This window comes from Arachis stenosperma, chromosome 5 (genome assembly GCF_014773155.1).
Source record: "Arachis stenosperma cultivar V10309 chromosome 5, arast.V10309.gnm1.PFL2, whole genome shotgun sequence".
Classification (NCBI taxonomy): domain Eukaryota; kingdom Viridiplantae; phylum Streptophyta; class Magnoliopsida; order Fabales; family Fabaceae; genus Arachis; species Arachis stenosperma.
In genome coordinates this window covers 72,585,298-72,646,245 of record NC_080381.1, presented here as the reverse complement: position 1 = coordinate 72,646,245, position 60,948 = coordinate 72,585,298, and the positions used below count along the sequence as shown (strand labels likewise).

Here is a 60,948-nt window from a genome sequence, read left to right as displayed (position 1 = left end):
ACCCTAAATTGTGATAAGTTGTTATTAAATTAGGTAATGTAATCGTGAAATTGTTTAGTTGTTGTTTACATGGCTGAAAGTTGTTGAAGTACCTAATAGTTGATTCAAAGCGCACAGTCATTGAAGGTAATTAGATTAGCTACTGTAAGCCTGACCATCTATTGTATGTGGTAAATATAATTAATATCATTGTAAAATTCTTTATTGAATTGTTTAGATCAGTAGATATGTTTAATTTATATAGGTTCTTTCAAACATACATAAGGACTACATCCTTTTTGGTTATTGAAGGTTTTAGTTGGTTTTGTCCACTTTTTGGAAAACTGGCCGGTTTTAAGCGGTTCACATCCTTCTTCGGTTCAAACCTAAACTTGATCTGGTTATACTATCGGTTCGAATGGTTCGTCGGTTTAATAGGCTGAACCGGCAGATCTGGTCTGATTCTTATATGGTTTTATGTCATAATTAGTGGTTTTACATTAAAAAAAATGTTTAATTAATTTGTCCATTCTTTTAATTTTTGCAAATCTTCTATCAGTTCCATATAATTATTTTTTTTTAGTTCTCTTTGTCAAAATTTGTTTTTTTTTTTCAATTTCTTCAATTATGGCTTTGTTGATAGTGATTTGGTCAATTGTATCGCGAGCTATTTACAATAAATAATGTGATGCATGGATTGAAGTCAGAGAAAAAGAAAGGCTTGGTAGCGAATTAAGAGAAAAAATTGTGCAATGACTGAATTAAAGTTAAAAACAACAATATATGCGAAATTGTTTTGTTCATTTTCATACTTTATTATATTTGTAATGTTTACCTTACATGTTCATTCTTAAATAATTAATTGAATTTTTATTACATGAATATTTTCTTTTCTATATTTGGTTGTTGAATATATCTTTGCATAAGTTTGTCTTATTTTAAATCAAAATGGATGATATAGACCAATCAGAAATATATGATCCTTCGATAAATTCATTCAGTCAAGTTGGTTCTGTTATTGATCATCCTCTGTTCTTGCAAAGTGAGATACAAGGTACGCTCTCTTTCTTAAATCATATATTATTGAAGAATAGTAAAATAGACTGCTTATTTATTTAGTGTTAAAACATCTGACTGTGATTATGTCGTGAGATGTTATTCAGTAACTGTAAAATAGAAATAGTGTTTTGTGATATATTCTCCTCACAAGATTCAAATGAGTCAAGTATTTAGTCTATATAATATCTTTATGCTAATGGTTTATTCATGATGTGTTGAATCTATTTCGTGTCATATAATTCAGATGAGGTTCTTTTATTGTTGTGTATATTTTTCTCAATTTTATGTCTACTAGGTTGCCTTGATGTTGGTGACCCTAACTATGAATGTTCAATTTGTGGCGCGTGTTTCTGGTTATTAGAACGTGTTGAAAGTGAGTCTACAGTTAATCGTCCTATTTTTACTGTTTGTTGCTCAAAGGGAAAAATCCAGTTACCTTATCTTCAAAAGCCCCCAGATCTGTTATATGATTTGATCAATGGACATGATAGCAAGAGTTTGTATTTCTAAAAAAATATTTGATCTTATAACAGTATGTTTGCCTTCACGTCTCTTGGCGGTAAGGTATTGGATTCAGTGAATGATGGGAGGGGTCCACCGCAGTTTATAATAAGTGGTCAAAATTATCATCGGATTGGAAGTTTGCTCCCAGTTGCTGGTGAGAAGCCTAAATTTGCACAGTTATACGTATACGACACTCAGCATGAGATAATGCATAGGCAGCGAATTTTTGGGTATGTGTGTTTGAAACTTTGTTGTTTAGTGTTTTTGTTGTATTTTCCTAGTGTTTTATTGTTATCTGTATTGTGAATTAGGTTTATAGCTGTGACTTCATATATATACTGTGTTTTGTTCCTGTTATAATATGCTATTAGTTATTTTTTGCTAATAAAAAATTTTTAATATCAAAATATGTTACAATGGTATTTCTGTGTGGTTTTTAAATATATTTTTTTTGGTTAATATATTTTTGTTTTAGGCAAACATCTGAGATAGATAAAGAGTTGATAACTGAGTTGTTGCAAATGATCGATACTCATAATGTCATAGCACAGTCTTTTCGAAGAGTTAGAGAATTCTATGAGTGTCATCCATCTGAGTTATTCGCAACGGAACGTTGATTGAAGAATGTACAGTGCTCCCTCTTGCGATGAAGTTGCTGCTTTGATTGTTGGAGATTTTGATTCGTCTGACCATGGTCGTGACATTATTATTCGATCTACTGGTGGTCGGTTGCAACGTATATATGAAACTCATGCTCTGTATTGGCCCTTACAGTATCCTCTGTTGTTTCCATATGGCGAGGATGGTTATCATCTGAACATTGGTTATCGTGGTCAACAGCTCGGATATGTTCCTGGAAGGAGAACAAGAGTTTTCCTCAGGGAATTCATATGTTTTCGTCTCCAGATTAGGGAGCACGAAGATGGAATTATTCACAAGTCTAGGCGGTTGTTTCAACAATTTTTTGTTGATTGTTTCACGATGATTGAGTCGCAGAGGTTGTATGAGATTAGAATGAAGCAAAGTACAATTAGAGGAGAAGTCCTTCAAGGAATAGAGGAGGCTATGCGTCGTGGCGATGATGAGGCTTCTTCAATTGGGACACGAATCATTTTGCCTTCCTCCTTCACTGGTGGTAGACGTTATATGTTTAACCGTTGTCAGGATGCCATGGCGATTTGCAAACATTTTGGGTATCCAGATTTGTTCCTCACTATTACGTGTAATCCAAATTGGCCTGAGTTTCAGCGGTTCACGGAGCGGGAGCGAATTCCGATCGCTGATCGTCCTGATATCTCTTGTCGTGTCTTTCATGCCAAGTTGAAGTGCCTCCTTAGTGATCTCAAGGAAGGTGTGTTTTTTGGTCCACTTAATGCAGGTAAGTTCTTTTCTCGGTTAGCATTTCAACTTTTCTCGGTTAGCATTTCAATTTCTGTCAGTCGTGTTTGGACATGTAGTTGTCTGGCTTCTTCAGGATGTTTTTTGTATTTTTTAGGTATGTATACGATTGAATTCCAAAAAAGGGGTCTACCGCATGCACACATGCTACTGTGGCTTAATGCGGAAAGCAACTTACAAAGTGTTGAAATTGTTGATGAATTCATCTGTGCCGAGCTACCCAATCCCCAGAAATTTCCATCTCTTTATAATGTTGTCACCAAGTACATGATCCATGGTCCCTGTGGTCCACTTAGACCGAGTTCTCCTTGCATGAAAGATGGTAAGTGCTCAAAATTTTATCCGAAAAAATTCGTTGACCAAACGAGCTTTGATGAAGATGGCTATCCAATATATAGACGTCGTAATATGGGTGTCACAGTGAAGATCAATGATGTCGATATCGACAATAGATTTGTTGTGCCCTATAATCCACTGTTGTTAATGAAATACCAAGCTCACATAAATCTCGAGTTCTGTAACAAGTCAAACGTTTCAAGTATCTATTTAAATATGTTAACAAGGGTCCGGATCGGGTGACCGCAACTGTTGGAGAGATTGTTGGTGAATCTTCTCAGGTGGTTGATGAGATCAAACAGTATTATGATTGTCGTTATTTGTCACCGTCTGAATCCATGTGAGAATTTTGCTTACGATATTCATCAAAGATGGCCGTCGGTACAGGTTGACTTTTCACTTGCCCAACCAGCAATGTTGTATTCGATGATGCTGATATCACTACTCATGTTTATTGCGCAACAAAGATTTGTTGACGATGTTTACGGTTGGATGATGGCCAACAGGCGGTTCTCGGAGGGGCGGTCTCTAACATATGTTGAATATCCAAGCAAATTTGTCTATTGTTTGAGGAGCAGGGAGTGGAAGCCAAGACAAAGGGGATTTTCAATTAATTGTTGAGTTTTGCCCATCCCTCATCTGGTGAACTTTCTACATGCGGATGCTTTTGAATGTCCAGAGAGGTTGTACTAGCTTTCAAAGTATAAGAACCGTGAATGGTGTTACATATGATACATTTCAAGAGGCATGTTCCGCCATTGGATTCTTGATAGATGATAAAGAGTATGTTTCTGCTATTAAGGAAGTCGCCGAGTTAGCGTTGGCTGCGCAGCTAAGGAGGCTTTTGTGATGTTGCTGTTATCTAGTTCCATGGGAAGACTCTGTTAGTTTGGGAGCAACTTGGACTTATTGTCTGATGATTCTTTACCGTAGAAGACACGAGCTGCAATATCCTGGGTAAGATTTTTGTTTGTCGTGACTTTTATTACAAGACAGGTAGGCACACGCATCCACAGTAGAGAAGTTATATATGGTGCTAATATTTATTAATTATTGTTGAACGTAGATCTTACTATGAGTCAAGACGAGTTACAGACGTTTTGTTTGTTGGAGATGAGAGACTATTGCAGAGTAATGGAAAATCATTGAGAAATTATGCTGGCATGCCGTTCCTAATAACTCTTTAGTCTCTCAATTTAGCAATTTGATGCTGCTGGTGAGTTGCAGTATGATACTGTTTCTTTGTCTCGTGAGCATGATGCAGATCTCTTAAAGTTAAATGAAGAACAGAGGGTGGTCTACGATAAATTATTGACTGTGTTTCGAATAAGAAGGGTTCTTTTTTGTGTACGGGTTTGGTGGCACTGGAAAAACTTTTTTATACGAGTTTTGTCAGCTAGATTGCGATCTGAGAAAAAGATTGTTATCAATGTTGCTTCTAGTGGTATTGCTTCTCTATTGTTACCTGGTGGTAAGACGGCTCATTCTATGTTCAATATTCCTGTTGATCTGACTGAAGACACTGTTTGCCGGATTAAGAAGGACAGTCCAAAAGCTGAGGTATTTCGGTTGGCCGATTTGATTATTTGGGATGAGGCACCGATGACTAACAAATTAGCATTTGAAGCGCTTGATAGGACGTTGCGTGATATAATAGTTTCAGTCTCTGATAGGAATAAAGATTTACCTTTTGGTGGGAAGGTGGTCGTTCTGGGTGGTGATTTCAGGCAGGTGTTGCCAGTTATTCCAAAAGGTTCGCGTGCTGAGATTGTCATGGCTTCCATAAATTCTTCTATCATTTGGAAATATTGCGAAGTTTTGCGATTGACAAAAAATATGAGGTTAGCAACCGGATCGGAACAATCAACTGCTCAGGAGTTAAGGTCGTTTTCAGATTGGATACTTCAAATCGGTGAAGGTCGATGTGGAGCAGTGGTCAATGATAAACTTTTTGTTGATATTCCTTCTGATCTAATCATTCCTGTCTTGGAAAATCCAGTGGAAGATATTGTAAATACAATCTATCCGAATTTGGTTCAGAATTTTTGTGATCCAAGTTTTTTCCAAGATAGGGCAATACTTGCTCCGACTGTCGAAAATGTTGAAGAGATAAACAATTATATAGTTGACTTGTTGCCCGGTGAGGAGAAAAATTACCTCAGTGCTGATTCGATATGTGGTAGTGATGCTTATTCTGATGTTGATGTTGATTGGATAACTATTGAATTCTTGAATCAGATTTTGTGTTCTGGTCTACCTAATCATTTGTTGAAGTTGAAAATAGGCGTGCCTATTATTTTGTTGAGGAATATTGATCCGGCTGGGGGTTTGTGTAATGGGACTCGACTTGTCGTGCGAGATCTAGGGACAAATGTGATTGGTGCTGATATTGTTTCTGGTAGCAATGTTGGGGATAAAGTTTTTATCACTAGAATGAATATGATTCCTAGTGATACGGTTATACCGTTTAAATTTCAACGTCATCAATTTCCGGTTTATCTGTCGTTTGCAATGACAATCAACAAAAGCCAGGGTCAGACATTATCAACAGTCGGTTTGTTCTTGCGTCGTCCTGTGTTTTCTCACGGTCAGCTTTATGTAGCTCTTTCCCGAGTTAGGAATAGAAATGGTCTTAAGATTTTACTTTGTGATGAAGGATTATTTGATGCTGCCAGGACTGAAAACGTTGTATTTAAGGAAGTTTTTGATAAGATATAATGTATTTTTTTGTTATATGATTCAGTTTTAACTGTGTAATTTATAGTTTTGATTTCGTGTATATGTTCTTTGTAGAGGGACATCTTCTTTGGGGTATTTTTAAAATTGTCTCAAGCATTTCGTGTGCACTAGATGCATCATTCTTTATGAACCATTCGTTTCTATTAAATGAAAATTAAAGGATGTTGTGAAAGAAAAGTATTCATACGTTTTATAAATATATAATATATTAGTTGGAGAAAAAGAAGTATACGTTACCAATAAATATATAAATAAATAAATTGCATAATATATACTGTATTTAAAAGAAAAAAAGAAAGAGTACTCCGAATCAATAAATTTCACGCGACTAATCATCAGTATCGGAATAACTGGTTTAAATTGCATAATATATATTGTATTTATAAATATGGGATACTGTATAAGTAGATAATTGTTCTTTTGTGGATAAATTTGATGATTTATATTTTCATATTTTATTTTAATTTTTTTTTACTTGGAAAAGCTATTTTTTAAATACAGTTATTTTGTTTGATATGAAAAAGATATGAAAAATGTATTTCATTACGTGGTTTTGAAAATATTCAATTTTATTAAAAAACTTAGTTATTTACTTTTTCTAAGTGGATATTGTTTTTTACAAAAAAAAATAAAGAAACTATATCTTTAATATATTAATAAGAATAAAATATGACCTGTTTATTAATAAAAAATAATTATTTATCTTTTCTTAGAAAAAAAACGTTAGATCATATGAATGCAGATTTTGATTTTGCTCGGTCAAAAAAATGTTAATTATAATCTAATTATATATTTTGTTAGGAAAAAAATTTCTTTGTGCTTTCTCTTTTTTATTTTTTTTATTATTGTTTTTGTTTTAATAATTAGGTCAAATTCTAATTTCATGTTTAATATTTTAAATATTTTATTTTAGTGCAGAATAATTTTACACCATTTTAGTATTATTTCAATCTTAAAATTGGTACAAATTTTATGTATTAGGAAATATTTTGTATTAGACTATTCAGATTTAAAGTATTTAATTATGTAATAAAATGTTATGCATTTATTATAGTTTATTGATGTTCTTTTTTTATATTAACCTTTGATTTCTATATAATGTAATCAAATGGTCTATATAAATGTGGGATATTGTATAAGTAGATAATTGTTCTGCTCATTTAAAAGATACTCTCTTTTTTAGTGGATAACTTTGATGATTGATATCTTCATATTTTATTTTAATTTTTTTTTTTTAGTTTAAAAAGCGATTTTTTAAAATATAGTTATTTTTTTTATATGAAAAGGTTATTTCATTACATGCTTTTGAAAATATTCAATTTTATTAAAAAAATTACTTATTTACTTTTTTTATTTTGATATTGTTTTTTCGGAAGAAAAAGATAATCAAAGTATATTCTTAATATATTAATAAGAATAAGATATGAGCATTTTATTAATAAAAATAATTATTTATCTTTTCTTATAAGGAAAAGTCAAATCATATCAATGTAAATTTGATTTTAAATTTGTCAATAAAATTTGATTTTAATGTAGATTATATCTTTTGTTAGAATAAAAATTCCTTGGTGCCTTCTCTCTTCTATTTTTTTTATTATTTTGGTTCTAATATTTAGGTCAAATTGTAATTTGATGTTTGATATTTTAAATAATTTATTTTAGTGCAGAATAATTTTTCTTGCGTTTAATATTATTTCACTCTTAAATTTGATACAAATTATTTGTATTAGGAAATATTTTGTATTAGGCTATTGAAATTTAAAGTAGTAAGTGTTGCACTAAAATGTTATACATTTATTAGAGTTTATCAATGTTCTTCTTTTATATTAAAATTTGATTTCTGTATAATATAATAAAATGGTCTATATAAATATGAGATATTCTATTAGCACATAATTGTTGTGCTGATTTAAAAAATATCCTCGTCTTAATTTATTACGTGGATTTGATGGTATTAAAATTTATTGAAAAACTTGATTATATGTTTTTTTAAATCTAATATTGTCTTTTCCAAATAAATTGAAAGAAACTATGTTGTTAATATATCAATTATTTTACTTAATCATTTTTGTTGAAAAAAAAATATTTTATAATAGTTAATACCAGATTTGAAATGCGAAAAAAAAGCAAGAAAAAATATCTTTAAAATAAATATAAAAAAACCTTCATAAAGTAAATTGATCATAACATTTATGTGACAATGGGATTTAACCAAACAAAATTGCTATAAGATGAGAATGGTTTATATTCTCTAACACTAAACAATTTTGATGGACTATATGACTACTTAGACATAAGAACATGAGATAAAATTTAATCAATTTATTTTTTATCAAGATCTAAAAATCAATAAATTTTTTATATTTCTAACATATATATTTAAGTAATAAATATATTATTAGTAATGAATTTTTTATAATGTCATATGTCAATTTTTTCTTAGTACCTCTTAACATACTTGCTTGGAGGATTATGTTTTTATTAATACAATCCTCTCCATTTAGCCATAACCCTAACTAAAGTTAGATAATGTGAGTTTGGTTAATTTTTTTTTCCCAAATTCATCACTTTCTCCCTAAAAGACCTTGGAGCTCAGCGCATCTTCTTCATCCCTAAGCTGAGTGCATCCGTCGGAGCATTTCCGTGTGGGCTCCGTTGCTGAGGTTTCTTCTTCTCTCGTGGGTTTTGGAGACATGCAGGGAAGGTATGGATATCTCTGCGATTCCATTCGATTCTACCACGAATGTGTTCTTCTGTCGGTTGCGTGTGTTCTCTCTCCCCAAGGTTCCTCTTTCTGTCTCTGTCTTGGTCATACGGCATTTCTCCATCTCCATTTCTGTGATTTAGATAGCAGATGTCGGCACCGCAATTCAAGAGGTATATGTGGTCTAAATTCCATTCTCCTCCTTTTGAAGCGTTATGGTTTCCTTCTCCAGTTTCAATTCCTTTTTTCCTGATAATTGTTACTGTTTTTCTTATGCATCGTTTAGTTTTTAGTTGTTTGGTTTCTGATCTAATCATGGTGATTGTTACTTTTTTTTTTCAAATCAATGGTTCTCACATATGTTTGTGCGTTTGGTGTTTCGGGAAAATAATTTTCTTCTTTGGGTTTTGCTGAGTAATATTTATATGATGTTCTTACTTCTATTGGACTGAAGTTTACTGTAGTGTTAGGTATACTTGACTCATGAAATTCTGTTCTTGCTTTATTGTGAATTGTCAAATCAGCAATATGTGGTAGGTACTTGGTAATTTGTAACATGTCTCTTCCCACATTGTTTTTGCTCTTTTCCTATCAGTATTTGGTTACTTGTGATATCGTCCTAAATAATGTGTGTAGGGATATCAATCTATATATGCCTATTAGTCTATCTCTGTCCCATATGTGAAGCTTTCATTGTAAGCTTTAGTGTTTGTTAACTTTGGGAGTTTATAACTCCAACTCCTCTGTTTATCTTCTCTTATTGGTTTTGAAAATTTCTCTTTATATTTTCTTCTTTTGGTGTTGTTGTTCTATATATGTTGGGAATGAATAATCGTGTTGATTTGGTGGAGAAAATCACTCCGTGGAGGGAATCATGGAAAGTGCATGTTAAAGTTGTGAAGTTGTGGTACCAGAAGAATACTACTTTGGATCCTTCTCAAAATCTGTTGCATATGGTCTTAATGGATGAGAAGGTCAGTTTTATTTTATTTTAGTATTTCCTTAAGTTGTTGCCACTTTTCATTTTTTTTTAAGTATGCTGAAGGGAATTTTTATTCTTTGTTGCAAACTGATATGTTTTTGTTGTTTTAATTTTTTTATGAATTGTTACTATGCTCTTTTCATTTTTTTTAAGTATGCTAAAGGGAATTTTTATTCTTTGTTGCAAACTGATATGTTTTTCTTGTTTTAATTTTTTTATGAATTGTTACTATGCTGCTTGGATACTGAAATTTGTTAATAAATTCAAAATAGTAACCATTTTTTTTAATTGCAGTTACACAAGATCCAAGCTACCATTAGAGATGAGCTTATATCAAAGTTTGCTGTGTCTCTAAATGAAGGTGATCTGTATTTGATGACCAATTTTACAGTTTTGCCAAACACTGGTTTGAACAGAGTGACCAAACATCGGTTCAGACTTTTGTTTCAATACAAGACCTCTGTTGTTTCTGTGGTCTCTCCAAGGATAACTCATTCCGGGTTGTGTTTTACATCAATAGATGAAATTGATCAAATGACAAAGGATCACAATTTCCTTATTGGTTTGTACAAGTTTCTTGCTCTACCTTTTAGTATCATAGTATTCTGTTTTACCAAGTGTGCTTTCTGATTCAAAATTGTATATATTTCAATCTAATTATTAGACTTTGTTGGGATCATTACTGGTGTTCGAAAAGAAAGAGATGTAGCATCATATGGGAAGCTCATCAAAGCAGTTGTGCTAGAAGTTTTTAGTCATGGGTAATATGTCTTTGAGTTTCTCCTATATCAATAGTTATGTTCTATGCATTCAATTTTTTTTTTTTGTGTTCCAGGCTTTATGTTTATAACAATAAATATATAGTTACATCCTTTTGATCTTTTGAAAGTTATTTCTCTAGGAAAAAGGTCCAATGCAATGTGTTTGGAAATGCTTGTGATCTCTTGGAATATGAAAACTTACAAAAATATCCAAGATCTCCGCTGATTGTCCTTGAGTCTTTTAAAAGCAAAGCAATTGAAGGTTAGTTTCAGGCATATTCAGGGAATTTTTACTCTAATATTTACTTTTCTGAAATCTGATGTTTTCAGTTTAATATGGTTTGAGGCTAATAGAGTAGTATTCTTGCATGCAGGTGGAGTAATTCTACAGAATGTGATCAATGTCTCTAGATTATTCATTAATCCAGACATTCCTGAGTCTGTTGAGTTCCTAAGCAGGTTAGTTTTGATAAGAGTTTTGTAGATCTACAAGCTGCTTTGGTTATTTAGTTGGTATTCATGTATATATTTTGTGTTATGAAGATTAGTTATTGTGTCTTTTATGTAGATTTAGTGTAGCCAGTTATGGATTCTCAAGACTTGTGACCAATGACCTTGGATACTTAATTTCTAAAGTTGATGGTGATTATTTCAATCCCAAAGAGATCAGTAGTATTCAAGATCTTGATGTAGATAACAGGGTACTGTTTTAGATTGGCAAACTCTCCATTTAATACTTAAACTTCAATTTCTTAAACATGTGTGTTCGGATTTATATAATTGTTTTTATAATTTTACAGGATACTCATTACTTTGTAATTGGGACAATTAAGGAAGTTATGGATGAACCAGATTGGTGGTACTACTCATGTGTATGTGGTCATCCTGTTGTTGACCATGAGGATCTCTACCTTTGTGATGCTTGTTGGTCATGTGTTGAACATGTTATGCTCAAGTAAGGTTCATATGTAACTCTACTATTCAATGCATTAATTCTCAATCTTTTGGATTTTTGGTTGGTTCTCTCTTATGTGTCACTCTATGTGTTGTTAAGCAGCTTTAATTTATTGGTTTTAGTTATCATTCTTGGTTGTTAATTGTGTTAGGTATAGGATTCGGGTAAAGATTCACCATGCTGGGTGTGATGTTTTGTTTGTTCTGCTTGATAATGCGGCAACAAAACTATTTGGAAAAACCTGTTCTGAAGCATTTCTCAGGATAGACGAAGAATTCCCTGTTGATCCTAGTGTGCTTGCGGTATCAACTCTTTCATATTGAACCTCATTTAATATTTATTATATATTTTTTTTTCAAGTTTATTGATTCTTTTATATTGAACTCTCAAGGTCTGTCGGTCATATTCTCCACAAATGTTTGGTGATGTTGTTGGAGAGGATAAAGTTTTCAAGGTTGAAATTCTTCCTACAGTTGATTCAGATTACTCCGGGTCCTTTAAAATTGTAAATGTCTTTAGTGATAATTCTGAACCAGCTACAACTGATGATTATATGAATGTATGATTTCTCACTCTATGTTACAACATGTTCATGCATTTTTCTTTTTTCTGAATCAACGGATTCGATACTTATTCTAACCAAATTATCCCAGGCAAGGCTTCATGATCCGATTTTTCCACCAATCTACGATGCCTATTTGCAGTATGGAATTGGGGAAGATTACAAGACTCAAGTAGTTTGTGATAATTCTATTCAATCAGAAAGTATTGAAGATATTATTACTGATCTTATTTCACCTAATCGCTGCTATTCTGATGTTGAGAATGTATGTTTTTTTTCCCTCATTTCTGATAAAATCTGTTGGTTATTTCTTTTTGTTATTCTTCTTACATGATTTGCTAAAAAGTCAGTAATTGATAGTTTTGTAAATTATTTGAAATGCTGTATTAATTTTTTCTTTGCTGGCAGGGTGGTTTTGTTTTTATTCTTGGAACTATATCATCTGTTTTCAAGAATCATAAGTGGTGGTTCTCAACTTGTTTATGTGGTTCTCTTGTGTCAGCTAATAAACAAATTTTATCATGTGATCTATGTCAGCTTAAATGCATTGATGCTGTCCCAAGGTGTTTTGTTCTTTAGTTTTATTCTGTTTTCCTAATTGATTATCATTTCATGTTAACTCAAAATTTCCTTGTTTTTTCTTGGTTTTCAAGATTCTGCTTGAAGATTGTAGTTTCTCATGCCAATGGCAACAATATATTTGTTCTCAAAGATCGTGAGGTTGTGCAACTGATAAAGACAAGATGCTCCACCTTTTTGGATAATCACCCAGAGTTGAATCAGGTTGTTATCTAGCTATGGTTTTAATTAGTATATAGATATAGATACAGTTAGTTTGTATTTATTGGCATTCCTAAGGAAAGCCTCAATTATTATTATGCTATTTTTTAAGTTTGTTTTTTTTTTTAGGGATTTTATTGCAAAGTTGTTCCATTGAAACTCATTTCAAGTCTTTTGCACAAAAAAGTTGTATTCATGGTTGATGCTAGGCCTGTGGGTTATGAGATGAATCGATCTGTGTATATTGTTCAACAAATCTGGGATGATGCCTCTGTTATTAATGTTTTTGAGGCCGCTGCTGAGATGAATGAGCATAAGGTTTGGTTGCATAGTTTTTGTAATTTGTTCAATTATTAGTATTTAAAAATATCAATAACTTAGAGGTTTTCAATTTTTTTCAGATTCATGTTCTGGTTGATTCTATCCCTGAGGTTGAAGATGCTTTTAGCCAATGTGGAAGTGATCATGAGGCTGTTGAAGATCTAGATGCATTTTAGTTTAATATGTTAAGATAGTAGTTTAAGTTGTTGTTGTGCATGATCTTGATGCTTTTTAGTGTATTATGCTCAGATACTACTTTAAATTGTTGTTTGATTTATAATATAATGGTAGTCTTTTCTCAATTCTAATGTGGATATATCTGTGATATTTATATATTTAATGAAATTTATTTTTTAATTACAGCAGAAAAAATGTGTTTTTTTTTACGAGTTTCAAATAATCTGGTGCAATAATTAATCAATTATTAAAAGAAATGATAAATAAAAAAAAATATACTGGTCAATAAAGTTGTTTTCATGACTATTATTAAGTATATTTAACCTAACATTCAATTTAATTGTTATTAAAAGATATATATCTTATCAATATTTTTAATTTTCTTTTTTGGCAAAAAAATGTCAATTCAAGGGTGCCATACTCCCATTAACACATAACTCATGTTGTCCCTTTTCTTAATTTTGTTCATTTACGGGTTCTTTTTTCTCCTTTTCTTTCTCACTATGAAACCGGAATTCCTTTCCGTCAGCTGATCAATCGCTCCTCGCACTCGCCGTTTCCATAATCAGAAAGCCAACTACCCAGAGCTTGGAACGCTAATGATTTCTTTCAACCCTAGGATCTTTGCTTTCTTCTCCAAGTTTCGTTTCGTCTTCCCTAGCAAACTGTTTCTACGAGCCGTGTTCTCCTGGGAGTTTGTTCCTCGCCGTTCATCTTATTTATGGATTTCTCAATTTTCTGCTCAGATTCAACATCTCAGATCCTTGTGATGAATTTTGGCATCTGTTCCGCGATTGAACCAGGTTTTATTGTCTATTGTTTCTGAAATCCCTAATTGAACAAATTCTGATGTTTTTTGGTTTCTCTTCTATGGTTAAGCGACATTTTATTCTCTAGGGTTTGTGAAATTCCTAATCTTTCAAATTTTGTTCCACTTTTGGCATGGGTTTTATTGTTTATGGTTTCTGAAATCCCTAATTTTTCAAATTCTGATGATTTTGTCTATGGTTTCTGAAATCCCTAATTTTTCAAATTCTGATGATTACTGGTATCTGTTATATGGTTAATGGACATTTTATTCTCTAGGGTTTGTGAAATTCCTAATGTTCCAATTAATTATGGTTGTACTTTGGACCTGTTAGTTAATTTTGTAGATTCTCTAATTCAGTGCTATTTTGGTGTCATTTTGTAGGTTTAATTTTTTGGTTTGGAAAAAATATTTTTGTTGTTCTTTATCTGAGCTAATCTTCTTAGTTTGTTATTGTGCTCTTCTTGATTTAATGATTCGGCTCAAGAGTTGATTATCAATTTTCAGTTTCAATTATGGAATCTATGTTTCTGATGGGAATAAGTTTACATGTCTTCTATTTCAGCAGTCATACTTATTGGGAATAGTATTATTATATAGTCAAAGATAGGATCAATCAGTAGGTATGGTTTCTTTATAGATTTATAGATATATAGATAGATAGGTAAATAGATGTATATAGATTCATAGATAAGTTGATATGAGATATCTATCTATATTATATAGAGGTATGGGTAAATCTAATTTAATTACCTATGGACACATTGAATGTCATATGTCAATCAATCAATCAATGTAGCCAAGGAGTGTAAGAGAAACGTATTCTACAAGCTTTGCCTTAGAAACTTGCTCATTCCTCTTGTATAAGTAGTAATGAGGTGATGGAGTATTGTGTTGATTTTTCAAGGGCTATCACTTGTTCCTTACTTGTCTTTTTTCTTTTGCATTCCTTTCTCTTGAGATAAATCTGAGATCCCACACAGTTTTCTGTTGCTGCTATTTTGTTCTTTAATTTCTTTTTTTTCATCCACATTCTTTGATCTTTAGTATTTATTTATTTATTGATAAGATAAGATGAGTCTTCCTATTGATCCTGTTCAGAAAATCTCTCCATGGAAGGAAACTTGGAGTATTGAGGCTAAGATCTTGACCATTTGGGAAGATGCTAGCATTGTTAATGAAAATATGCAGAAACTGTTACATATGGTGTTGATGGATAAGCAGGTGAGTATTGTATTTTAAATATCCTGTGTATGTGTGTTTGTGTGTCCCCGTGTTCTATCAAAAACTCAATTTTTACTTAAGTAAATTGTGTATCTGATCAGTTTTAGGATGTAATATGTCATGGTATGATATTTAGAAATGGTGATATGATCTTTTTCCTCTTTTTTAATTTGCAGCACCACAAGGTCCAAGCAACTGTTGACCATGATTTGATCACAACTTTTATTCATCAGTTAAAAGAAGGACATGTATTCATTATTTCTGACTTCAAAGTGATACCTAATGGTGGATTGGTTAGGGTTACAAGACATCGATTCCGCATCCTTTTCAAGTGTAGTACCTCTGTTGTTGCAGCTGCAGATAGAGACATACCTAATCCTGGTTTAAGTTTAACCTCTATGGACGAGATTCTTCAAAAGCGCTCTGATTATGAGTACCTAATAGGTAAGTTTCCCTTTTTGAGATTTGACCTGGAATAAAGGTGTTTTAAAGTGAGATTAATAACAGCTGAATAAAATGTCTTGTGTTATTGTATCCTGTGGTTGAATCTTTTCTGCTATATTATGACTAAACAGATTTTGTTGGGGTTCTGTGCGGATTGAAAAGGAAAACTGATGTTGAGTTTAATGGAAAGATATTCAGAGTTATTGTCCTTGAAGTTTTTGCAGATGGGTATCCCTTCCCTTTCTATTTTTTATTCTATTCTATTTTTAAATCATGTTATGCCTGTTTTTCATATTTTTTATTATTGTTGGATTATTCTATTGTTGTTGCTCATTTTTTATAATGATTACCCAGGAAGAAAATCCTCTGTATTCTTGTTGGTGAGTGTTCTGCTCTTATGGATATCAATAGTTTGAAAAAGTATCAGAGAGCACCAGTTCTTATTCTGGAATCTTTCAAGATCCAAGTCAATGGAGGTGAAAAGTTGTCCATGTTGCACATATGTCTGAGTTTGATTTCTTGATATATTTTTGTTTACCAATTAATTGTTTCTTTCTCACTTAGTTTCTTCTTATTGTGTTTCGTGATTTTTAGATAAAGTTAGTCTTCAAAATGTCATCAATGTTTCTCGGGTTTCAATCAACCGTGATATGCAGGAAACAGTGAATTTTCTGAATGGGTTAGTTCCATTCAAACTCATGAAATTTTGTCGCAATGAACTGACAATTTCTGTCTTTGTCTCTATCCCTCAGTTGCTTACTCTGTCTCTCTATTGCTCAGTTTCTCATTCTCTCTCTTTCTCTATATTTCTCACTCACTCTGTTCCTCTCTCTCTCTCTCTGTCTTTCTCACTCACTCACTCTCTCTCTCTCTCTCTCTCTCTCTTTCTCTCTCTCTCTCTCTCTCTCTCTCTATATATATATGTGTTTTCCTAAAATTATTTTACTGTAATCTTTTTTTTTTCCTAGATACCATATCGCAAGCCATGATTTCAGTAGACTGTGTAGTGATGAGAATGGGGATTTAGTATGTGTAATCGATGATGAATCTTTTGACTGGAAGCTAATACGGACTATTGCTAATCTTAAAGGAAACAAGGAGGTGTGTAGTATTAGGTTTTTTACATGTTCTAGTGCTATGTAAGAAGCACTCATGTTAATTGATTTTTCGATATTGTAGACAGGGCTTGTGCATTCAATTCTTAAATTTTTTATTTTAATAGGATGGACAATTCTTTGTGGTTGGAAAAATTAAAGAGATTGTTGAAGATCCAGAGTGGTGGGTCTTTTCTTGTGTTTGTGGTCATCCAATTGTTGGTGATGATAATGTGTTTCATTGTCAGCTGTGCGGCAAAGAGGTCCAGCATTTTATGACCAGGTAAATCCAGGTTATGATTTAGAAAACTTTTTTGGATCTGTTATGATTCAATAATATAAGTTAGCTTCACTTATCACCTTCTTGTGACTCTCACAAATAGATTAATCTGATGTTTACTTTCTTGGTTATAGTTATAGGATTAAGATACTTGTTGAAGATGGTACTTCTTGTGGAATGTTTGTCTTGTTAGACAGTGCAGCGACTAAGCTATTAGGGAGAACTTGTTCTGATGTGTTTTTGTTGTTAGAAGATGAAATGGAGGTATGGTTAATGTTCTTAAATTTTATTTCTGTATACTTTATCAATAAGTATTTCTTATTCTTCAATTTCATTCATTAATTAGTGATCATTTTTGAATATCTATGTCAGAAAATTGAGCACCCATATTGTCCACAGTTTTTTCATCAACTCATTGGGAAAGAGATTGTTTTCAAAGTTCAGGCAAAGCGGATTAACAGTCCCGGTTATTGTGGTACCTTTAAAATCATCAATGTCATTAGTGATGCACGTTTTTTCAGGAAACTTCAGTCTGATCAGTGCATCAAGGTTAGTACGGTCTCTTTAAGTTAGATACTAGTGAATTAGAGGAATCATTTTTAGATATAGTTTCTTGATCGCCAGTTTCTAATTCTTTGGCTGTTCTTTTGAATGCTATCCTTTACATGCCAATATGATTTTGCCGCATACTTTACAAAGTTGGCTTCCATTTGTAATTCATGTTTTTGTTTCCAAACTTTAAGGATGTTACTTTTGATTCGGGCTTTAGCCCAATACTTGAAGACTTCTCTCAGTGTGGACAGCTTAGAAGTTATCACAACCAAGTTGTTTCTGGTGTTCCAATACAACTGCATAGTGTTAAAGAGATGCTTGTTGACATTCTTTGTGCTAAAATATATTCTTCTGCATCAAGAAATGTTAGTATTTATGCTTATGTTTTCAACCGTCTCAAATGTATTTCAACATGTGTAGTATGATAGAAACATGTATCATAATATACCAATTACTGTTTCTCTACAGGATCAGATTTGTTTCTTGATTGGTGAAATTATAGATGTGCTGAAATATCAGAAGTGGTGGTACTACTGCTGTTTGTGTAATGCACCTGTTTCTCATGTTGGAAATTTATTTTATTGTTATCTGTGTAGAGTTGAGTGTGTTGATGCCATAAGAAGGTATGTATGTTATCTCTTGGTGTTTTTTGGTACCAGTTTTCTTTTTGCTTTGTTGCTTCTTCTGGATCTGTTTCTAAGTGTATATTTTGGTTTTGTTTACATTGTTTAGGTATCGCATCAAAATTATTGTTTCCCATTCAAATGGCCGCAATATTTTCATACTTGAGGATGATGAGGTGATGCAAATACTCAAAGCGAGTTGCTCACAATTTCTGATGGACGAAGGAAGTTCCTCCCAAGTAATCATTATTGTTTTAATTTAATTTAATTGTCCTTGTTTTCAGTTTAGTGTTTATGGTTCATGTATGTGAAGTTTGCTAATATACCTATTCTTTTTTTTTCTTATTCAAAAGGATGATTACACTGTTCCGAATAATGTGATTTCTCAGTTGATGAAGAAGAAAATTATCTTCATAGTGGATCCTAGACCCATTGGATATGAGCTGAATACATCTCTTCATGTTGTTCGTGCAATATGTGATGATATTGATATTGTCAGGTTTTTGGAGGACTCCACTCATGATAATCAACAGCAGGTGATAACATTAATATGTAAATCTTACGTTGAGTTAGCGCAGTTTCTTTCTGATCAACTTAACCTCAATTGGGTATATTATTTTCTGTTCTTTCATGTGTGATGTGTTAATTCTTACTGATGTTATTCCTCTGTTGTTCCATTTAGAAATTTCATCTGGATCCGTTTGTTTCTCATTTTCCTTTCGAGTTTAAGAATCCAGTTGAGTTTCACTCGAATGCAAGGATTCAATGTTCGTCGAGCTCAAGTGCTCCAGTGCCGCACCCTTCACCGATTTCTGTTCTGAACTGGAATTGTTGGGTATTTCTTGATCTAATAGAATTTTATTCTTTATCTGTTAGTAAACTGTGTTTGCAGTAATATGTATATGCAAATTTTTATCATACCTGATTTCTTTCATATGTTAATTTTTTTTTTGGTTATCCATTCCTTCTACTTATATTTTGCTGTGTTCTCTGTAGACTGTTAACCATGATTTTCATGCAAGAATCTCATCCTCACAAGGTTCCAATTTAGTTGGGAATCATCGGCCTCTCACTATTAGGGAAGAGCTTCAGAGTGCCTTTGGACAGTGTGAAAATACTGGTGACGCTGTTGAAAGGATGGATGAGTGTAGTGGCTAATCATTTGTTAGATTACCATATATATATATATATATATATATATATATATATATATATATATATATATATATATATATATATATATATATATATATATATATATAATTCTAAGCCTTTAAAGAGTTGTTAGAATTTTTCTTATTTGTCTTAAGTGTTTGGAATATTGGTAAAGTATGTTGTTAGCAGATCTATTTTGGTATGTAATTATCAACTCATTTTCTAGAGTTGTGATCTTCATGAAATTTATTGTTCTTTTTCTTATGCTTAGATTTGTATCTGTGAATATGTTTCTATGTGTTTTTGAATAAAGCATGGTTATTATATATAGACCTGCTCTCTTTTTGGTATATATATATATTTGTTTTCTTATAAGTTATTAAAATGTATAGAATAATTTAAATAATAAATTTCAAAATCATTTAAAATGTATTTTTTTTTCAATTGTGTTATAATTTTATATTTAGATTTATATATCTCATATAAAAAGAGATTGTTAAGTAAAATTGATTAAAGGTATTTTTAAATTTTTATCATGTGAAAATATATATTTAAAAAAATTATAAATATAAATTTAAACTCCTAAAAAAATAAGTTATTAAAATGTATAGAATAATTTAAATAATGAATTCCAAAATCATTTAAAATGTATTTTTTTTTCAATTGTGTTATAATTTTATATTTAGATTTATATATCTCATATAAAAAGAGATTGTTAAGTAAAATTGGTTAAAGGTATTTTTAAATTTTTATCATGTGAAAATATATATTTAAAAAAATTATAAATATAAATTTAAACTCCTAAAAAAATATTATAATGATTTTTTTAGTAATTTTTACTTTTATTATTAGAAATTTATCAACTGAACTAAAAAGTAAGTAAAGACATATTTTTCATCTTTTTTTTTTCAATTTTATTATCACTAATCAAATGCTTAGTTGGTTCTATTAGTTTATTGATTTAATTAGCATTGTTATGTATCTTAGCACTTTAATAGTGTGGAGATAGATATTTTTCAAAAAAAAGTTAAAAATTCTTGTGATACTGGATGGATTAGATCAATAGATGTGGACCGCACGATGGAGTTAGGTTGAATCTGATTGGGGAACAGGGGTGTTCCATTGGGGAGCCATTATCTCTTGCTCACTATCTTTTTTCTTCGTCAAGCCAATTCTCATTCGGAGCTTTCTCAGTCACATATCCCTTCTCACTCTCTCTGGAATTCGGGCAAAGATAGAGTCCGATCGGAAGAGGAAAAAGTCTCCGGTGGTGCTGGCAGAGCAGAAGGAGAAGCATAAGCCGAATTTGAAGAAGAGGAAAAAGATGTCGTGTTGTGGGAATAGCGACGGTGGTGGTGGAGCTGAGGTTAGGGCATCCCACATACTGATGAAGCATCAAGGTTTCTCCCTACTTTTCTTTTTGTGAAACTGACTCTGATTCGGTGTCCTGTCAATGACAGATCTCTTCTCACTCTCTCTATAATTCCGGCGAAGAAAGAGTCGGTCAGAACAGGAAGAAGTCTCCGGTGGTGCTGGCGCACCAGACTGAGAAGCATAAGCAGTATTTGAACAAGACGAACAGGATGTGATACTGTGGCAGCAGTGACGATCGTGATGGGGGTGAGGTTAGGTGTCAGAAAAATATCTGTTTACTCAATAGAGAAAGTGAAAAACTGTTGTTAACATTTCTAAACGTAGAAGTTTCAAATAATGAGATGCATCTTCTAGTGCCATTTACACCAAAAATCTAGGAGCAACTGAATTACTGTTGATGTTTCTTGCTTTTCAAATTGGTCCATATTTCTTCCAAACTATGACCTATCCTGATAATTCGTACTTTATCAAATTGGTTAGGGTGATCATGCTCAAAATTTTAGATTGTTATTATGCTATGCTCTGATCATTGATACATACTCTATGTACTTTTGAATTACTATTCACGTCGGAGTTTACATTATGATTGATTTATTCTACCTTGTGTTGTTTCTGGGAAGAAGCTGGTTTCTGCACTCCACTATTTGATGTGAAAAATTATTTTCAGGTAAAGTATCTTAGTGAGGATGATCAGAATCTTGCTGTAGCTGGGGCTGTAGCTATTTGCTCTTTTTGGGACCTTTTGGTTAGTACTTTTTTATTTGAAAGTGATTCCTTAACCTCGGACTCTTAATGGTGTGAGATGCTGCTAATATCATGCCATGGAAAATCACTGTAATTTAGGCTTCTTCTGAAGTTAGACCCAATATAATTATTCTCATTCTTTTAACATTGAATTGAACATGATTGGGAAAAGGGAGAGAGCCGTTTCGGGTGAAGTTAAAGATATTTTTTGGTATGGAAGTATTGGAACATGATAGAAATTATTCTGAACTTCTTATTAAGGTTGTTCTTTTAGGCTTTAGCATACAAATTATATGTGTTTCAGGTTTGAAATTTTGTCTAGCATATTCTTGTCTTTGATATAATTGATGAGGTTTTGTTGAAAGTTTAAATTATTTTTTGTTTTTTCCCGATTTGCTACCTTAAGTAGATGTCATATTACCTGTTTTATGTTTGCAGATAGGTGACAGATCTATAAGTCCTATGCGTGTGCAAAAGGTTTATGATAGAGCACTTGCTTTTGGACTTAAAGGATATGCAAAACTGTATGTTTTCACCTTCTTAGTTGAGTTTAAGTATATCCTTGCATTCTTCCCTCATCTTTTCCCTCTGTTATCTCTCTTTCGCTTCAACGCTTGCTGTCCTCTCTGTTTTCCTTTTGAAACCGTGTCTTCTTCTATCTTTTTATTCAATATTATGCCTATCATCTAATTCTTGATCTCTCTCTCTGATATAATTTCCTGTGCGATTAGGGTTCATGGAAAAGGATCATGGGAACAAATTTTTTTTGTTCTGATTTGTCAAATTCATTTAAATATCGGTGGTAGTTCTCAAGAGGAAATCAACCTAGGCTTCATGTCACTCTGCGTGTCTCTTATGTTGGGAAACAACATGTTAGGTGGGAATTTTTTCGGCTATTCTGTCTTTTCTCTGTCCCCTTCCATCATGTGGTGTAGGTATGTAGTTATTATAGCTATTTTGATAGTTAGTTATTATAGCTATTTTGATAGTTTTGTTGAATAAGTTTGTATAGCAAAATTTTAGTCATTTGAATTGGATATTAACTGTTCAATGCACATATTTAATCATGTTGGTCCAGATACTTTTTGAACTTGGCTTTAACTAAGTTTTATATGATGTTGACTAGAAACATAAATTGACTTTACTACTACACATGTGTGGAGTGTAAGTGTTGATATTTCCTTATCTTATTTGTTAGCAGTTTTAATGTGTTCTTTGGGGCTTTTATTTCCTTATCTTATTTGTGATTTCAAATCAGTTTAACAAAAAGTTAGTGGCTTTGATTAGTTACTTGAATTGGATACTGTCTTATTAGTGAACTGACATGCTTTCGAATTTCACTTTTTCATATTTTCTCATTCAAGGATTTCAACATTCTTTTTGTTCTTTATTATAAGTTAGGGTGTATTCTTCGGATTTTTAATCTTGAGTTTGAACATGCTAAAAGATTTTGAAAATAAGTGAATAAGTACGGTTTCAATTTTATCAATTTATGCATTCAAGTTCGAAAAAACTATTGTGTTAGAATAGTCAAAAATTCTTCGAAAATCTGTATGGTGTAATTTCAACTGCTGGATTCCTTTATTTTATTCGTTGTTGTTTCTCTGATCTTTGTTTTTATTTTTCTTGGGTACTTATTGTATCAATCCATACTTTGTTTCCCTCTTTTATGAGTGATACGCCTGATGGATGGCGATTTGCTTTTGATGGTCTGCTCTGGTGTTTGCAGTGGCCACAGCTTTACCCAAAGCTTTTTGGACAATTTTTCACTCACCGTGTTTCCCAAATCCTGGGGATTCAATTCAATATTCCACAATATGGTTTCTATATTATTTTCAGTGGTTGCAACCTCTTCATTTTTGTTATCTTCAATTTAACTCCAGAGAAACTAATCTAATTTCATTGGTGGTTCGTTGCAGCTGATGTTATCAAAGTCAGAAATTGGAAATGCCAGTTGAACATACCCGACCCAGGTAAGTAGGGTGGGTTGTTGTTTTGTTGTAGGTTATTTGTGGTTGTTTTCTAAACTGTGTGTGTATTAGGGTAAATTGTATTTTGTATTTGTGCTTCCTTTTAATTGCATTATTTTGACTTGTGTGCTTTGAAAGAAGCAAATATGAACTCAAGTATGCACCCCTAATTAATGTTTTCAAATATTAGTTTTCTCTTTTCCTTTTTTTGTTTATGTGGGGATAAGTATTTGGATTCTTATTTGTATGTGAGGTTCATGTTGATTTTGCAATTATCATTAACATTTAATTTAATTTTTTTCCCAAAGATTTTACATGCAAAGTGATTGAGAGTCAAATTTGGTTTTGTTGCGTTTTTTTAGTTACTCGTTCTTTAACTGTGCAGCAGCTTTTGGGTTCAGAAAAGATGGTTTTTGGTGAAGTTAAGTAAGATGGTTTTTTAAATTTTAGAAAATAAAAATATTTTATTTTTATATTATCAAAGTGGCAAAGTATTTCCCTTTTTGGATTGATGCTTTTTTTTTCCTTTCTGATTGTGAGTTAGTTGTGTGTTCTGATGATGGATTGAGTCTTCCTCATGCTACATTGAGTCCGGTCATATCTAGAAATTTTTTTAAATTTGTTCAGGTTTGTTCTGTTTCATTGTGCTCTCTATTTAATTTTCTGGCTAGATGAGGTTGCTTTTGTGTGGTTAGACAACAAAAGAAGAAAATGAAATAAATAAGTCTGTAGCTCTATGTGAATTTGCTTATGAATAACTATTTCATATCAAACTAATTCTGCATATTATAATTGATTAAGTTTTATCCGATGCTCCACATTTTAGATGATCTTTTTCTCCTTTCATGACCAGGACTGTTTTACTTTTTCCGTTAACTGTTTCAGTTATAACTTTTAATTTATGATACAAAAAGATTGGAGCAACTTTGCTCTCACCAATTCCTTGGGTTAGTTTAAGATTGCGTTGTTATGGATTCTGAAATGGGTATTCGCTATCGTTTCTGATATTAAAGGAAACATTCCTATTTTATGTTCAAATAATTTTGAAAGTTAGCCTTCTTTTAAACTGGTTTGTACTTAATGATTTTGTTTAACATGGTTTGATGAATTTTTTTTTTATTCCTGATTCCTATACTATTATTATAACTATATATTTTCTTTAGGCTAAATTATAATTTTATTTCTCACACGATTGAATTTATTTATAAAATTATTTTTGGAGAAATGGATATTTTAAGTTTTCAAATGTTATCTTAATTTGATAGCCTTTTTAGATTTCATTTTATACTTGAAGATAATTTTTAAATTTTATATTTAATTTTCTTCTTCTTTTTTTCTTGGTTTGTTGGTTAATTAGAAACTTTATTTTACAGTACATATAAACAATTAATATCTACAGAAAGTTGTCTTTTTATTTATGTTATGAAAGTTATTTATGCTGTCGATATAAGAAAAAAGGAAATATTAGTTTAAAAAATTGGTTGGGAGATTTTATTACTAAAAAAAAAATTACTCATAACATTATTAACAATAATTAACTTTTCTTTTAACAAGTTTCATATTTAATGAGGAGAACCATATTTTTTTAATAAAAAAAAATACATTCTTACTTATTTTTTTACTTATATTTCTTAATTTGTATGTTAATCTGTTTTATATTGCCTACATTTTTTGTTAAGTAATTATTTCTTTCTCTTTTTTTTCTGTGATTTTCCATATTTTTTTCTCTAATTATCAATGGAAAATAAAAAAACAAAAAATTGTGAAAATTAGTTAAACTTTGGGACACATAAAATTTATTGATTTAAAAAGTTCTTAAATGAATAGAAAAAATTATATTTACCACATATTTTTCTCAATATTTAGTTATTTTTAGCTATGTTAAGTATTAAAAAAATTTTTGCTTATTAATTTTTAAATTAATTGCATTGTCTAATTATTCATTTCTCATAACCGTTCTTTTAGTGTCATTTATTTCTAATGAATTATCTAGGTTATTTTAATTGTAATCTTATATCTTCTATTAATATTTTTACTTCTTTTACGTTAAGAAGGAGAGATTATAAGACCAAGGGTCTCTCTGGTTTCTCCCACCACCTCCCTACCCCCACACAGACACACAATAAAAAAAGAAAGTTCACAAATAAAAGACACACGCGAAGAAAAAAAAGCTCAGAAAGAAGACCTAGCGTCGTCACTGTGCATCATCTCCGTCTGGGGTCTCAGCTCACTCAAACGAGAAAGACACCGTCCTACTTTTTGGATCGTTAAACCTTAAATAATCCTACAAGATACAAGTTTGTCATCAGCTCCAGTTCTCCCCGCGTCTCCATTCCTTTGAACAGGTAAATTTTCTGACAACAGAATAACAATTTAAGCTTTTGCCCTAACTGTTGCAGTCCCAACACAATCTTCTTTTCACTTTTTTTCTTTTGCTACTGGCATGCAATGTATCATTCAACAAGACGTTCTTCTCCGATTTAAAAAGACCTCCCCGCGTCTCATCCTTTGAACAGGTAAATTTTCGGAGAATAGAATAACAATTTAAGCTTTTGCCCTAACTGTTGCAGTCCCAACATAATCTTCTCTTCACTTTTTTTCTTTTGCTACTGGCATGCATGTATCATTTAACGAGACGTCCTTTTCCGATTTAAAAAGAAATAAAGAAATTTTTGATTTCCAAAACTACTGATCTGTGATACTTGATATCTCTAACATCTGATTCTTATTAAGTCCTTTTTTTTTATGCTTCTTGTTCGCAGGTTGTGACACCTGGGTAGCTGCTACTTTTGTTAATCAAGCTGATTAGGAAACTACATTTAAGGTTACATACCATAATGTAAGTTATTAACATGATAGAAGTTCGAAGGATAATAAGAGGAAGCTATTCTTTTTTTTTTGTTAATTTCTTTTTAGCAAGTTAATTAATTCAGTTTTAGTGAGGTTGTGTTGACCCTGTGAAATTCGATAATTTTGGTATTGCTATATTGTATGCAATAAGAAAAAATATTAAGCACATAATCCTAAACATTTCTAAGAGTAAAAAGCATAAAATTGTATTTATAATTTTTTAATATTGATTCTGGTCTTTTATATTTTAATATTGATATAATTTTTGTATATTCTCTCTCTTTTTTTTGGTTGTTTGTAATTGTAATGCATATTCTAATTAACAAATTTATAATTCATGATTGTTTCTTTAGATTACTATTAGTAGTAGTTGTTAGCCTTCTTAAACTTCTCAACATTATAATTAGAATTTGGTAGAACTTTAATTTACTGGAATAAATAATGATAGTTTTGTTCCTGTATCTCTTCTTTTGTTTATGAATGGTTGCTGTTCTTTCTTTATGTCTGTTCTTTAAGTTTTTTTATTCAATTTTATCACCTATTTTTCTTGAATTTGTTGAAATATTCTGTTAGGGTTTACTTTATTATAATGCTCTCTTTTGCAGTAGGAGACAACATCTTTTATTTCTTCTTGAATCTTTGTATCAAGTCTCTCTATTTGATAAGTCTGAATGGCCATGGATGCTAATAGAGAAGATCCAAACAGGTATGGTGCTGAGTATTAGAGAAGATGTTTTCTTTGCTGCATTTTCAATTCCATTGAAGTCTCATTCACTTTTTCCATTCAATATATTTCAGATTAACTTCTAAAAATTTTAATGTGAATTAAATATCGATGTAATGCCATCTATAATTTTTTTTTAATTCTTACTCTGATATTTTTCATGTTGTAATTTATTTTTATTGGCTTCTCATTTGTATGTGGGCTAGATTTCAGAAGTTGTTGTAATTTATACAATATGTTGTATAGTTGTTTTCTAACGTGGTCTCTTGGGTATTTTTCATTGATGTGCTTTTAGTTTGTTACTATTTTTTTTGTATACTTAGTCAGTTGTTTTCTTGGTTCAAAGTCTCAGTCTTAAATTCTAATCGTGCCTTTATATGCTAATAGGAGGTTTTTAGCAACCCAGCTATATTGGCCCAGCGAAAAAGAACTGTTTTTCAGATTTTGCGATTTCAATCAGCAGGTAACCAAATATTATCATGAATGTGCAGTTTTGTCCAGTAGTATCAATCTTAATTAATTAGATTACTGATTTGGCTTGATGTTCTTTAATTTGTTATTTTTTACTATTTTCTGCATGTGTGAGGCTGATTGCTTTGTCCCTTTGTTGCTTTTCTATGGATATTTTTTTTAGATTCATTGAGGTGTTTACTGAACTAGAATCTTCTCAATTATCTATTCTAAAGCTTTCCTCTCATTATAATGTTAGTTCATTTACATGATTATTGTTCTCTTGTGTTACTCAGTTTGTAATAATAGTAGATTTAAAGTACCTCTATTTGCTAAATAATTAGGTGAAATTATGTGAAGCTTTTTTAGCATGTTTTGTTACACAACTTAACTTTGGAAAGAAATTTGAATATAGGGTGACAAAGCTCTTCCCTCAAATTTTGTTTCAACTCATGGGGAAGGATTAGGGCCAATATTCTATGTCATTGACGAGTTAGATAATTGTTTATCGCTGGAGGTGATCAGAAAGAATGATCAGTTGCTGATAACTGAGTACTCATTTGAACTCATTAGAACTTTCTATCTTATAGATAGACCGGCATCTATTCAATTTAGGTATGTTGGTTTTGGAATTTTTTTTATTTCATTGTTCGATAAGGACAACCAACCCATCCAAGTTCACCTTGATCCTGACTGCTATGTTCCTGAGCTAATGGACCCAGAGACACTTGATAATGTGTCAAGAGTCTTCCACATAAAGTATACCAGGATGGAAGAGGACTCATCAGTTGATGTGATTGTTCTATCTGGGTCTGAACCAACGGATGAACGGTTTTCATCGGATGGTGATGAAGACAATGATCAAGATGGGCCACTGGTGGGGGGTAATGCACATAATCCGATAGATTTGTGTAGTGGCAGCAGTTTATCATCGGAAGTTGATGAACACATTAACGCGTCAAACGAATTGGCTGATCCTAGGTAATGCTACATGTAACTATTTTCTTTGTCTTTTGTATTTTAATATCATTTGATAGCTTTGTATTTTTTACTGTGGTGACTAAGCTTCATATTATCTTGAATTAGATATGCTCCAGAGGTTTCTTATGAAAAGAAAATCACAGCTTGGGATGTCGGACAATCTAGATTGGTAACTTGATCTTAAAGATTGTTTTCTTTCTTTTTTTTTCTTCAAACTTATTAGATATTCTTCCTAAATCTATTATTCATTGTGTATGAAAATATTATGTTTATGTTAAGTGTGAATTATTCGTTGCAGTATTTGGCTTCAAAATTTGCTGTGTATCTTAAACCATTTGGAGATGGTTCGATTTGGACGATCACTGGTCCAGATTCCAATGTTGAGAAGAATGTGTTCTCTTTTCACTTACTGAATAGTGGAGGAAGACGTACAGAATGGAAATTTGGGGTCGGGTGGAGTGAATGTTGTAGAACATACAATTTAAAGGAGGGTGATACCATCACTTTGAAACTCAGCTCGATAGCTAACCGCCAGATAGAGTTATCGATTCAGCGTTGTTAGGATTCCTATGTATAACTCTATTTGATGGATATTTTGAATTATATGTTAAGTTGTCTTGGACATATTTTATTTTTTTGTTTAATGAACAAATTTATATATGTTGTATATATTTTGTTTTGCTAACAGTAAGTATCCTGACGTTATGTGTTCTTAAGATAATACGTAATAGTAAACTACATCTCTATTGTAGTTTTTTTTTTCCTGTTTTTTTTTATTGTTTAGCAATTGTTTGAAGATTTTATTAATTTTTATTATCTTACAAAATATGTTATATATTTATTGACATATTGAATAATTGTTGTAATCTATTTTTTTTATTTTAGTCTAATGATAATTTTGTAATTATTCAAAATTAATACAACATATTTATTTTTATTGAATACATTTTAGTTATATTCTTAGTATTTTTCTTTTAAAAAGGTTTAAATTTCGTGAATTCCGTGCATTGCACGAGTTATCACGCTAGTTATTAATTACATAAAGAAATAACTATTTACTATAATTATTTATTATAATTATTATTAATTTAATTATTTAATATAATTATTTAATTATTTTAAATTTTATATAATTATTTATTTTTAATAGTAATTTGCCACTTGGCAAGTTATTATTGGTTACAATGAGTCCCTCTAAGCAGGGACTCTCTCTTCTTGAACAATGTGCTAGGACTCACTCATAACACTTTATTCTATCAAGTGTTTAAAAAAATGGAGAGGATTCATTTCCTGGCTTAGGAGCCTGGATTTTGTAAGACGGTTCACAATGGACACTGATCGAACTCTTCACTTATTTAGACAGTTAATTTTGGACTTAATTTTGCAGGTGGCAGAGTCTGCTTTGAGTGCCTGTATACAAGACCCAATATTTCATCGGGTTAGGGATGTAGCTCCAAACAAGGTATCAGTGCTATTCTTCTATTTGATTTGTGTTTGTAGAAACTATAAAATATCTCTATTCATGGTCTTTTTAGAGAAGATGATCAATAACAAGAGCATGCTTTCTTGATGCTGCTGAAGAGATATTAGTTTTCCGGTATAATGGGGCCATGCTTGTGTGTAGATCGATTCAATTCCGTGCCATGCCTTATCTGACTCAGAAAAGCATAGTTAAAAAGAAAAATCAGCAAAAAGAATGGGTCACTCCTCAAATTGTTTCCTTTTCCTCTTTCCCCTCCTTCAAAATGAAATTTCACACACACACACACACACTAAATCTAGAGGCTTGTTGATTCTTCTAGAAAGAAGTTCTTAGCTTGCCTAATCATATGCTGTGATGAATTAGTGACTGTTTTGACCAATGATTAAAGCTGTAGATATTTCCCCAATTATATGAGAGTTAGTATTTTACAGCATCCTACTTTAAGTTCTCAAGCTTTCCTTAGTGATTGATAAACAATGTTGGGATTTAAGTTTGGGAAGTGTCTTACTTAATTATTATGCTCAGTTGTGTTTCCAACGCTATTGTCCTTTCTCTTCTTATTATTAGTGAAGTTGGAGTTTTTGTTCTTGGAAATTATATGAGAACACTTATCTCCATACTATGCAACTTTATCTTTGGTAGTTATTGCTCTCAATTTGGAATTATGTGCTGTCAAGGACCAAAAAAGGAAAGAAATTATGAGTAATAATCAAGTTTTAGCAAATAAAACTTTCACAACTTATCTTAGCCACAGGGCTGAGAAGCCAGTCTCCCATGCCTACATCACAGCGCAGCGCCGTCTCGCAACTTCTCTCGGTAGGAGCTTCTATGAATCCCGACCTTTCTTCCTAAATCCTAACCTATGCAATACTCTTCCTTGCCAGGATCAACATGTTCTTCTTTCTTCCTTTATCTGTATTTTTAAAATAATAATTATTATTAATTTTCTTATTGCTAACATAATTTAGGCAATGCTAATTTTTTGGAGAGTAAGAAAGAAGCAGCCTTTTTCCTGGGTCTGTTTGTTTCAAATGATACATATTGCTCATGAAGGTTCACCTTTTTCAAAGAGGGGCTATTCAGCAATTAGTTGTATGCTTAAGTCTTCAGATTCACAGTTTTAGGAAATGTCAGCTTTTACTCTTGGGAGGTTGGCATTGGTAGTTAATACAGTCGAAACATATTTTTTCGAATAAAGACTATGAATTTCATGTCAAAGTACAGCTTTGATTACTCATTCATCTTAAGTTTAAATTTGTATTCGAAATCAAAATAATGTTACACTATAAAATTTTGCATCGTGTGTTGGTGACCTTTTGTCTTATATATCATTTGTACCAAATGACACTGACATTATTTAAAGCTGGTGGTTTTCACAAACTTTAGGACAAATTTCAAAGCTCCAATATGTTGATTTGCTTTTTAACTTATTTATAATGTCCTTTAATTCTTTATGATACTTTAGTTGCTTGTTAAGGTTTATAGATAGAACTATTTCTCTGTTCTCTCCATTTATAATGTATAATTTCAACGGAAAAGGGTGTTCTATAGCTCTTGCTCTTGCTCATTTTATGTTCTATTGATGATTTTGGAACTATCTTCATTGACAACAATGGTATAATAAGCTTCCATCTAGATATTTTTTAATTATTTTCCCCCTAGTAGTGCTTTGAAACATTTTCACTCAACTTGCTGATAAATTTTGTAGGATTAGAATTATTGTTGGAGCTTCTTGAATGTACAAACCATAAGGAGATACGTCTCTGGCACAATTTCTTGTAACACCTTGTTTTGGATGTTACACTACCAAAGCCTACAGTACAATTTGTTCTCTTTCTACTTTAAAGACTGAATTGAAATAGCATTGCTTGTATTTAATTGCCACTTTGATGATTTGAATTCAAATATAGGGGTGTCTACTGTTATCGTGAATGTCAAACATACCAATAATAAAACTTTCTTATTTAATGAAACCTGCACACTTAGTGTTTGTTAAAATGCCTCTATGAAATTCACCCTTGCTTATGTATCTGTAAAACAGGTTTTAGTTTTCACAGTGCCTAAGACTTGTACAACATGGCTCAATTGAATGTGCCAGTGCTACAGTTCAAGAATTCTTCTGTCTTCGGAATCCATCCAACGACACAGTTTATTTGCTTCCAGACACAAAGTAGAAGTAAATCCTCACGTAAGTTCTTCTGAACTGAGTTTTTGTTTCCTTCTTAAATATGTTGTGTCTTATTTTAGTGTCTTGCTCAGTGCAATATAATCGTCTCTGGTATCTTAACATTTATACTATATTTCATGTAACTTTGGATATTAACTGATGTGAGCTTTGACTTTTCTTTCAGGGTTAACTAAGAAGCCATTAGTGGTTGAAGCTAGAGCAAATGCTAGAACAGAAAGTCCAAAACTTCGGAACAGAAGGATTCAGAAAAAGGTCTAACTTATATTCATGTTGAGAAAAAATAGCTTTCTTGATTGCACTTTGTGTTTGTAATATCTCCACCCTTTACTATACCTTATTATCTGTTTACTCCTTGTGCCTTTGGCATGATTTTAAGGTTTTCTGTAAACTCATTTTATATTTTCATCGGATCTGTATATTTGATATTTCCTTTACCTTATTCTACTAAGACTCTTGGCAAATCTTGTTATTCCTTTTTTCCTTCCCCCACTTATAGTCGAAGATTTTTAGTAAATTTCCACTATAAATTCCATTCCTTTTCCATTAGTACTATCATTTTGTCCATAGATTTAAATACTTTATATGTTTTACTTGCATGGTTACAGGTAACAAAATGCTGCATCATTGTTTCTTCAGTCACATGGCACTTTAATGCTAACAGCTGACTGCTATCCCTTGCCTTCTTTACTATTAATACGATCCTATTTTTCTCCCTTCTCAGTTCAATGGAACTGCTAGAAATCCAAGGCTTTCAGTATTTTGCTCAGATAAGCAATTGCATGCAATGCTTGTAGATGACAAGAATAAGAAGTGTTTGTTCTATGCAAGTACACTGCAGAAATCGATTCGAAATCCCCCATGCAGCACTTCTGTAAGTAGTCCACCACTTCTTATCGACATGTGTTGGTAAGCTTCCACCTTTCTAAAATAATCTTAAGAGTTTTGGCTCACCGTGCTTTTCTTTGGATGGTTTCTTTTCCCCCTTTTGTTATGGTGTAACATACTTATAGGAAGCTGCTAAACGTGTTGGGGAGGCACTTGTCAAAGCCTGTACAGACCTCAACATAAATGAAATATCGTCCTATGATCGCAATGGACTTTACCGTGGACAAAGGTTGGAAGCCTTTGAGATTGCCATTTCCAGTTATGGATTCTTGCCGGGATAGGTCTGCCTCTGAAAGCTTGAGCTCTTGTCAAATTTACAATCCACTGGAGTCAATGCTTTTCTATGTAGACATTATCACTTTTTCAGAGCAGTAGGTTGTAATCTCATCAGGTGATTAGTCATTACTGAAAAGTAGAAGGAACTAGAAAATCAGCGGTCCAATTGTTATGGAACTTGAAGTCATTTTCATTTCTGAATCACATCGTTTTCACATTATGTCATGCACGTCCACCGCTTGGACAAGATAGCTCAGTGTTAAACACTTAAACTAACCACCTCAAGATACACTCAGCTAGGACCTCAATCTTTGCTCATGTCGCTCATCAATGTTTTAAATCGAGGGCTTAAAGCAGAGACAAAGCTACCGACCCAAAAAAAAAAAATAAATAAATAAATAAGAGACACTAAGCACGAATGGCCACCAAGCCGACGTTGCCGAAACTCACATTATGCACCTTATGGATTACAAAAAGGGGAGACTTAGAGATCATCAAATTTTTTTAAGGCAAACTGAACATTATAAATATCAGAGCTAACTGACAATTTAGTACTGGAAAAATTCAGACACTTACAAAAAGTTTATGAAAGATTTCAAAATACCACAAAAATATCAATAAATATTATATTTTTATAAGTGACAATTTTTATATTTAATAAATAATTTATTCATTTAATTTAAAATTTTGTGATAATATTTGAATAAATATTAAAAAATGCATAAAAAATTCGAAAAAAATTTTGATCTCTAATCTTTTTTCAAAACAATGTGATCATTCACAATAAATTTTGTTTTTAAAAAAATTTACTTAACATAAAATTTTTAAAATTTAAGGATAAAAGGATCTTGTTTTAATAACATTTTGTTAAAAAGATTTAGTTCTTTTTATCGCATTTTTAAATTTTTTGGAGGCTTATTTATTATTAGAATTTTTGAAAATTATTTTTGTTAGTGATGTGAATTTTCGAATACTATTTTAATAGTTTACTTTAAATAAAATCTTATGGTGTGCTTGTTTGGAAGTAAAAATAGAGTGCAAATTTTATAGATAAGCTAAATGAGTTTCGGTGCAACTAGGTATCCATCATAATTCATCCTTTAATCAGCCATTATTTATTGTAATAATTATTTTTAGATATTAAGTCTTAAATCTTTTCTCATATATTTAAATTTTAAAATTATATCTCTTTAAAGTTAAAAGATTTAAATTTAAATTTAAACCTAACAAAACAAAAATAACAAACCAAAATCAAACTCTAACCAAACTAAAATTAAAGTAATACTATCAAATTTTTTTTTGTTTCAAGACTGGAATATATAGCTTTTTCCAATTCTAATTAACAAGAGTAATGAACATAATTATTTTTGGGTGAGTTTGAGATGTGTTAAGAAATTATCTAGTGTTCAATTTTATAATTTTAGATGTGTTATAAAATTATTTATATTAAAAAATATAAATATGGATTTGAAGAAATTTTGGATGTGTTAAAAAATTATTTTTGTTAAGAAAAATATAAGTACAAATTTAATAAATTTTTTATGTGTATCAAAAATATTTTATGTGTTATTTTATTATTTTGGATGTGCTATGAACATATATAAAATAATAAAAAAAAACTACCACAAAAATATCACCCTAGAAAGAAAGAAAAAATAATGTTTAAACACATATGGAACTAAAATATAGTTGGATACAAAGGAGAAGAGGTGATATTATTTAGTTAATAAGTTAATCTTGTTCTTTGTTATTTTAGATGTATTGTAAACATATTTAAAATATTATATTAAACTTTCACAACACATCTAAAATAATATAATTGTACACTATCTGAATTATGAACACATCCAAAATTGAAGTCACATTTTATATATATATATATATAATTAAACTAGATTTATTATAATAGAACGAAGATAAAAATGTCAAAAGAAAATGTTAAAAAGGGCACTACAGTAAAAGAAACTATAAATTACTCAAAATATTTCGATTTTTTTGATAAATTTACTCAAACAAATTAAAATATAAATTACTTTATTTGTAGCAACTCTATTATTAAAATTTCAAGGTACCTGATGACGCTAACCTTGAGCAACTTAAGGCAAGGCCAATATGCACAACGGGGTTCTGCTTATCACTGTTCCCAAGTATCAACAACAACAACAAGCCTCCAACATTAGGGTCGTTGAGATTGAAGGCTCTGATTGATTCTATATTGTCTCTGTTTCACTTTCTCTAATGCAGTGTACTTGTTATCACTGTTCTGAATGTAACGTAAAAGAAGAAAGAAGAAACCGTGTTTTTTATATGAAGTAACGTAAAAGAAGAAAGAAAGAAATAATAACTAACTATTAAGTGGATATGAAGTTAGAGAAATTTTAATTTTTAATATTTAAATTAAATTTAATTATAAATATATATCTAAAAAATAAAGATATGTTTTAATAAAAAAATTAAATAATATTAAAAATTGACCAAAAACTGAATTTTGTTCTACAAGTAGCATTTTTCAAAGTTTATTTATAAAACTTTTATCCTACTTTTATCCTCAACCGAACATACTTTATGGCATAACTATTTTTTTCCTTTCCCCTCCTTAAAACGAGAGGTTGAAAAAAAAATTCTTTGAATAGTTTTAGTAAATAATTCATAATGTTTTGCAAAAAGAATCTAAATCAAAACAGTAATGTACAAATAGCCTAGAACAAGCCTCATGTCTACTTCGATTAGAATATTAAAGATTATTGACAACATATTTTATCATGTCTTATGGTGTCATATAATAAGTAGTATGTTGTGAGCCTGGTAACTAGTAGCGTTAGTTTAGTATGCCTGCATTATAACATTAACTAATGTCACAGATATACTCAGATGCTATCAAAAGATGAGCATTGCATTTTTATATTAAAATCTTTGCTGGGTTAGAGCAACGTGTTACTCGGACAAGATTATCCACATACTTCAGATGTAAGATTGCTACATGGCCCGACGACTTCCAGTAAGATTAAAAAATAGGAGTTTCTTTCTACAATGAGGTGTAACCGTTAAAAAAATTGATGCTAATGCGAAGAAACCTAATTTACCTATTTCTGATTTGGCGCTTCTATACAAATCTCTTCCTCTCTACAGGTAACAAACAAATATCACATCTAAAATGAACAAATCTATGACTAAAAAGATAAACCCTAATATTGACCATTATCAGTAATTTCGAGCTAGACTAACTACACTAACTAGTAATTATCATACAAACTCGTCGCCTATGCCATCCAAAGTGGGAAAAACAAAATGGATTCTCACAATTAGGATCATCATTTAACCATATTAAGCGTAAATTTCGACCATTGACTTATGTCAATTCTGGTGCGATCCCATGAGACAACTAAATCAATGGCGAAAATCTATACTTAACACCGTCAAGTGAATTTTCCAATTGAGATTATAAACTCCGGGGAAAAATTTCATTCGTGCAAAGCAGTCATCTATCACCACAACATTTGGCACCTTTTCCTTCCTGAAGTTTCTGCCACAAACATAGCAGCTCCCTAGGACCTTGGTAATGAGCTACCACATAACCCTCCTTGCAACCTTCATTATAGACTCTGCCTTCATTCTCATACCGAACTTCTAGACCTTCTTTCTTCATGTCTGCAATCCATATTCCCATTGCAACGTCTTCTAGTTTAAACATCTGCCACACAATGATGAAATTTAGTGTTCACATGTGTCACCAATACGTTTGAGATCAAACACAAAAAATTTACATGTAGCTTTTAACAAGTAATAGATTTAATTATATACTACCTTTAAATGACCATCTCTGTATTTCTTGTGCACTGTCCTTGCTATATCATTTGAGATAACGTAGCCAGGACCGTGTGCCCAAGGAGGATAAGTTGCTTCACTCCATTCCTTTAGCACAACAGCCAACAAGATAGATATTTAGATGAAAGTAAACAAAATAGACAACAAGTATTCCGATAATCAGGCCAAGAAAAAGGCAATGAATAGCATTTTTTTTTAATTTCTAAGCAAATATTAAGTTTCTTCGAGTTTCTGCGAACTCAACCAAGTATTCCGATAATCACTTTCTGATCACCAAGCATATGATAAGTGACATACATCTATCTATCAATGCTAAATGAAATATATACTTGCACATAGACAATTACATCCAACAAAGATCTATGTATAAAGGAAGCCATGTCATTAAGGTACTGCATATTACATCAGTAATAATAACCATTGATATGAGCTAGAATGTTATGATCAGAAACTGATAGCGAAAAACAACACATAGACATGATATGCAATTTTTCAGGGAGAACATACCTCTGGGCTGATGTACCATTTGCTATCAGTACTTCGGTGTGGTCGAGATTCTGAATTAATAAGTCCATATAGTAAACCATGAGCCACATTGATCCTTTTCAAAGATGCCAGCACTTCATCTACTCGAATAAATGCATCATCGTCTGTCTTCATGACAAACTTTGCTGAAACAACCTCCGTCTGTTGAAGAGATCATGTCAATGAAGTTGGGGAGACTCTCCAACTTAAAAGAAAAATATTAGACGTTACCCCAAAAATGCAAATAGCTAAAGACTTCCAGGTTATAAGACTGTAGTAGTCAACAAATGGCATCAGCTGTATGTCTCCATAGGTTTGTGCTTCTTTCCATAGTTCTTCATTTACTATTTGGCTTTTGTGCTGTGCATCAAACCAAACAGGAGAAATTATGGCAAAAATTCACATAGCAATGTCGATAGGATCATCTTATCTTCATCAGAATTATAAAGAAAAGATGGTGTAAACAATAGCAAGAAGACATGCTTGAATAGAAACAACTTCCAAATGGCATATGCTTATTAAAGAGGCAACTACGAAGTTTGACAATCAATTCACAATAGATGAGAAACCTTAATTTTTATATACTGAAATGATTCTCCACAATTTATGTGAGAAAATAATAAGGAACACCCACCAAACCAACAAAGAAGCGCACGGCTGTTTTGTTTGTTCGAACTGCATTGTATTGCATCCAGGTTCTTCTAACAGCCATCCGACGCTTGAAATTGTTCGCAGTAGAGAAGACACCAATGAAGAGATCTAATGGGGTCTGTGCTGATACAGGACTTGCTTTTAGTGATTCTAGATCGACAATATGCTCTGAATCCTCTGATGTGGGCAGACCACTGGCAAGAACAGAAATTAACTTGATGTCCCCTGAAATTCGTATCTCATTGACAACCCATGGCTCCAGAGTCTGGAATGTAACCAGATAAGTCAGTTAACATATTAATACTGGTATTCAGTAAGTTAGGATTCAGAAGGAAGAGCGAAAGAAAGTACTTCACGGAAAGTGAATGAGGTTATGTGCTTTCCATCAACTGTCATCTGAATTCCCTCTGATCCCACTCGAAGAGTTGCAACGAAAGGTAAACCTTGCTTAAAAGGAAAGTATTTACTCTGTTTTGAGTGCTCTTCTGTTGCTAAAGATTGCCTTGAAGTGTGGGAATGCATGCCAGCCATGTAATGTTGGCTTATGTTCTTCCCTACAATCTTATTGCACTCTTCCAAGTCATCAACTGCCAAATGAAATAGCAACAATAAACCATGGAAGTTAATAATAGAAATGCAAAATCACCTTGTGAAAATCAATAGGTCCTCAGGCCAAGTATATACTACAATAAGGATGGGCCATGTAGGGATGGGCAAGTGGGCTACATCATTATGAAAGGTGAAACATGTTTATTGATTAAAGGAACTATATTTAGCAGCAGAGAAAAGGAAAATGATTGTGAAGACTGAAGAAACATCCAGGACAGGTTGCAGTGAAGAAAAGCAGGACAAGGTATTGCCAAAATGCAAGCGAAACATGAAATTAATGTTGAGGGCAAGGAAGGATCTAGGCAAGAATGAGAAATGCTTGAGCATAATTAATGTATGTTCATGTGCTAAACACAGACCATTATGCTAGTCCCCCGTATCTATACATCAACACCAAATTCCCATCAAATTAAAAAAAAAATGGAAAACAAAAATGATAATTACAAATTATTTTCCATACATAATTCTTACATTAGCAAAAACCAAGCAGACAATAAAGAACTAATTAAGAAGCAAAACACTGGTAAAATAAAATAGATAAATCTTTTAACATACTATGATATCAATTTTTTCGAGAAAATGGTGTGTCACTTTAGAATATGCATATCACTTTCTCCATCACTGGACAAACATTTGCTATTACTTATTACCTATGGGGCTCAAATATTAAGAAAATTGACAGAATCTTGACAAGAACTTTACTTCAATTACAATGAAATGAATTCATATGGATGATGAAACAATGGTGAGAGCAGAATTTTCACCTTTCTTAACCTTTTCAGGAGTAGGTGATGGGCAACGCTCCTCTCCTCCCCAATCATGAGCTGCTGTCCAGGAGTTTTGGACAATTACAGGATCTTCAGTGATTTTGTCACCATGAAGCCTAACATTATAGTGCAAAATTATAGGGGGGTCAGGCTCCCCAGGAAGTGGTTCTCCAGTCAAGTCAATCCGAAAATTGCCAAGAAGACCATTTGGAATGCCAATTACAGTAATGGAAGAACCCTGTGTCAGTCCACAGGGTACTTGCAGTTCGTAACTACTGTTACTGAGTTCAGGGGAACTCATATTGTTAAGAAAATGGGGACACTGTTTCTCTTTTGTTCTAGAACTATCATTTGCATAACCTTGTCTTTGCTCTTCAACTGAAGAAATAAGACTATTCCATACACCCGCAGCTTCCTTGATAGCTTCTACTGCATTAGGTAAACCCTGAGCATGATCAAGTAAGTGTTTCAAGTGGTTCCGTGTCTGCAGAGCTTGTTGCTCTTCTTTCGAAAAGTTGCTCCCCAAAAAGAGGCTAGATGCTAAAATATCAGCAGAAATAACTTGAGATGTAACAGCTGGATTGCGAACGGCAGGAGGAGCCATAGATTTTATCCATTCTAGAGGATTAGTACCATTAACATTAAGGGAGACAGGTATTGTTGGATAAGCTTCACTGATAGGATTTTTCATTACCCCATATCGCAGGATCATAAGCATAAACAGCATAAACAATGAAGCAATTAAGACTCCTCCATACAATTTCTTCATTTTGATGATGTTATGAATGAAGCAACAGCCCTGCACCAACACGGTATTAGTCATAAGGACAGCAAACCACTGTTGACTTAATCACTATCCTTTGCATAATTTCTTGCCTTAGTAGTGAAGCACAAATAGGCAGAAACCATAAATGATTTAAGATACTTGATGCGAACACAGCAAGATCTGCTTCTTTGTTTCAATCTACTACCTAACTGATATCAAGTACCAACCACCAGGCCTTGGATTGGAAGCATGTTTTGAAAGTTGATCATGACTTCGGTTGTTTATTGGCTAGCAACCCTTAAAGAAAAAGTTTTCATATTTTCTATCTGCAATTTACAAAAGAAAAATGTTCTTACTTCAAACCAAAAATGAAAATAACAAATAAGTATTCAGTAGTCAATGCCCTCCCCAGCCCACCACCATTTCATTTGGTCAAATATAGCAATGTAATATTTTGTGTTTATAATAAGGTGGTCAATGATATTAAAAAGTCATAATTAGTAGGAATCAAAGTCGAAATCAGAATACTTAATATGTAACAAGGGCTACATTTAATAGTTCATTACCAACAAAATCATATAAATAAAAATTCAATCGAAAATACCAAATGATGAAATGATGCGATATTTAGAGTTAAATAACCACTAAAATTAAGCGGTGAACCGTTCCCTCAATCAATGAATTCCGATTTTTAAATCCGATCTTACTCAATGCAACTTTTTTCCTATTATGCTCGATAATTAACTTTACGGACACCAAAAGAACAAAAATAAAAATAAATACAAAGAAATAGAAAAGGTGAAGAGCTCTAAATGCGTCTGTGCGGAAACATGAACCATAACCTAAATGTACAAAAAGATTTAAAAAAACATAATATTCAAAAAAAAAATTATAAATAACTAATAATTCGGACGAAAATATTGCAAAAAATAAAAAATCTTTACCTGATCTCAGAACAAACTCAACAGTGTCAGAGCTAAGCAACAAAAGCATCACACAGATTGAACAGCGCAAGAAATCAACAAAGAATCTCGGAAACGAAAGGCTCAAAACTAAGGAGAAAAAGTGAAAAATGTAGGAATCAAGTAGAATTCCGGTGGAAAATAGGGCGACCAGAGTGAGGATAAAAAATATTGCAATGTTGAGTATTAACAAGTAGCGAGTGGCACTAGTCAAGTAGAACTCGAAGTGAGAAAATCGGTTTACCTGAACGAAATTTTCTCGGTAAAGTGGCGGAAAATGGAGAGAGAGAGAGAGGGCGCGCGCATTGAAGTTGCCGTGAAAAGAAAAGAAATGAAAGGGCGAAGAAGAAGGAAGTGTTTTTGTGTTTGTGAAGTTTGAAGCTTCAGTGTTTCATCTTCATAGTCTCTTCAAACTTACAGCACCACGCGCAAGAAGCCAGCAAGATAGAGATACAGGAATTTAAAGAATAATATTAATATTAATAAGAAAGGTAAATAAATAATTTTTTGTTTAATTCACAAAAAGAACATAGAAAGAAAAGTAGAAGACACCAAGACATTGGTTCATTCACCGACCGTGTTCTCCGGTGTTATTAGACTCTTAGACTTTTATTTTTTTATTATATTTTTTAAGAACTTGAATTTAATCAATTTATAAATAAACTGCTAGAAGGATTTTTGTTTTAAAACTTAAGAATTCGTACATATCTAATACCTATTATCTATTATTTATTTATCTATCATTTATTATTAATTATATTATATTAAAATCAAATTTCTATACTTAATAATAAAATTGACAAGTCACCAAAAAAAACTAGAGTCACCAAAAAAAATAATAAAATTGACATATTATATTTTAAAAATATTTTTTAATTTATTAAATTAATTCAATTATAAATAATTAATTATATTAATTTATTAATTTGATTAAATACTTAAATATCATACAATTTAATATAATTTAATTATATTATAATTATTGGTAATATAAATTGATATATAAATAAGATTATTTAATTTAATTTATTTAATATTATTAAATAATTAATAACAGAATATATATGACATGAATATGATTATAAATATTGTACCTTCTATATCATTTTATTTCTTTTTTTTTTGTAGCATTCATGTGTACTTAATTGAGATTAGAACCTTTTGTTTTTTATATTGGAGTAGCAAAGGTATTTTTTAAAAATGTGAGTTGATGGGATGTTATTCTTAAATGTGGAACTGTTTAATTAGATAAATAGAAATTAGACCTTTCAATTTGTGAGAAGTACAGAAATCAGACCGTCTGATTTATGATAATACAGAAATCGGACTGATGAATTTGTGAGAGTACAGAAATCGAACCGAAAGATTTTCTATTAAAAAAATTAAAAAAATTTAAAGTATAGAAATGGGACCCTCCAATTTGTATATCTTTCACATTCTTAAAAAATACCAAAAATTTACAATATTAAGATATATCACTACTTTTATTTTCATATACAAAAAAAAACCACTGAAATTATGTCATCTTTTAATTTTCTTTCTTTTTATTTCTACTTTTGACAAATTGATCTCATCATATTGATTTGTTTTATATTAATTTTTCATCCTATATATGATTTTTTAACAATTTATTTATTTGTTTTCTAACGTCTCAAATTTTTTGTGACAATGTCTTTGTAAAAATTAATTTATAATTTTTTTTCTTCACAATTTTTTTCTTTGAATTATTTTTTAATAATAATTTATCTTATTTTATTTTTAATTCTTTATACTTTATATTCTTTGATTAATTCTTTTATTATTTTGACTTTTTAATCACAAATCTATTTTTTATTTTTTTGTCTTAACCATTGTAATTTATAAGTACTTTTTTATCTTTATTTTTTTCTAAATGTGTCTATTTATTGTGCTTTTATTTTTATGTTTGTGCTAACTAGATTAAAAGGATTTTTTTATTTATATTATTACTAATAATATATTTTGTTTTTATTTTATGATCATCACCAATTTATCATAAATATTATAATATAATTTATTTTTATTTAATTTTTTGAGAAATAAATTTCTTAATTTTATTACGGTTTAGAATTATAATTTATTATAATATTGAATCAATTAAAGTGTGCATACTATAATATTTAGAGTTTGATGATGTATTATGTTTTGAATATTTCAAAACGTTAGAAGGTATATGACTATGAAATATTTTACTGTCTTAATATAATAGGATCCGATAACCACCATCTAATATATGTTAACACGCCTAAAAATTATATAGAGAAAAATGTTGTCATACAGTGTCTGATATTTTTTTTATTTTATTTTAAAAGAGTTGTATACTCTTAATCAACAACGTTATGAACAATGATACGAATCAACAGAGATAATTATCCATGATAATGTCTACTATAATTTTGTACTTTTCTGCCATTTATAACAATATCACATAATATTACCCCATTAATAGGTATGGATGCAGAAATATTATAGCAAAGCGTTAATAATATATATAATATTAAAAAATTATGTAAAAAATTATATAATGTAAAATGTATTAAAAAATATACTAATAGAGAATATATTTTAAAGTATAAAAAATATGTATGTACTTTTTTATTAATGAAATAATCGATTCTTCGTATCATAAAATTCATCGATAATAGAATCTGAGTCCAATTTTTTAATAATTTTCTTTTCAATATAATTAAAAGACAAATAATAAAAAATTCATTTTTTATTTTGTTTCTAAGTTATTTTTTACAATATTTAAAATTGAAAAGGATCTCTCAATTATAATAATTAAAATAGAGAGAATTAATATAAAATGAATCAAAAGTGACGCACACGAGAAGAAAAAAATCCATTTTATAAAATTTAAAAAATTTTATTAATTAAAAATATTAATAATAATATCTTTTTAAATTTTTTTAATATTATTATTTACTTTTTAAATATTAAAAATAATTAATATTTGGTTAGACTAAATTTTTATTTATATTAAATTAAATATTAAATAAATTTTTTAAAAAATTAAATTATATTTAATAACTTATTACTATTAATTTTTTTTAAAAAAATTTGGAGTCGAGACCTCCACTCTTACCTAAAGTCCGTCCCTACCCATTAATCAATAGAAATTCATAAAGATGATATACTTTTTTAAAATGTAATATAACAAATTTGTTGTGTACTCAAGACGTTTATCAAAAAAATTATATATGAAAAGGTTGTGGTGTGATTGTAATAAACAATGACATTCAAATAAATAATGAGTATTGTTATATCTTCTTCATAAGAAACATAAAAAATCTAATTATTTATTATATACGTGTAGATTTTAATTAGCAAACTTTTAGGTATATCACTAGATTAAATAAGGGTTTATATTTTAAAAATATAAATTTGAGAATTAGATCTATGGTTTATAATTTTTTTTACAAAATTGATTCATAGATTTATTTATTCTTTAAAAAAAATTTTCAGTTTACACAAATATGAAGTTCAAATTTTTTATTACTTCAAATCTGATCCTAAATTTTATTTTCAAAAATAAAACTAAACTTTTGATTTATAAATTTTAATTTTAAAAAATTTATCTCTATATCTATAAAAAATATACTATTTCCATAAGTAAAAGAATTAGCCGCCTTAGTTGATCCCAAAAACCAAAACAAAAAACACAAAAAAAGGTAAAAAGAAAAAACAAAAAATAAGAAGGGAAGGACAACGTTCATTTCGGGTCCCGTAGATAAGGAAAGGTCAAAGTTCAGCCCTTTCGACGTTGCGTTTTCTTATTGGTTATGACATGCTTGATGGTCCCTCAGTACTAACCGTACATACAACACATGAAACTATGAAAGATGAAACCTCATTTCATAATTCATGCTCATTCATTAGGGATTTATTTGTTCGAATTAAAAAAACAAAATCTTTTATTAAATTATCGATAAAAATATAAATTTATTAAAGATAAAATATTTTCAAAATGTTGTAAAACACAATCAAAATATTCAACGTTAAAAAAGCCAAATGAATATACTGTTTCATATATTTTTTTGGATGTGTTACTTATTTAAATTAAATTATTTAATAAAGTGCTTGTCCTATATCAACTTTATTTATATGAATATCCTATTTTATTATTAGTAAATTCGAGTGAGAACAATTTATTTACTAAATAACAAGTAAATCGTATCAAAGTTTAAATATTAAATAAATGATTTTATTAATATTTAAATATTTTTAGCAACTAAATTTAATTAAATTAACTTAAATCCAGCCAAAATTATCCACACAATATATGTATAAATTATATATTTTTTTTGTGTTTATTTTTCTTCTTCGTATATTTTATCCTCATCATCATTTTTTTATTGTTACTGTTATTATTGCTGCGTTTTTTTATTTCTTTTCCTCCTCTTTCTGTTGCTGCTAGTTATTACAGTATTTTTTATTATTATTATTTTTTATATATTTTTGTTAAGAGAATGAAATAAGAAGAATTATAAAAAAATAAACAAAAAGAAAAAGATGAAGAAAAAAGTTGATGATGAGAAAAAAAAGAGAGAGAGTTTTGAATTGTATAAAATTTATCAAAAAATAGCACCAAAATTTTTTTACTGTGACACAGAAATTTTTTTAATTTTGGCACAATAATTTCTTAACTGTGACACAGGTTTTTGTTAAGATGGTGAAACAAGAAGAATTATGAGAAGATGAAACAAAAAGAAGAAGATAAATAAAACAAAGAAGAATAAAAAGATGATGATGATGACGATGATAAAGAAGATGAGGGAGAATTTTGAATTATACATAATTTATCAAAAAAATAACACGAAATCTTTTTTTACTGTGGAAAAATTTCTTAACCGTGACGTAGGAACTTTTTAATTGTGACATAGAAATTTTTTAATTGTGTCATTTCTAACTAAATGATGTACTTCTCTTGTCATTGAACTAATTGAGTGGTATTAAACTCATATAGAAGAGGTCTAATCATTCATGTGTCATTTGCAATAATTGATGTATATTTTAACTAAATGATATATTATTTAAGAGGTTCTAAAACACATTTGAATGTATTTTATTAGTGGAGTGAATGAAGACTTTGGACTTGTAATTCTTTAAAGATATCTTGTGTCATTTATTAAAATTTTTTGTGTTATTTTTAACTAAATGATATGTTTTTTATTATCATTAAATTAATTGTGTGGCATTGAACTAATATATAAGAGATTTAGCTATTCCTGTGTCATTTTCAATAATTTGATGTGTCTTTTGAATCTAAAACACATTTAACTATATTTTTTGATTAAGTAAGCGAGGTTTTGGACTTATAGTTCTTTGAAAATATTTTGTATCATTCACTAAAAATTTTGGTGTTATTCACAAAAATTTTACGTGTCATTTATAATTAAATAATGTGCTTTTGTAATAAAACTAATTGTGTGATATTTAATAAAGAAGAAGATGACGATGATAATAACAATGATAATGAGGAGGAGAAGTGGGCTCCAGAAGTGAATTTTTGCACTCTTAAATGTAAAATCTAGTCAAAATTCCAGTGCGTATTTTTACACAGAAAACTATATTTTTCGACTCAGAAAAATCCACTGAGTCCAAATATCATATTTAAATTATTAAATTCTGATTGCTAGATTTTCTAACCATATTCACTCCTATTTAATTTATTATTTAATTAATTACGGTTTGACCGTGTTTTACATTATTATGGTATCAGAGCAGTTCGTCCTCGTGAGCCTGAGGGATGGAACTACTTATGCTTCAATGCATACTCTGAGTCTGTGCCTGTGCTAGTTAGGGTATGTAACCGATACATCTAGCATGAAGTTCATGAGTGTACCTTTGGTACTTTGAAGTACTATACTTTCGATATTGAGACTAATCAACTTGATATCATTTGTTTGGTGTGTTTAGGGACCAGATGGCACCTCATGAACGCGGTCGAGGCCGTGAGAGAGGTTGTACTAGTACTTAGGAACCAGAAACCAACCCGAATAACCTGGTAAACTTCATTGCAGTGTTGGAGAACATGGCTGCTGCTATGCAGGCCACTACGGAGGCTCTTGGGCAACAGATAAATAATAATAGCAATGGCGAAAGTGGAGCTCAGGGCCCAATGACAGTGACAACCTTCTTAAAGGTTAATCCACCTAAGTTCAAGGGAACCACCAATCCGACTGAAGCCGATACTTGATTTCAGGCTATGGAGCGAGCACTACAAGCGCAGTTGGTACCTGAAGAGCGGTGTATTGAATTTGCTAACTATCTGCTCACTGGAGAAGCATTGCAACGGTGGCAAGGAGCCCGACGTCTCCTGCAGTAGGGTGGTGCACGAAATCTTAATCCCAATTATCAAAGTCAAAATTTCTTATGATCTCGTACCACTAACCAGCAAGTGTACTGGGTCGTCCAAGTAATACCTTACGTGAGTAAGGGTCGATCCCACGGAGATTATTGGTTTGAAGCAAGCTATGTTTATTTTATTAATCTTAGTCAGGATATTAATTAAAATTATCAGTTGGAATTATTAGATTGAAAAAATAAAAGAAAATAAAATCGTTACTTGTTGTGCAGTAATGAGAAATATGTTGGAGTTTCGGAGATGTTTTGTCCTCTGAATTTCTGCAATGTAACATTCAACTCAATTGTTCGTACAGCACGTCTACGGCAAGCTGTATGTAGGGTGTCACCATTGTCAGTGGCTACCTCCCATCCTCTCAGTGAAAACGTTCCTATGCTCTGTCACAGCACGGCTAATCAGCTGTTGGTTCTCGATCATGTTGGAATAGGATCCATTGATCCTTTTGCGTTTGTCATCACGCCCAGCAATCGCGAGTTTGAAGCACGTCACAGCCATTCAATCCTTGAATCCTACTCGGAATACCACAGACAAGGTTTAGACCTTCCGGATTCTCAAGAGTGGTCGCCATCAATTCTAGCTTATACCGCGGAGATTCTGATTAAGGAATCTAAGAGAAGCTCATTCAGTCTGATGTAGAACGGAGGTGTTTGTCAGGCACACGTTCATGGATTGAGGGAGGTGATGAGTGTCACGGATCATCACCTCCTTCATAATTAAGCGCAAATGAACATCTTAGATCAGACCATACGCACGTTTGAATGGAATAGAAACAATTGCATTAATTCATCGAGACGCTGCAGAGCTCCTCACCCCCAACAATGGAGTTTAGAGACTCATGCCGTCAAAAAGTATGTAATTCAGATCTGAAAATGTCATGAGGTACAAAATAATTCTCTAAAAGTTGTTTAAATAGTAAACTAGTAACCTAGGTTTGCAAAATGTGAGTAAACTAAGATAATTGGTGCAAAAATCCACTTCTGGGGCCCACTTGGTGTGTGCTGGGGCTGGGACTAAAGCTATCCACGAATTGAGGCCTTTCTTGGAGTTGAACTCCAAGTTATAACGTGTTTTGGGCGTTCAACTCCGGATCATGACGTGTTTCTGGCGTTTAACTCCAGATAGCAGCATGTACTTGGCGTTCAACGCCAAGTTACGTCGTCTATCTTTGCGCAAAGTATGGATTATTATATATTGCTGGAAAGCCCTGGATGTCTACTTTCCAACTCCATTGAGAGCGCGCCAATCGGAATTCTGTAGCTCCAGAAAATCCATTTTGAGTGCAGGGAGGTCAGGATCTAACAGCATCAGCAGTCCATTTTCAGCCTAACTCAGATTTTTGCTCAGCTCCCTCAATTTCAGTCAGAAAATACCTGAAATCACAGAAAAACATACAAACTCATAGTAAAGTCCAGAAATAAGATTTTTGCCTAAAAACTAATAATATTTAACTAAAAACTAATTAAAACATGCTAAAATCTACATGAAATTACCCCCCAAAAAGCGTATAAAATATCCGCTCATCACAACACCAAACTTAAACTGTTGCTTGTCCTCAAGCAACTAGATGAATAAAATAGGATAAAAAGAAATCAAGAAGCAATAATATTTCAGAGTTTTAAGTGAAGCTCAGATTCTAATTAAATGAGCGGGGCTTGTAGCTTTTTGTTTTTGAATAGTTTTGGCATCTCCCTCTATCCTTTGAAATTCAGAATGATTGGCATCCATAGGAACTCAGAATTAAGATAGTATTATTGATTCTCCTAGTGTAGTATGTCGATTCTTGAACACAGTTACTTTATGAGTCTTGGCCGTGGCCCTAAGCACTTTGTTTTTCAGTATTACCACCAGATACATAAATGCCACAGACACATGACTAGGTGAACCTTTTCAGATTGTGACTCAGCTTTGCTAGAGTCCCCAGTCAGAGGTGTCCAGAGCTCTTGAGCACACTCTTTTTGCCTTGGATCATGACTTTAACCACTCAGTCTCAAGTTTCTAACTTGGACCTGCATGCCACAAGCACATGGTTAGGGACAGCTTGATTTAGCCGCTTAGGCCTGGAACTATTTCCTTAGGCCCTCCTATCCACTGATGCTCAAAGCCTTGGATCCCTTTCACCCTTGCCTTTTGGTTTTAAGGGCTATTGGCTTTTATTCCTTTTGATCCAAAAAAAAAATTTTTTTGACTGCTTTTTCTTGCTTCAAGAATCAATTTCATGATTTTTCAGATCATCAATAATATTTTTCGTGTTCCTCATTCTTTCAGGAGCCAATATTCATAAAATTCAAGATAAAAATTATGCACTGTTCAAGCATTCATTCAGAGAACAAAAAGTATTGCCACCACATGTAATTAATTATAATTTTTATTATTAAGAACTCGAAAAATATAAATTACTTCTTTATTCTAAAAATATACTACTTTATTCATGCCTGATGATGATGAGAAGAATAAATTATAACTTAATTGGAAATAAAATCAAAATAGATATACTAATTACTACTACTACTACTATATATATCTCCTAAGGTAAATTTCTATAAAAATACTATCACAGAGTTAAAGCTAAAATTAGAACTCAACAACCTGTGTTCTGAGAAAGTAGATGTTCCTCTAATCTGTGGGGTGCTTTTCAAGGATTAATTTTTGGCGCTTCAGCTCCCTTAGATCACGCCCTTACTCTTCCTGTTCCTTAAGCAGTTTGCAAAGCATGCTACTTTGATTGTTCTGTTCTTCCTTTATTTGGCCCATAGCTTCTTGCAATTTGGAAATAGAAGCTTCAAGATGTCCCCAATATTCGAATTGAGGGAGTTCTGGGAGGACTTCCTGTGCTCTCCTCTTGATTGGATCATCCTGCAGCTGTTGTCTGTCCATTGATATTCTAGTGATTGGCCTCTCAACTGAGATATACTCTGTTATTCCCATCTTCACTCCGGCATCTTTGCAGAGCATAGAAATTAAGCTTGGATAGGCCAATCTGGCGTCCTTGGAATTCCTGTTTGCTATTTTGTATAATTCACATGAGATCAGTTGATGGACTTCTACTTCTTTTCCCAACATGATGCAGTGAATCATTACTGCTCTTTTAATGGTAACTTCAGAACGGTTGCTGGTAGGCAATATGGAACGCCCAATGAAATCCAGCCAACCTCTGGCTACTGGTTTTAGATCTTCTCTTTTGAGTTGAATTGGGGTGCCAGTCGTGCTGGTGGTCCACCTGACTTCAGGGATGCATATATCCTCTAGAATCTTGTCTAGACCTTTATTTACCCTCATCATTCTCCTATTAAAGGAGTCTGGGTCATCTTTCAGTTGAGGAAGCTTAAATATCTCCCTGATCTTGTCAAGATGGGTATGAACAATCTTTCCTCTGACTAAGGTCCGATGGTCATAGAGAGCAACTCCAATTATTCTTTGCCTGTCTGTCTGCCATAGATTAGCATAGAACTCCTGAACCATGTTCCTTCCCACTTTCGTTTCAGGATTGGCTAGAATTTCCCAGTTCCTGTTTCGAATTTGCTCTTGGATCTCCAGATATTCATCTTCTTTCAGATCAAATTTGACTTCCGGGATCACTGATCTGTGACTCATTATTTTGTAGTAATGGTCTGAATGTTCTTTAGTTAAGAACTTCCCTTGATTCCAAAGTGGCTTTGGAGTATTCTCTTTCTTGCCTCTTGGGGTGGGTTGTTTTCCTTTAGGAGCCATGATCTTAATGAGTATGTTTTTGTGATCACGGATAACCACACCAAACTTAGAGCTTTGCTTGTCCTCAAGCAAAAGAGAAGAAAGGAGAGGGATAGGAGGAGAGCAAGTGTGGCATGGTGATGATGAGAGGGGCGCCGAATTCAATATATAGGGAGGGCGGGTGGGAAATTTCAAAATTAAGAAAAAGATAAGATAGAAGATATGATTTAGAAAAGATAGATATGATAAGAAAAAGATATAGTTTAAAAAGAGAAAGATATGAATAATAATTAAAAAGATAAATCTGAATTTTTAATTTTGAAAAAGATTTTAAAAAGATAATTGAGTTTTGAAAACAAACTTAAAAGAGTTGGATTGGATTGGAAAACAATTTGTCTTTATGGATTAAGATATATTTGATATTTTTGAAAAATGGATTTTAGAAATTAGGGTTCTTAGAAAACTAATTTGATTTTGAAGGATGACATTTTGAAACATGTTTATGCAAGAAATCATGAACTGAAACATAAAAATTTAGAAAAATTGTAAAGAAAAACGAATTTTACCTCCTCCCCACTATCCTGGCGTTAAACGCCCAAACGATGCATGTTTTGGGCGTTTAACGCCCAAATGTTGCTTCTCCTGGGCGTTCAACGCCCAGCTGATGCTTCTTTCTGGCGTTGAACGCCAGGAAGTCCTTTGTCACTGGGCGTTTTTCTGAACGCCCAGGATGCTAACAATCTGGCGTTAAACGCCCAGAAGGTGCTTCTTTCTGGCGTTCAACGCCCAGAAGATGCTCCTTTCTGGCGTTTAACGCCCAGATGGCTACCCTTACTGGCGTTGAACGCCCAGTGGGTGCTTCTTTTGGGCGTTCAACGCCCAAAATGTTTCTTACTGGCTTTTTCACGCCAGTGAGCTTCCAAATTTCCCTGTAACTCTGTGAATTCAATCAATTGCTATTTTTACCCTTTGAAGATACTTGGACACATACCTGTAAAAAAAGGAAATTTATTTAATTAGTAAATAGACTTTGTAAATGGCTGGGTTGCCTCCCAGCAAGCGCTTCTTTATTGTCTTTAGCTGGACTACCACTGAGCTCTAATTAAGTCTCAGTTTTGAGCATTCTTGCTCGAAGTTACTTTCAAGATAATGTTTAATTCTCTGTCCATTAATAATGAACTTTTTGTTTGAGTCATTATCCTGAAGCTCTACGTATCCATATGGTGATACACTTGTAATTACATATGGACCTCTACACCGGAATTTTAATTTCCCGGGGAATAATTTGAGCCTAGAATTAAATAGCAGAACTTTCTGCCCCGGCTCAAAGACTCTGGATGACAATTTCTTATCATGCCATCTTTTTGCTTTCTCCTTGTAAATTTTTGCATTCTCGAAAGCATTGAGTCTAAATTCCTCTAGCTCATTTAGCTGGAGTAAACGTTTTTCTCCAGCTAACTTAGCATCAAGGTTCAGGAATCTGGTTGCCCAGTAGGCCTTGTGTTCTAGTTCCACTGGCAAGTGACATGCCTTTCCATACACAAGCTGGTATGGAGAGGTCCCTATAGGGGTCTTGAATGCTGTTCTGTATGCCCACAGAGCATCATCCAAGCTCCTTGCCCAATCCCTTCTACGGTTAATTACAGTCCGTTCCAGGATTCTTTTGAGTTCTCTATTTGAGACTTCAGCTTGCCCATTAGTCTGTGGGTGATATGGAGTAGCTACCCTGTGGCTAACTCCATAACGAACCAAAGCAGAGTAAAGCTGTTTATTGCAGAAATGAGTACCCCCATCACTGATTAATACTCTAGGGGTACCAAATCTGCTGAAGATGTGTTTCTGGAGGAATTTTAACACTGTTTTAGTGTCATTAGTGGGTGTTGCAATAGCCTCTACCCATTTGGATACATAATCCACTGCCACCAGAATATAAGTGTTTGAGTATGATGGTGGAAAAGGTCCCATGAAGTCAATGCCCCATACATCAAACAACTCAATCTCCAAGATCCCTTGTTGAGGCATGGCATAACTGTGAGGTAGATTGCCAGATCTTTGGCAACTGTCACAATTAAGCACAAACACTCGGGAATCTTTATAGAGAGTAGGCCAGTAGAAGCCACTTTGGAGGACTCTTGTGGCTGTTCGCTCACTTCCAAAATGTCCTCCATACTGTGATCCATGGCAATGCCAAAGGATCTTCTGCGCTTCTTCTTTAGGCACACATCTACGGATTACTCCGTCTGCACATCTCTTAAAGAGATACGGCTCATCCCAAAGATAATACTTTGCATCTGTGATCGGCTTCTTTGATTGCTGTCTACTGTATTCTTTAGGTATGAATCTCACTGCCTTGTAGTTTGCAATGTCTGCAAACCACGGCACTTCCTGGATGGCAAAGAGTTGTTCATCCGAAAAGGTTTCAGAGATCTCAGTGAGAGGGAGGGATGCCCCTTCTACTGGTTCTATTTGGGACAGGTGATCTGCTACTTGATTCTCTGTCCCTTTTCTGTCTCTTATTTCTATATCAAACTCTTGCAGAAGCAACACCCATCTTATAAGTCTGGGTTTTGAATCCTGCTTTGTGAGTAGATATTTAAGAGCAGCATGATCCGTATACACAATCACTTTTGATCCTACTAAATAGGATCTGAACTTGTCAATGGCGTAAACTACTGCAAGTAGCTCTTTTTCTGTGGTTGTGTAATTCTTCTGTGCGTCATTTAAAACACGGCTGGCGTAGTAAATGACGTGCAGAAGCTTGTCATGCCTTTGTCCCAACACTGCACCAATGGCATGGTCACTGGCATCACACATCAATTCAAATGGTAATGTCCAGTCTGGTGCAGAGATGATTGGTGCTGTAACCAATTTAGCTTTCAGAGTCTCAAATGCTTGCAGACACTCTTTATCAAAGATGAATGGCGTGTCAGCAGCTAGCAGGTTGCTCAGAGGTTTGGCGATTTTTGAAAAATCCTTTATAAACCTCCTGTAGAATCCTGCATGCCCCAGAAAGCTTCTGATTGCCTTAACATTAGCAGGTGGTGGTAATTTTTCAATTACCTCTACCTTAGCTTGATCCACCTCTATCCCCTTGTTCGAGATTTTGTGCCCAAGGACAATTCCTTCAGTCACCATAAAGTGACACTTCTCCCAGTTTAAAACTAGGTTAGTCTCTTGGCATCTCTTTAGAACAAGTGCTAAATGGTTAAGGCAGGAGCTGAATGAGTCTCCAAACACTGAAAAGTCATCCATGAAGACTTCCAGAAATTTTTCCACCATATCAGAGAAAATTGAGAGCATGCACCTCTGAAAGGTTGCAGGTGCATTGCACAGGCCAAATGGCATCCTTCTGTATGCAAATACTCCAGATGGGCATGTGAATGCCGTTTTTTTCCTGATCCTGGGGATCTACTGCAATTTGATTATAACCTGAATATCCATCCAGGAAGCAGTAGTATTTATGACCTGCTAGTCTTTCTAGCATCTGGTCTATGAATGGTAAAGGAAAATGATCCTTTCTGGTAGCTGTATTGAGCCTTCTGTAATCAATACACATACGCCACCCAGTAACTGTTCTTGTAGGAACCAGTTCATTTTTTTCATTATGAACCACTGTCATGCCACCTTTCTTAGGGACGACTTGGACAGGGCTCACCCAGGGGCTATCAGAAATAGGATAAATAATCCCAGCCTCTAGTAACTTAGTGACCTCTTTCTGCACCACTTCCTTCATGGCTGGATTCAGCCGCCTTTGTGGTTGAACTACTGGCTTGGCGTCACCCTCCAGTAAGATCTTGTGCATGCATCTAGTTGGGCTAATGCCCTTAAGATCACTGATGGACCACCCAAGAGTTGTCTTGTGTGTCCTTAGCACTTGAATTAGTGCTTCCTCTTCCTGTGGCTCTAAGGTAGAGCTTATGATCACAGGAAAGGTATCACCTTCTCCCAGAAATGCGTATTTCAGGGATGGTGGTAATGGTTTGAGCTCGGGTTTAGGAGGTTTTTCCTCTTCCTGAGGGATTTTCAGAGGTTCTACTATTCTCTCTGATTCCTCCAGATCAGGCTGAACATCTTTAAAGATGTCCTCTAGCTCTGATTCGAGACTCTCAGCCATCTTGACCTCTCTTACCAGAGAGTCAATAATATCAACACTCATGCAGTCATTTGGGGTGTCTGGATGTTGCATGGCCTTGATAACATTCAACTTGAACTCCTCCTCATTGACTCTCAAGGTTACTTCCCCTTTTTGGACGTCAATGAGGGTTCGGCCAGTTGCTAGGAAAGGTCTTCCTAGAATGAGAGTTGCACTCTTGTGCTCCTCCATTTCCAGCACCACAAAGTCAGTAGGGAAGGCGAATGGCCCAACCTTGACAATCATGTCTTCAATCACGCCTGATGGGTATTTAATGGAGCCATCAGCAAGTTGAAGACATATCCGGGTTGGTTTGACCTCTTCAGTCATACCAAGCTTTGTGATAATAGATGCATGTATTAGGTTGATACTTGCCCCAAGATCACATAGAGCTTGCTTGGTACAAGTACCCTCTAATGTGCATGGTATCATAAAGCTCCCAGGATCTTTAAGCTTCTCAGGTAAGCTTTTCAGAATGACTGCACTGCATTCTTCAGTGAGGTAAACTTTTTCAGTCTCCCTCCAATCCTTCTTATGACTTAAGATCTCTTTCATGAACTTAGCATAAGAGGGTATTTTCTCAAGTGCTTCTGCAAACGGGATCTTTATTTCAAGAGTCCTAAGATAGTCTGCAAAGCGGGCAAATTGCTTATCCTGTTCCGCTTGGCGGAGTTTTTGAGGATAAGGCATTTTGGCTTTGTATTCCTCAACCTTAGTTGCTGCAGGTTTATTACCTACAGAAGTGGGTTGGGAAGCCTTTTTAGAAGGGTTGTTATCAGTACTTGTATGTGACTGATCCCCCACTGGTATTTGAATGCCAGGGGTGGAAGCTGGAGTGGCGTCAGACGCCACCTCCTTATTTGTTACTGGCGTCTGAACGCCAGAACCATGCTCCTGTTGGGCGTTCAACGCCGGATTCATGCTTGTTTCTGGCGTTGAACGCCAGGAATGAGCATGGTCTGGGCGTTCAGCGCCAGCATTATTCCTCTCTGGGCTCTGACTGTCCTCAGAGGGATTTTGAGTAGCCATGTGTTCATTTCTTGGCTTCCTGCTGCTTTGAAATGAAGTATTTAATGTTTTCTCACTTCTTAATTGAACTGCTTGGCATTCTTCTGCTATTTGTTTTGACAGTTGCTTTTCTGTTTGCTTTAACTGTACTTCCATATTCCTGTTAGCCACTCTTGTTTTCTGTAGTATTTCCTTGAATTCGGCTAGCTGCTGAGTTAGAAAGTCTAATTGCTGATTGAATTCATTAGCCTGATCTACAGGACTGAGTTCAGCAGTTACTGTTTTAGCTTCTTCATTCATGGAAGATTCACTGCTTAGGTACAGATGCTGATTTCTGGCAACTGTATCAATAAGCTCTTGAGCTTCTTCAATTGTTTTTCTCATATGTATAGATCCACCAGCTGAGTGGTCTAGAGAAATCTGAGCTTTTTCTGTAAGCTCATAGTAGAAGATGTCTAATTGCACCCATTCTGAAAACATTTCAGAGGAGCATTTTCTTAGCATCTCTCTGTATCTCTCCCAGGCATCATAAAGGGATTCATTATCTCCTTGTTTGAAGCCTTGGATGCTTAGCCTTAGCTGTGTCATCCGTTTTGGAGGGAAATAGTGACTCAGGAATTTTTCTGACAGCTACTTCCATGTTTTTATGCTGTTCTTAGACTGATTATTTAACCATCTCTTAGCTTGATCTTTTACAGCAAATGAAAATAGTAATAGTCTGTAGACATCCTGATCCACTTCCTTATCATGTACTGTATCAGCAATTTGCAAAAATTGTGCCAGAAACTCTATAGGTTCTTCATGTGGAAGACCAGAATACTGGCAGTTTTGCTGCACCATGATAATGAGGTAAGGATTCAACTCAAAGCTACTAACTCCAATGGAGGGTATACAGATACTACTCCCATATGAAGTAGTAGTGGGGTTAGCATATGACCCCAGAGTCCTCCTGGACTGTTCATTCCCACTTAATTCCATGATGGAATAAAAGAGATGATATGTATGTTGATATTATTTATTTTATAAAAATTAATTTTTATAAAATAAAATAAAAACGAAATAAATAAAAGAAATTGGAAATATTTTGAAATTGAAAATTGAATTTTTATATAAAATTTTCGAAAAATGTAGTTCAAAATTAGTTAGAAAGTATATATATATATATATTTTTTTTTTGAATTTTGAATTTTATGATGAAAGAGAAAAATATGCAAAAGACACAAGATTTAAAATTTTTAGATCCAATGTTCCTTATTTTCGAAAATTTTGGAGGGAAAACACCAAGGAACACCAAACTTAAAAATTTTAAGATCAAAACACAAGAAAGACTCAAGAACACCTTGAAGATTCACAAGAACACCAAGAACAAAAGAAAGAACACCAAACTTAAAATTTTTAGAAAACCAAGACAAATTTTCGAAAATTAAAGAAAAATTAACAAGGAAATACCAAACTTAGAGTTTGGCACAAAATTCAATCAAAGAAAAGTTATTTTTGAAAAAGATTCCAAAGAGGATACCCAATTATCAAGAACAACTACTAAAGCTCCAGCCAATTGGGCAGCAACTTCAGAGTTGATTTTAAAAATGTATTATATTTATAGATAAAAGTATAAAATTTTTGAAAGCTAATGTTTTGAAAAAGCACCAGAAAAACAAGAAAAGACACAACACAAGAAAAACTCAAGATCAAACAAGAAAATAAACAAGAACAACTTGGAGATCAATGAAGAACAAAGAATACAAGTTCGAAAATTTAAAGAAAAAAAAAGATAAAAAATGCAATTGACACCAAACTTAGAACAAGACACTAGACTCACGAAAAATTAACAATTAATAAAGAAAAATAATATATTTTTTTTAAAAAAGAAATTTTTGAAAAGAAACTATCCTACCAGAATTTGATGACTCTATAACAATAACAATAAAAATAAATTATTCCTAATCTAAGAAATAAAATAAACCTTTAGTTGTTCAAACTCGAATAATCCCCTGCAACGGCGCCAAAAACTTGGTGCACGAAATCTTAATCCCAATTATCAAAGTCAAAATTTTTTATGATCTCGTACCACTAACCAGCAAGTGCACTGGGTCGTCCAAGTAATACCTTACGTGAGTAAGGGTTGATCCCACTAAGATTATTGGTTTGAAGCAAGCTATGTTTATTTTATTAATTTTAGTCAGGATATTAATTAAAATTATCAGTTGGAATTATTAGATTGAAAAAATAAAAGAAAATAAAATCGTTACTTGTTGTGCAGTAATGAGAAATATGCTGGAGTTTTGGAGATGCTTTGTCCTCTGAATTTCTGCAATGTAACATTCAACTTAATTGTTTGTAAAGCACGTCTACGACAAGCTGTATGTAGGGTGTCACCATTGTCAGTGGCTACCTCCCATCCTCTCAGTGAAAACATTCCTATGCTCTGTCACAGCACGGCTAATCAGCTGTTGGTTCTCGATCATGTTGGAATAGGATCCATTGATCCTTTTGCGTTTGTCATCACGCCCAGCAATCGCGAGTTTGAAGCGCGTCACAGCCATTCAATCCTTGAATCCTACTCGGAATACCACAGACAAGGTTTAGACCTTCCGGATTCTCAAGAGTGGCCGCCATCAATTCTAGCTTATACCGCGGAGATTCTGATTAAGGAATCTAAGAGAAGCTCATTCAGTCTGATGTAGAACGGAGGTGTTTGTCAGGCACACGTTCATGGATTGAGGGAGGTGATGAGTGTCACGGATCATCACCTCCTTCATAATTAAGCGCGAATGAACATCTTAGATCGGACCATACGCACATTTGAATGGAATAGAAACAATTGCATTAATTCATCGAGACGCTGCAGAGCTCCTCACCCCCAACAATGGAGTTTAGAGACTCATGCCGTCAAAAAGTATGTAATTCAGATCTGAAAATGTCATGAGGTACAAAATAATTCTCTAAAAGTTGTTTAAATAGTAAACTAGTAACCTAGGTTTGCAAAATGTGAGTAAACTAAGATAATTGGTGCAGAAATCCACTTCTGGGGCCCACTTGGTGTGTGCTGGGGCTGGGACTAAAGCTATCCACGAATTGAGGCCTTTCTTGGAGTTGAACTCCAAGTTATAACGTGTTTTGGGCGTTCAACTCCGGATCATGACGTGTTTCTAGCGTTTAACTCCAGACAGCAGCATGTACTTGGCGTTCACGCCAAGTTACATCGTCTATCTTTGCGCAAAGTATAAACTATTATATATTGCTGGAAAGACCGGGATGTCTACTTTCCAACGCCATTGAGAACGCGCCAATCGGACTCCTGTAGCTCCAGAAAATCCATTTCTAGTGCAGGGAGGTCAGGATCCAACAGCATCAGCAGTCCTTTTTCAGCCTAACTCAGATTTTTGCTCAGCTCCCTCAATTTCAGTCAGAAAATACCTGAAATCACAGAAAAACATACAAACTCATAGTAAAGTCCAGAAATATGATTTTTGCCTAAAAACTAATAATATTTAACTAAAAACTAATTAAAACATGCTAAAATCTACATGAAATTACCCCCAAAAAGCGTATAAAATATCCGCTCATCATAGGGTGATGACCTTATCACTTGGGATGCCTTCTAGGTGGAATTTTACAAAAAGCACTTTCTGAATTCTGCCAGAACAGCCAAGGAACTGGAGTTACTATAACTGAAACAGGGTGCTATGTCCGTGTCTGAGTATATAGACAAATTTGAGGAACTATTCAGGTTTTTCCGTATATGTCAGGGAGCTCCGGGAGACTTCGGGGAATGAAAGTGCATTAAGTATGAAGGAGGGCTCTGGAGCGATATCTTAAGTTCAGTGAGACCAATGGAGATCTGAGCTTTCTCAGAGTTGGTGAATAAGAGCAAAATTACTGAAGAGTGTGTAAAAAAGGTGGCTGCAGAGAAAGGAAGTCATACACCAAGGGGTCGAGAGTTTAAGGAGAGAGGATGCACACAACACTTTCCCCAAGGACGGAATAACTTTGCAACGCATGAGGAGTCCCAAAGGAACGGTAAAGAAAAACAGATAGCGGCTGCTTCAGATGTTTCAAGCTGTCAGAGATGTGGAATTCATCACCCAAATAGGCCGTGCCGATTGGGGTTAGGTGTATGTTACAAGTGCGAGTTACCAGGGCATGTATCAAGAAATTGCCAACAAGGATGGAGTCAGGATGCGGGCCGATTACAATAGTAAGATTGAGGTAATTGCAATTATCAGGATTAAAGGACAGTGCATGATTTTATAATACCACCTTTATAAT

At 32.8% G+C, this 60,948-nt stretch overlaps 3 protein-coding genes across 5 annotated transcripts; 2 read left to right on the top strand and 1 right to left on the bottom strand.

Annotated features, from left to right (window-relative positions):
* Window positions 1-2,166: 2,166 nt before the first annotated feature.
* On the top strand, window positions 2,167-5,994 carry LOC130980894 (uncharacterized). Its single transcript, XM_057904539.1, has 7 exons — window positions 2,167-2,920; window positions 3,038-3,396; window positions 3,504-3,616; window positions 3,744-3,834; window positions 3,956-4,122; window positions 4,343-4,437; window positions 4,541-5,994. The coding sequence occupies exons 1-7, from the start codon at window positions 2,167-2,169 to the stop codon at window positions 5,992-5,994; spliced, it is 3,033 nt and encodes a 1,010-aa protein (XP_057760522.1).
* Window positions 5,995-29,756: 23,762 nt separating this feature from the next.
* On the top strand, window positions 29,757-33,563 carry LOC130979594 (uncharacterized). 2 transcript variants are annotated; one of them, XM_057903061.1, is made up of 6 exons: window positions 29,868-29,992; window positions 30,656-30,829; window positions 32,055-32,201; window positions 32,365-32,453; window positions 32,923-33,072; window positions 33,212-33,563. In XM_057903061.1, exons 3-6 carry the CDS (start codon window positions 32,090-32,092, stop codon window positions 33,365-33,367), a joined length of 507 nt encoding a protein of 168 aa, XP_057759044.1. In that variant the 5' UTR covers window positions 29,868-29,992; window positions 30,656-30,829; window positions 32,055-32,089; the 3' UTR covers window positions 33,368-33,563. The 2 variants fall into 2 exon arrangements, with proteins under 2 accessions (XP_057759043.1, XP_057759044.1); XM_057903060.1 differs by lacking the exon at window positions 30,656-30,829 and having other exon boundaries at window positions 29,757-29,992.
* A 2,767-nt stretch (window positions 33,564-36,330) lies between these two features.
* On the bottom strand, window positions 36,331-41,909 carry LOC130982280 (beta-1,3-galactosyltransferase GALT1). 2 transcript variants are annotated; one of them, XM_057906227.1, is made up of 9 exons: window positions 41,712-41,909; window positions 40,616-40,831; window positions 39,737-40,538; window positions 38,715-38,950; window positions 38,347-38,628; window positions 37,944-38,072; window positions 37,695-37,874; window positions 37,167-37,274; window positions 36,331-37,053 (listed from the first exon to the last, which is right to left on the bottom strand). In XM_057906227.1, the coding sequence occupies exons 2-9, from the start codon at window positions 40,646-40,648 to the stop codon at window positions 36,841-36,843; spliced, it is 1,983 nt and encodes a 660-aa protein (XP_057762210.1). In that variant the 5' UTR covers window positions 40,649-40,831; window positions 41,712-41,909; the 3' UTR covers window positions 36,331-36,840. The 2 variants fall into 2 exon arrangements, with proteins under 2 accessions (XP_057762210.1, XP_057762211.1); XM_057906228.1 differs by lacking the exon at window positions 41,712-41,909 and adding an exon at window positions 41,450-41,474.
* Between the last annotated feature and the right edge of the window lie 19,039 nt (window positions 41,910-60,948).

Excerpts from the sequence above, each read along its gene's own strand:
- LOC130980894 (XM_057904539.1), top strand. The coding sequence starts at position 2,167 with ATGTACAGTGCTCCCTCTTGCGATGAAGTTGCTGCTTTGATTGTTGGA. Across the intron at positions 3,397-3,503 it reads TCGATATCGACAATAGATTT|GGTCCGGATCGGGTGACCGC; the intron begins GTTGTGCCCTAT and ends TATGTTAACAAG. Across the intron at positions 3,835-3,955 it reads TTGAATATCCAAGCAAATTT|AGAGGTTGTACTAGCTTTCA; the intron begins GTCTATTGTTTG and ends TTGAATGTCCAG.
- LOC130979594 (XM_057903060.1), top strand. The coding sequence starts at position 32,090 with ATGGCTCAATTGAATGTGCCAGTGCTACAGTTCAAGAATTCTTCTGTC. Across the intron at positions 32,202-32,364 it reads AAGTAGAAGTAAATCCTCAC|GGTTAACTAAGAAGCCATTA; the intron begins GTAAGTTCTTCT and ends CTTTTCTTTCAG. Across the intron at positions 33,073-33,211 it reads ATCCCCCATGCAGCACTTCT|GAAGCTGCTAAACGTGTTGG; the intron begins GTAAGTAGTCCA and ends ACATACTTATAG.
- LOC130982280 (XM_057906227.1), bottom strand. The coding sequence starts at position 40,648 with ATGGTTTCTGCCTATTTGTGCTTCACTACTAAG. Across the intron at positions 37,875-37,943 it reads TAGCTATTTGCATTTTTGGG|ACGGAGGTTGTTTCAGCAAA; the intron begins GTAACGTCTAAT and ends TCTCTTCAACAG. Across the intron at positions 37,275-37,694 it reads AATGGTACATCAGCCCAGAG|GAATGGAGTGAAGCAACTTA; the intron begins GTATGTTCTCCC and ends GTTGTGCTAAAG.